The sequence below is a fragment of the Spea bombifrons genome, chromosome 3, assembly GCF_027358695.1.
Source record: "Spea bombifrons isolate aSpeBom1 chromosome 3, aSpeBom1.2.pri, whole genome shotgun sequence".
Classification (NCBI taxonomy): domain Eukaryota; kingdom Metazoa; phylum Chordata; class Amphibia; order Anura; family Pelobatidae; genus Spea; species Spea bombifrons.
In genome coordinates this window covers 91681113-91753201 of record NC_071089.1, presented here as the reverse complement: position 1 = coordinate 91753201, position 72089 = coordinate 91681113, and the positions used below count along the sequence as shown (strand labels likewise).

The 72089-nt window shown below is 37.2% G+C and overlaps 1 protein-coding gene across 1 annotated transcript; it reads left to right on the top strand.

The window, feature by feature from the left end:
• Positions 1–15165: 15165 nt before the first annotated feature.
• LOC128484071 (KRAB-A domain-containing protein 2-like) lies at positions 15166–51992 on the top strand. The gene is made up of 3 exons (XM_053460388.1): positions 15166–16654; positions 50973–51122; positions 51802–51992. Exons 1-3 carry the CDS (start codon positions 15433–15435, stop codon positions 51990–51992), a joined length of 1563 nt encoding a protein of 520 aa, XP_053316363.1. The 5' UTR covers positions 15166–15432.
• Positions 51993–72089: the final 20097 nt, after the last annotated feature.

The window sequence follows — 72089 nt, the reverse complement described above, 5'->3', positions numbered from 1 at the left end:
TTTTATTGTTTGTAAATTGCAGAATTGGATAGAATGCTTCAAATAGGAAATGGCAGGATTTTTAGATAATAGACTTTGTCAGTGCTAACATTATTGGCTACAGATTTCTTTTACCTACATGAAAGGAAAACTCCTTTCAAGTTATTATTATTAAAATTACTACACTGATCAGTGATAACATTATGACCACCTGCCTAATATAGGTCCCCTTTTTTGCTGCCAAAACAGCCTTGACCCGTCGAGGCATGGACTCCACTAGACATCTGAAGGTTTGCTGTGGTATCTGACCTTAGCAGCAGATCCTTTAAATCCTGTAAGTTGCGAGGTGGGGCCTACATGGAAGCATCTTGGTGCCATGTGTCCTCCAGGTAAGCGACGCACATACACCTGGCCAACCACGTGATGCAAAAGGAAACGTGATTCATGAGACCAGGCCACCTTCTTCCATTGCTCTCTGGTCCAATTCTTATGCTCACATGCCCATTGTAGGCGCTTTTGGCAGTGGACAGGGGTCAGCATGAGCACCCTGACTGGTCTGCGACTACCCAGCTCCACTTTGTGTATCAGAACCAGTGTTCACTTTTTCAGCAATTTGAGCTCTAGTAGCTTGTCTGTTGGATTTGACCACCCCAGCAAGCCTTTGCCCCTCCACAATAAGTCCTGGCCACCCATGACCCTGTCGCTGGTTCACTTCTTTTCCTTCCTTGGGCCATTTTTGATAGGTACTGTCTACTGTAGACCGGGAACCCCCCACAAGTGATGCAGTTTAGGAGCTGCTCCAGGAGTCAAATGTTCGCTTGCTGCGTAATATATCCCACCCACTGATGGGGGGAAATGTTATGGCTGATCGGTGTATGTATTAAAATTTAAAGTATACCACCTGCATTTGGCACAGATATAAAATGTGAAATTACAACGCAAAAATACTTGAAAATGTGAGCTGCCCTTCATTGGTTGATGCAAGAGGAATCCCCTGCCGGCGACCAATAGAGTTGCTCTTATGGACTTTTAAAATCCTGGCGCAAAAGCTGCAGCTAACCGATGCCGCGTTAACCCCGTATTAACACCTGCTAGGAAACTGGCAAAAAACAGAGAGAGAAAATGAACACTCAGAATGTACACATATATTTACATATAAAGAACATTCAAACAGGCAAATATTCATGAAATGCAAAGGTTTTTTTTTCACGAAGACTTGGCTGGCTCCCAAGTCTAATAGCTATATATCTTTTCTCTAATCTCAGGAATGTTTTTTTGTTATTCTTTTAATAGGCAGTTTGTAGCATAATGTAGCCTGGAAAATTCACAATCAGTTGCCTTTCCAGGAATCACATATAAGGGGACAAGAAAGGTACCGCAGACTTAGCTAGACAGACCAACATGCAAAGCAAGTTTTTGTTCTCACAAACATGACACATTATAAATAGAATTGTTTACATATATCAAAGTACCACTGCTTTCTTTCACAGACATGCTGCTACATGCATTCATACAGAAACATTACTACATAAATAAATACCCATGCATCCTGACTGCTATAAGCACAGATCCAAGAAGAGCCATGCGGCTTCCACTCTGACTGTAACATGTCACTACAAAAGAAAAAGTTTCTTACTGACCGATTCTGTCCCATGAATTGAGGAGCTTCTGCTGACATCAGTGACCATGCTCCAGCAATGAAACCTGTCTGTGCATCTACAAATAGTCCTGCTGCAGAAGAAGGCTCTTACTGACCACCACAACCCCAGCCCAACAAGCAGTGCAGCCAAATATATAAATGACGCAACATGTAAGCAGCCCATGTTCTCCCCTTTCACCCAGGGGCCCGGGGTCAAATATCCCTCTAGTCCCATTGATAATCGGACCCGGATTGTTAAATGCACTATTTCATTAATTCGTAATAGGTGGCTGAATATGTTACAGACTTGACATCAACTTTTTATTACACTAAGCAAAATCCAACAAACTGTTTCTACAATCAGTGCATTGTGCTATGCCCAAAAACATATGCTGTGGTATCTTTTACGAACATGTTCAATGGATGTGCTTTCCATTTCAGCAAGTATATATAGAGGACAATTGCTACAGAAGCTTAATTACTATGCAACAGCTTAGAATTCATTTAATGAGTTCCTGTGTGCCATGTTGCGCAATTAACGAAATGTACCATATGAATCACATTATCTAAACAAGCAAATAGCTAAATCAGAATGTTTGACCTGCTTTGCAAAAAAGGTACCAGGGACAACATCTGGTTCTTATGGCACTCTGCCATGAGTGAGTCATCCTCGCAGGTTAATTATTTGATAATGTGCAGTTAACAGTAATTTACCAGCCTTTCAAAATAAAAGGATCAAGGAGGCAGATGTTTCCGTAAAGGAATTCATTTAGATAGTTGACAACTTCATAACACTTTTGACAAAGACTTCTCTTGAAACGTTTTAGAAGAAAGAAGAAAATGTTCAAGATGGGGACCACATGGAACGAAATGTCATACTGATTTACCATTTGATGAAAATGCTTATTTCAGGTGTTTAGATGAAAGGATACATGTGGCAACCATCCAATCTCTCTCAGCAAAGTGAGCACTGAAATTATGTACCCTGAGCTGAAGAGATCAAAGACAAAGACCATTTGGGTAATTTATTTTAAAACACCCCAATAGGATAGTTTTTTTTAGGAATGTTAGAACTTTGTAGAATTGTAGATAATTTTTACGCATAATTCTCCTGTTCTCTCTCTTTACTGGACCCAAGCCTAGACCATTTAACTTAGATCACAGTGGCACTAAGCACTTTCGTAAAACGCTAGGCTTCCCAATTTTGAAGAACATCTATAGTATCAGAATAATTTGAAACAGGTGCCTAAAAGTCTTTCTTGAACTATGCAACAGAAGGCTTATGTATTTTTCATTACACACAGAGACAAAACGCACTACTTAACAGAATGACCATCTGTCTCAAAATGCTTTGTGCTTCACATGGAAGGTGACAAAAGTTTTTTTTATTATGAAGATCATCATTTTATGGCCTTTAATAAGTGTATGGTGAGATAATACTGTAGAGGTAACTCTACAAATTCACAATTCTGAAACGTTTTACATATGTTAGTTACTTGAGGGCCGTCAATAGGACCTAGCTTGTAAACCTTTTCAGCTATAACCAGCTGCCCAAAAGATGTTGGGTTATATGTATTCTGTTCCCTAATAACCAAAATATGCATAGTATCACCTGTCAGTAAAGGTTGTGCTGCTATCTAAAGAATGAATCATAAGTCTACAATAGACGCTTGTAAATGGGCCAAAAATGATTCAGATACATTTTCTTGTTCGTTTTTGGCTCATTTGTTTTCGGGGCAACATTCGGTTCGAAGAAAAACTGTTTCCATTTTTAATTTGGGAAAGAAATGTGTTGCCCAATGCCCCATCTCACTCTCTTACCGTCTCTAAATGTTTCCCTACCTTCTCTGACAGCCACTGTTCTTCGCCTTTTCTTTCTTCATATTCTCTTTTATCTTCCCTCTTCTATATTCATCTGCATCTCGGCGGATATAACCTGTCACAAACTGCCACCAAAATGGCGGCACTTCCAGTGATGTCCTCTCCCCATTGGAGTATTGGTGAGAGAACATCACTGAAATCGTTCACCTTAGGGCAAAATGGCAGCAATTTTGGTGACATCTTCTCCCCCGATTTGCAGATCGAGGGAGAAGACATCACTGCAAGAGACGTCATTTTGTCTGAACTTTGCACCAGGTTATGTTTGCAGAGATGTGGATGAAGATGAAAGAGAGAATTCTAGTGTACAATCTGCTTCTTTACTATGTAACATCAAGATATTTTTGAAAGTACAATTTCTTGATGATGTTCTATGTGTCCTCCTTGCTCCTGATTAAAAATACAACCAATTTGAAATTAACAAACATTATTTAGCTTTCATGTTACTGACTGAAATACTCACTGGTAACAAAAATGATGAACTAGGTAAGCAGCTATTGTTTCTGTTGATTTAAATATAAGCACTGGGTCTGACAAAGCAGTTTAGAATGCACACAGATTAGAAGGCAGCACAATGAGAGTCTTTAAAAGAAGAAAAAGTGGTCAAAGTATTGTAAAGATCACCAGTTAGACCTCACTTTGGGGTGTACTAAATTGGCGACACCAACTTTGATAGACTTAAATAATGGGGTTGTAATTGGTCATACATGACAAAGGCAATATTGTAACATTATTAATCTTTAACATTTAATTAATCTTGAAATGTCCTACTTTACTGATGCAGTATATAGAAACATAATTTGATCCATTTAACCATAACCTTATGGTTATTCCATGAATTTTTAGACTCCCTCACTGCATTAATATCTATCATTTCTGCTGAAAGGCTTTTCCACTTGTCTACTACCCTCTCTGTGCAGTGAAACAATTTTATTACATCCGTTAGATAGAAGCTTTAAATTAACTGCTGGTGCTCCCAGTGGGAGTAGTTATAAATACTTAAGAAACTATTAGTGTGTTTGCTTTATTCACATGAATTCATACATATTTATATTTATGAAACATTTATTATGTAATCCACCTACAAAATCACAGAAGGGGATATAAATTTATATGTATGTTTACATAAAACACCATGGTTGGTTTAGGCAAAAATAGCAACTGAATATTATTCTTCTATTACATGTGATTACTACGGATTCACATTCCATATAACTGTAATTTAAAACTTCATCACGTCTCTCTACCCAAAGCTTCAGGAATTCATCATGTAAACCATAGTGGATATTCAGATTGCTATGGTTGTTCTATCCACAAAACAAGTGCAGAGTTTTATATTCATATCAGATTCACATTTCAGATACTCAAAAACAACCTCTTGTAGGATTTCCAACTGCTACAAATGAAATGGTGAAGAGTTTTGAAAGTGACTAGTGATAAATAATGTTTTCCTTTAACGTCTTATAAGTCTTACCAAATCATTGTCTTGTCTCAAGTGTATTTCCTGATCCAATCCCAATACAGAATCTGTTCATAATTTACTCTCCGCTGCAATAAAACCGTGTACCTTTGATCTCATTGTTGTCACCAAAAGAAAAATGAAAGAAAATGATTTATTTCAAAAAAGATAGTGTATATAGAGAAATATGTTTCGGCTTTCGAAGAGCTTTAAATCAACAAAGTGTTTGAAAATGGATTTCTACGGATTCCACATAACTGACAGAATAGCGAGGGGAAATTTCTGGTACTTTAACCAAACATTGAGTGCTTTAAGATGGGAGTTCCTTGGGGTGCCAGGTATAAACCAAATACGCCTACAAAAGCAAATGAGAAGTTAGGGAATTTATGTTAAAATGAGAAAATGCAATAGATACTAGTCCTTTAAATACTGTATTCTCATACCTGTCATTATCAAGTTAATGATCTTTTGTGTTATTTCATCCCATCGAATCTATTTTCCCTATTCCCAACTATATTTCTTTTTACCCTTTCTATTATTTTTATCATTCCACCTATCTAGCCGTGCTTATTTCACATTTTTTTTAAAAAAAATCTTCCCTCTTTTTCTGTTCAAAATAACAACTATGTTATGTTCCCACTCTAGCTTTATTTATTTCTTCTTGTATAACCTCTCTAGTGTTCCTCAACTTATCACCAAGAACCATCATTGGTCATCTCAATGCTTTTTATGATTGTTGCCCAAAAAAGTCAAACATCCCCTTTAACCCAGATAACTATCTTGCTGAACGTAGACATTCTCTCCAGTAATGTAGCTTTGTGGGAACATAGATCTCCATCAGCACAGCTTTCACTGCCATTGCTCCTTTCCGCTACAATGGAGTCTACTGAATAAGAGAATGTAAACACTTCTGCATCCTCAGTAGGCAAACATGACACACATCATGACATATCATTATCAGTGACAAGTCAGATGCCTGCTCGCTTACAGTAAACCAAAAAAGTGGAAAGAGGAGTGGGTGACTGTAGAACATCACCTTCATAGGCAAAAGAGCTCTCCATATTCTCCTGGTTATACAGAACAGTCTGTTTTGTGCTTACTGCTGTAACATACTGCATTTTATTATTCAAACTCTAGCAACTTTCAGTTAACAAGATCCCCTTAGAGGTGTTAAAAATATCATCCTTATTCTCATAGTGTCATGAACATGACACCTTTAATGAAACTATCAAGATTGACATGCTTCCTATGCTATCTCCATCTTGCTAACAATGGTAAGTGCTGCTAACATAAAAGGGGATGATGAGATATTTAGTAAGATGGGTATTATGTACGTTTAACAATAATTATTAATATAACGTGTAGTATGCTTTCGTATATGAACAAAATAGCTAAATTAGTAAAACATATACCATTCCTCCATGGGTTTTCTTCACTCATAGTGTACCAAAAGTTAATTTTATTAAAATGTATTTTCTTTAGTGTAAATTTACATTTAAAAAAAAACAAAAAAACCTTGGTTCCAAAGTGGCAAGTGTCTGGAAATTATTTCTCAAATAAAGTTTCATTCAGATACAAAACAACTGTATAAAGCATCTTCATTTTGTGTAATAGAAGTCCCGTTTAACCCCTTAAGGACAATGGGCAGTCCCTAAACCCATTGAACACAATGCATTTTGAGCCCGTACATGTACAGGGTTTGTCATTAAGGGGTTAAGTTAAACTTCATTTCGATCCCTCTGGTAGAGTAGCCTGGATGGAGCTATCCATGGTGCTGAATATCTCCTAAAATGTTCCATTGCTGAGATGTTTCTATCCCTTTGTTATAAACATAGTCACAGACAAGAAAAGTATTTTGCTTGTCAGCACAGAATGCCACGGAAACTGATAATGTTGCTGTGCAGCAGGGAACGCTAATGAAGCCGAAATTTTAGTTGCAGGGCAAACAAGGCCAGTGAACTGCATTTATGTGAACTATTTCTTCAACCTCTCTCCTGCTGCACATTCTTGCTTTTAAAAAAAAAGCAATAACTGTGAATATAGAATGCAACTGCTGGGAAAATTAAAATATTTAATATGACAAGAATATAAAAATGTTCAATCCAGTGACCGAAAAATAAACAAGCTATGCATTATACATTGATGCACAAATTATTAAATATGTTCTCTAGCTCTTTAGAATATTTGGATATTTTATAGGTAAGGGTAGTGGTTCACTATAAAGGTACATTAACCAACATATTTTATTACACTATTTAACTTAAATAACAGACTTTAAAAAGATAATATTTTTTTTAGATCAATGCAGATGTCGGTTTAAATACATTTAAATGCTCTTGACAAATCGCTTATGTTTAAGTATTATTGTTTAATTATATTAAGACATATTAACATCGTGCATTGAATATTCAGTTATACAAAATGGGTATTTGGGCCCTTGCAGAGACATGAAAACAACGGTGTATGCCTTAGGTCCCACCAAAAGTTGGTCCTACTTAATAACTATTAAGATCTAGATGGAAATTCTATTTACGGGTTTACACGTTGTATACAAATGGTTAGTAATTAGGTTAGGAAAGTATGTATTTATTTACTATAAAGTGTGAGAATTTGCACTAAATCCATTTTTAGTTTGTATGGGGTAAGAGCAAAAGGCTAACATAAAAGAAATGGATTTTATCATCTTACAGTATTTTGCTGCTTTTCAAAAAGTAATCATAAAACTGGGTAAGACAGAATTCTAGCTGTGGAATTAGGTAGTAGAGTATATTTCTTGCAAACTTTAAGCAGCTGTTATATTTGAAATCTATGTGTTCTATTGAAATGTGTTTAGGCATAATGTTATTTTGTTAATCACATGGGTACCAACAGACAATTGAGCAGAAAGTGGCTGCCTCTACGGAATATCTGGCACAAGCAGAAAAAAAATAACTTTTTACCCTTTTTTAAATTAACTTCCATATTCAGAACAAAAGCAGTCATGCTTTTTTGAACAATGGTACTTAGATTCACTCAGCCTACTAACAACTCTGATGATCAACGGTGTAGATTTATGCCATCTTCTCACGTCAGCATATGGCATAGGTAGATATCTCAATCGACAGGTGGGTCACTCTCACCCACAGATTATTTTATGTAACTCTGCTACATCTACTAGCTCACTCAATGTCTGGATGATGAGAGGGGTATATATCTATTATAATGAAACCAAACCCAATTAAAAATCAAATAAATAAAAGTCAATAAAATTCTTCATCCCTAATATGCTATTTATTCAATCAATATTTGTATTAGATCTAAAAATAGTTCACTAATCATGCGGGGCTTTTGTTAAGGGAAAGGCTGGGGATCCTTGTATTATTGTTCAAGCGAAATAATAGAGAAAAGAAAACAATGTAAAAACATGTAGAAGAAATATAACTATTCCCTTTGAATGAAACACCCTTACGAAAAAATTACTGCATTTTTTCTTAAGTAATACTTCAGTTTTTTGGACATGAAAAACTGCAATACTACACTTTTACTGGACATTTACTGCAGTTTTACTGCATTTGTACTTCACTGTACTGCAGTTTTACTGCAGTTATTTTTGTACGGAAGTACAAATGCAATAAAGCTGCAGTACTTTGAAGTACAACTGTAGGTTTGCAATATAAAAAAAAAGTGCAGTAATCCCGCAGTAAAACTGCAGTACAGTGAAGTACAAATGCAGTAAAACTGCAGTAAAAGTGCAGTATTGCAGTTTTTTCATGTCCAAAAAACTGCAGTAATTTTTTTGTAAGGGAGTTATGATGTACCGAACCTTAAAAAACAATGTGGGGTTCCAAATTGATATAATAGTGCCTCTAAAACCTTAAAATAATAAAGTAAAAAAGGGCTTTATATGCAGAACATAAAAGCAAGTGGTAACGAAAGTGGTTACAAAATAGTAAAAAATGAAACAAGCAAAATAGGTAAATGATTAATAAAGTGCTGGTGCAGCTACCTTTAAATCATGTCCACTTTCCCTCTTGCGACATGACCACAAAACTGGTGATGTAAGTGTGTTCATAAATGCTTCTGGGAAATCTGGCACTGAATGTAGATATTTTAAGATATTATATTTAACAATAAGGTCAACTTTCAATCTTAAAATAGTTAAAACGACTTATTTATATGTTATTTACATAGCTATATTATCACCTATTGTATGTTCTTCTATATTCATGTACAATTCATTCTTAATTTCAAGAAGTAACTTTGCCACAGCGAAAAGATATTTTGTTCTCCTAATTGCAGTTTGAGAGCAATTCTGCTACACAATTAGTTTTTGGTAAATATCGAACATTTGAATTTGGCCTTTTGTCCAGGAATAAAAATTCAATTCGTGAGTCAATCAACAGCAACTTTAGCCGTACAAACAAGGTTCCATTCCAATAATATTTATTGCATTTGTATTTGTTTGCTACACGCAGCAATCTTTCTTTGCTTTGAAGTGACATATTTTAAATTGCTTGTATGATGTATTCTACTGTGGGCTAAAAATCATGATATATTGTCATCCAAATGTCATTTGCACATGCAGGGGAGTAGTGTGATAAAAATGCATTTTTGGTAGTAACTCAATTTCCAACAAGCTGTCAAAGGAAAAATTGTTTTCCAAATAGGCATTATATGGACCATGCTCATTTTGTCCTTCTTTGCGTTTTTTTGTTTTTATTCTGGTATACTACCTCTAAACTTACAGGTCTGCCGCTATACTCTGCTGAGATTGTTTTCTTTTTTAGCCACTACTGTATATAACCTCTAGGAATTACAATGTTTATACTGCCAAATTATAATATCTCGATTTTCAGTGCCAGCTACATAGGAGATATGTAGCACACACTGGGCCCAGGAAAGTGATCGATTTTTTCATAGTATAGCAGGAGGTTTTGCATGTTTAAGGGCACTGTGAGACTTCTTTTACAACGTATGCTTCGTGTATACTCTTAAACATGAAGCTCTGTCTAGGGAGGAGGGACACCTGTCAATCAGCCCAGGAGTAACATCATGTAAAGAAAAAAAGTCCTACCAAAATCCGAAAAAATTGTCCCGGTCTCCCAGAAGTAAAAATGTACTGGCACTCGTAGAGTTAAACCTAAGTTTTCTAATAATTTCTGAAGAAGAGCAAATTGGTCCTCATGATAATGTATATTGTATATGTTTATGATTCTGGTTCACAGTGTGTTAAATGAAGTTTTTGTCAATGTCCATGTTAAATAACAAAGCATCTGTGAGTTGTGACAAAAGGTCAAGGTGTAGGCTCCAGCATTTATGGAGATTCTTACATCTTGGTCTTGTGATTGTTCATCGTTGGGTATTGTTCATCATAGCCATATCATTGTTTTGGGTCTGTAAGGAGTTCTTCTTGTCTGGCATGGTGCAAATAAATGCAGAAATGGTAGCAATATTCAAAAAGGGATTGAAATCTAAACTAGGTAATTACAGAACTGTGAGTGGGGAACGTGTGTGGATGAAGTCACGCACTGGGGCAGGGCGTCCATGAGAGGCAAGTTTAAAAGCCGGCACTGAGTAAGCTCAGTAAGCTCCTTTCTGAGTAAGCTCCTCTCTGCTTACTGCTGTATTGAATTGATCTTGTTGCTGACCTCAGATTTCCTTTTGGACTTTGCGGACTTGTATTATCCTGACCCTGGCTATTGTTATCTGGACTTCGCTGTCTTCCATGAACCTGACTGTCTCCTGTGATCCTGACCCTGGCTAAGCTTCCTGACCTGAGCTTTTCCTGCATACTGGACTCCTCATTCTCCCAAACCTTGCCAGCAACCACTAAATGCTAGTATTTTTGCACCTTTTAATAGTTATTAAAATGTTATGACGTATATAGGTTATAGGACAGCTTGCCAGGGTCATACCTGGCACAGGACTTCAACCTGGGACCTCAAATCAGGAAGGTTTGCTGTTCTGTCTGACATCTGTTTATCTGCATTGCTGACACTTAGTATTGCAGTTCACTACCTGCTTCTGACTGTCGCCACTGAGTGCTGATCACCTGCACCTGGTACCTGTTTAGCAGATTATTTATACCTGCTTCCAGCCCGGATTCCTTGCTCTGTTATACTTGTGAATGTTGTGGCCTGGTGTATAGCATCTGAGTTATTGCCTGTTCTGCCCCTGCCCCTGTACTATCTGACTATGCTTCTGGTTATTCTTCTGTACCTTGCCGCTGGACCTGGCGATGTGTAATTTGTGGCCTGCGCTTTGCAAATGTGTGCACATTCCCTGCAACTAGACTCCGCTATAAGACTGTGTCTCTGTGTGGGACCCTGACAAAAGTCCTTGTGCTTGGTCTTGAAACTTTCTCAGAAACCAGTGTAGCTATAAAGTAGCCATTTAAATGCATGAAGGAAGAAAAAATATATCATTATTTAACATAACATTTCTATGCACTATTACTAGAATGTTACCATGTTAGTAACGTATGTTACATTTAGAACCCCTATTTACTATGTGACTCCAAAAGTTTTATGAACAATGAGCTATGTACGTCTTTTTACATTATTACATTGTAAATTCTGTAGTTATGTTGCAAAAAAAATGACAGTATATAAACTGGGCAATATCATTAAGAAACATTAAAACATAAGAGCTTTTACAATCTATTAGGGGGTATTTAACACCAATTTGTACGTCTGAGCTAAATTATGAAATACTTTAATACTTTTTATTGATTATAGATCACTTTAAATACAAAAGAGTTGGACCATATTTGGAATGAGTTAAAACACGTCCTAGTGTAATGAAAAATATTGAAACGTATCATTGTTTCATTATTGTATCCATTTTCTGCACCATATAAATTGACCTGCAGGATTAAATTTGCATTATACTTATTGCATTTTTATTTGATGCAAAGTGGTACTAATACAAGGTCCTAGATTTTGCCACTTTTCAATCTCCGTTTGCTCAGAAATGACAGATTTTAAATTGCTTATATGATATATTACACCGGGGGCTAAAATCACCATGCATTGTCAGACAATTACTCATTCAAACAAAGCATATCAAGGATAAATTGTGTGCTACTCAGCACAAAGGAACGTGTCCATTGTCTATTCAAATCACACATCTAGTTATCAATATAAATCATGCATAGAGTAGCACATCAACTCAACATCATGTATTTTAAAGCTGATGGTATAGTCTGCATACACTGTCCATCTGGATGGCTGTATATCATTTAATGATTAGACTAAGTTTTTCAGTAGCGCAACCTCTGTTTTTTTATTTTATTTAGGATTTAGTGAAACGCACACAATTCACACAATATATTGCTATAAAGGAACTGTTAACATACATTTCAGGTTATCTAAGGTTGCAAATACAGATTTGGTTACTTGAGGCATAATTAAGTAATTTCAACTCCATCTGGAATGTATTTCCACGGTTCCTTATTTGAATCAAATTCTAATGGTTAATAACACATATTACACACTTTTTTAAAATAAATATATAGCCAGTTATTGCTAATTTATAAGGGGAGAGCAAAAAAAGTATCAAGAAAATTTTATGTAATTACTAACAAAACTGGCAATTTCAGTTTCAGGTATCTGACCTCTCTATCCATTGTGAAGTGACAACCTTTACAAGTCTCTACTGGGATAAAGGGTAAGATTCAGATGAATAATGCTTTGTTTAAGTATTGCGGTAACTCATGGAACCTAATTGATTTACAGTAACTGTGCACAATGGAATAACTAGTTGGGACTGGGATATCACGCTAATTCAATTTAATCTTTTTACTCATCAGATTTTCTGTGTTCCTTTTTTGCCCTCCCCATATTAGTTTTTTATTCTCTATATACTTACTCCTCCTATGTCCTATTTTCCTGTCCCCCCCCTCATAGGTCCCTATAACACTTTGACTTTTTTTTGTACATTCAATACTAGGAAGGGGGCTCTAATCCAATTGTGCATTTGTCGATGCATTTAATGTAAACACAGAATCTAATAGATTTGTTGCTAATGTGCAAATATGGCAGTGATACAGGAATGTGTATACATTTGTGTACATAGACTGTTACACCTAACAAACAGATAAAAAGAAAAAATACAAGACCTTGTGTGATATTTTTTTTCCCAGGAATTATATTGTTTTTTTCTGGGTGATAACATGTCACATTACAGCCTAACTTGGGACACAGATGTGGTGGAATGAGCATTAATCAAGCAGTCGACAGGTTTATGACACTTCTTCATTTCAAGTAGATGCTAGACATTATGAAATACTGTATAACTTCTCAGTGGGATCCTACATATAAAAAACTGTTGACAAATACACACATTTTAAATATATATTTTTTAGTATTGTAAAACCATATACACTCACTGGCCACTTTATTAGGTACACCTTGATAGTACCGGGTTGGACCCCTTTTGCCTTTAGAACTGCCGTAATTGTTTGAGGCATACTTTCTACAAGTTGCTGGAAATATTCCTCAGAGATTTTGGTCCATATGGACATGATGGCATCACGCAGTTGCTGCAGATTTGTCGGCTGCAAATCCATAATGCGAATCTCCCGTTCCACCACATCCCAAAGGTGCTCTATTGGATTGAGATATGGTGACTGTGGAGGCCATCGGAGTACAGTGAACTCATTGTCATGTTCAAGAAACCAGTTTGAGATGATGTGAGCTTTGTGACATGTTGCATTCTCCTGCTGGGAATATCAGAAGATATGTACACTGTGGTCATAAAGGGATGGACATGGTCAGCAACAATAATATGTTAGGCTGTCACATTTAAACGATGCTCAATTGCTACTAAGGGGCCCACAGTGTGCCAAGAAAATGTCCCCCACACCATTACTCCACCACCACCAGCCTGAACCGTTGATACAAGGCAGGATGGATCCATGCTTTCATGTTGTTTATACCAAAGTCTGACCCTGCCATCTGAATGTCATAGCTGAACTCGAGACTCTTCAGACCAGGCAATGTTCTTACAGTCTTCCATTGTCCAATTTTGGTTTCCTGTTCTTAGCTGACAGGAGTGGCACCAGGTCTTCTGCTGCTGTAGCCCATAACAGAAAATGCACCTGAACATCTCACTGGGGGTGCGATCAGTAGACAAAAGCTAGTTTAACCCCAAAGATCATTATCCATAAGTTGCAGCTTCTATATGCTAATGAGCTTATGAAAGAGAAAAAAAAAACTAGGAAAGAGGCCAAAGTGTTCCAAAATACATCACATCTAAATAGAATAGAATACATTTAACCCAGGCATAAGCAGTAAACTCCAGCAAACTAAATCAGGTCAATATTTACGAAAGCATCTGGTCTGAGACTGAATTTCCCCCATGAGCCTATTCTCCTCTGCCTTAAAGAGCTAGTCCTTGTATGGATGATTCAATTGTTCTTTTCCCCATAAAATAAGGATAAAACATTTAACATAGAACAGGTGCAGTTTTGGAGTAGGTTTAGTTTATCTGACGGCTCCTCGCAGTACCAATCAAATCCCGGAAGCCAGGAATCTGTGGCTCCTAACATTTTATCATATTATATTTACTTATGTACTTTATTTACTTCTCTCACATTTTTTTAAAATCAAGTTAATTTTATATATATATATATATATATATATATGTATATATGTTACTGTGAAAGACCGAAATTGGTGAATGTCGACTTTCACCGGTGAATGTCAACACATACCAAATACATCGGTGAAAGATCGAATATTTCATTTCATGATATTACATTCGGACCCTCACCGGTGTATGTCGACAATCACAGATATGCTCTGGTGGAGGTCAAAAAGAGAGGAGACAAATAGGCGACTGGCTGTCTCCCGCAAAATCCTTTGTTCTGCTGTCAGTCCGTATGCCAAATCCTTTGTTCTGCTGTCAGTCCGTATGCAACGTTTGATAGGCGACTGGCTGTCTCCCGCCAAATCCTTTGTTCTGCTGTCAGTCCGTATGCCAAATCCTTTGTTCTGCTGTCAGTCCGTGCCCGCCAAATCCTTTGTTCTGCTGTCAGTCCGTATGCCAAATCCTTTGTTCTGCTGTCAGTCCGTATGCAACGTTTGATGGTGCGAGTAACGTTTTATGCAACGTTTGATGGTGCGAGTAACGTTTTCTAAATTTTTTACGACACCCTTATTTATAATCAATGGATACCGCAGTGAATCGTGATCTTTTTCTTGAAAAGTTAAATGCATTAATTGCGGAAAAACGAGAAGACAATTGTTTTTATTTTTCTCAAGAAAAGTACTCTAAAATACTTTCTGAAGTGGTTTCTGCTAAAACTAAGTGCAATACACCTTTGGATTACAGACGATTAAAACGTTTTGATGTTTTAAAAATTAATGATGAAGAGAAGTTAATTGTACCATTAAAACAAGGAGACACGAATATCCAGTATTATGTTACCAATGAGGAATTGTTCAGTATACTATATGAAACTCACACCAGAATAGGCCACGGAGGAAGAACACGTATGCTGAAAGAATTGCAAGTTAAATACAAAAATATTACGTATGAAGTTGTCATGTTGTATTTAAATTTATGCAAACAGTGTCAAATGAAACACAGTGCACCTAGGAAAGGTATTGTTGTGAAACCAATGGTCAGTTCTGAGTTAAACTCAAGATGTCAAGTTGATCTGATAGATCTACAGTCAAACAGCGATGGCGAATATAAATTCATAATGGTTTACCAAGATCATTTAACTAAGTTTGTCCAGCTACGACCTTTGAAAACTAAGAGAGCTGAAGAAGTAGCGCATCACGTTCTTTCAATATTTTTAACATTTGGTGCTCCAGCAATATTGCAATCAGATAATGGTAGAGAATTCAGTAATCAAGTCATATCCGAACTATGCGCTATGTGGAAAGATGTTAAGATAGTCCATGGAAAGCCTCGTCACAGTCAAACACAAGGCTCAGTTGAAAGGGCCAATCAAGATATACAGAATATGCTATCCGCATGGATGAACGATAACGATACAAATAAATGGTCAGATGGTTTACCCTTTGTACAATTTGCCAAGAACACTACATACCACGAAGGAATACGCCAAAGTCCTTATGAAGCCATGTTTGGCGTTAAGGCTAAAAGAGGCATAGCATCGTCTTTTTTGCCTAGCGAACTAATCGCAAATATTGAAACCGAAGAACAACTCAAAGAAATTGCCAATACTTGTGAAACCGAAAAACAGCATGAAGAAACTGTTGATACTTCTGAAAAAAATTTGTGCGGTGGTCATTCGGAAAACCATATTTCAAGGAAAAATATTGAAGAGGACCTGCATTCTACTACGTTTCCACATCAAGCTCTAACTGGAAAACACGAGTTAATTTCAATAAAAAGAGCGGCCGCGAAAGAGAATCTTGTACTGCAAGCAAACAAAATGTTACGCACCTCACAAAAACAATTTCCTCCTGCTCAAATTGGCGATAGTGTACGAATACAAGTGCCTGATGTCGACCGTGGTCGTACAGATAGCCGAAATGTGTTAGCGGTTGTTGTTGGGATAGAAGACTCCGACTTCTATAAACTGGCAAATAAAAATGGTACCCTCAAGCAGCTTTACACACGTAACCAGTTCGTAATTTGTAAAGAAAAGTTACTTTCCATAAATGAGATTTCGGCTCAAGAAATTTCGCTGAGAGAAGCAGCTGCAGCTAATTCGAGAAGCGGCGGACAAGGCTATACACGCTGTCATTGCAAAAGGAGGTGTTCCACAAATAAATGCAGTTGCAAAAGCAAGGGACTTCTGTGTAATTCAAAATGTCATAATAGTTTCAGTTGTTGCAATAAATAAGTTAATGCAGTTGCAAAAGCAAGGGACTTCTGTGTAATTCAAAATGTCATAATAGTTTCAGTTGTTGCAATAAATAAGTTAATGCAGTTGCAAAAGCAAGGGACTTCTGTGTAATTCAAAATGTCATAAAATTCAGTTGTTGCAATAAATAAGTTTCTAGAGGCGAAAAAGTTACGTCACCCTTGTCATATTTTATCGCCGCTGAAATACGGAGAAGAAAATAGAAATCTCCGACATTCACCATTAGTACTTGGTGAATGTCGACATTGGCCGGTGTAAGTAAGAAATAAGGGTATTTAGCAAATATTTTGGACATACACCAAGCGACTATGTGAATGTTGACATTCACCGGTGAATGTCGACATTCTCCAGATTTTGGTCTTTCACTGTAACATATATAAAACACAACATCTTGGTCTTTTGTATTAAATACCATAAAAAGGGATTTAACTAAAGTCAATGCTAGCATAGTCCACACCAGCCATTTTCTTGTATTTAATGTAACACTTAAATACAACAAAATTACCTGTATATCTTATTAAAAAATGCCCTTAATCTTAATTTATTAAATATATTAATATTATTATTTGTATGGCAACAATTTCAAGACAAAATCAAGCTGTGGGCTAAAGTATTCTTGCAATTTACTGTCTCATCTAAGTGTTAAAAGTTAGATCTCTTAAAAGTTCAAAATAATTGTTATTGATCGGAGAGTGTACAAATGATCTAATGTTTAAAGCGGATTTGATTTCCTATTTCCAAAAACAGTATAGCTACTTATAATTTCAGTAACACACGGGAGCTCAAAAAATAAATAAATCAATTTATCAGTGTAATTGGCTTCCTCTGGATCAATCACTCTTAAAGTGAAATATCTACTTATTTGCAATGGGTGAAAAACGAGCCCACGTTTCCATTCATCATGTTCCAAGAAATAATTTTTTTAACACACTCTGTTGTGTCACACCATTATCTGTGTGACTAATGACAGCATCAGTATTACTTTAGAAAAACAGTGGAAGGTTGATTACCAGCTAACTTGGAGAAGATAGTATCTTACTAGTTTTAATATTTAGACCAGTGTACAAAAGGCTTTGTAACATCAAACTGAGTCAACAACTAAATCAGAAGGAAACAGTTTAATAATAAAGTGCATAATATTACTTGTCATGGCCACTAAGGACTTGGTCACCAAGAGAATGCTTACACCAAATTCTGGGAGTCGTGGATCCTATATTTTTAGATCTGGCTCCTAACCTTTTGTGCCATTTTATATTGATGTTAAAGGGTGTACCTAAAAATATCAAGGTGGCTTCCAGATATGTTTATTACCTTTTTTGAACATCCTTGTGTAGCCCAATTGAATATATATATATATATATATATATATATATATATATATATATATATATATATATGAAACCAAAGAAAAAATGGGCACTCACGGGTCTTTGCAGTAAAGTGCATTAAGCACAATTTTATTTCAACCAGCACAGCCAACGTTTCGGACCACCTCCGGTCCTTTCTCAAGGCAAGTGCTGTGTGGCAAAGTGAAACAATTTATGCAGTGCAGTGATTAATGTGATAAACAACAGGAGTGGCTTACCCCACCTCTCAAACGATCATCATGTGGGAATGAAGACTGGAATCACCAGAACAGCATGTGCATATCCCCAGTTAAACATGGTGTGTACCTAGTAAAACATCCCCATGCAACACGCGGAACCTATAACCGTTCCGTTCAATACATTGAATTTCCTTTGGTCATGTGAAATAATATAAATAAAAGAGAAACTTCTCAGTGAAATAGCAATTAAATAGTGCATATAGAATGAAAATGTGTATGTTTAAAAAATACATAGTACCATACCCCAAGAATCTGTAATGGACAAAATTTAGCGAAGGCAGAGACTTCTGCAGGCTGCAAAGAAGTATTATGCATGCAATAAATAAAAACGGAACATATAGGGATTTCATAAGTGCCGCAAGCAAAAGTCCATAAAAAGGTATGATGCTCCATTTCATCGAGTATCCAAAAATGAGGAAAAAGAAACATGTTCATTTAGTCCCATTGGTGTGAGGGTGTTGAGAGTCTTGATCCAAAAGGTCTCGCGTTGAAGCAATAGCTTAGCCCTGTCACCTCCTCTTCTCAAGGGGGGGACCATATCAATGGCTACAAAGCGTAAAGAGCTCAAGTGATGTTTCTCACTCAAAAAATGTTTAGCCATTTTTTGCAGATACTATGGGTCGGCCTGGTGGCTTATGTGCATTCTTGTGAAGTTTTGGTAACGTATACAGTACTGGAATACGAGGAAAGCAGTTTGACATTAATCATCATATCACTTGTAAATCAGAGTTTGTTGTATATAAAATCACATGCCCGTGTGGCCTTTGCTATATTGGAAAAACGGACTTGACACTACGGGACAGAATTCGGGGACACCGATCAGCTATCAATACAGCGTTCCGAGATGGAACAACTGATAAGCCAGTGGCTAAACATTTTTTGAGTGAGAAACATCACTTGAGCTCTTTACGCTTTGTAGCCATTGATATGGTCCCCCCCTTGAGAAGAGGAGGTGACAGGGCTAAGCTATTGCTTCAACGCGAGACCTTTTGGATCAAGACTCTCAACACCCTCACACCAATGGGACTAAATGAACATGTTTCTTTTTCCTCATTTTTGGATACTCGATGAAATGGAGCATCATACCTTTTTATGGACTTTTGCTTGCGGCACTTATGAAATCCCTATATGTTCCGTTTTTATTTATTGCATGCATAATACTTCTTTGCAGCCTGCAGAAGTCTCTGCCTTCGCTAAATTTTGTCCATTACAGATTCTTGGGGTATGGTACTATGTATTTTTTAAACATACACATTTTCATTCTATATGCACTATTTAATTGCTATTTCACTGAGAAGTTTCTCTTTTATTTATATTATTTCACATGACCAAAGGAAATTCAATGTATTGAACGGAACGGTTATAGGTTCCGCGTGTTGCATGGGGATGTTTTACTAGGTACACACCATGTTTAACTGGGGATATGCACATGCTGTTCTGGTGATTCCAGTCTTCATTCCCACATGATGATCGTTTGAGAGGTGGGGTAAGCCACTCCTGTTGTTTATCACATTAATCACTGCACTGCATAAATTGTTTCACTTTGCCACACAGCACTTGCCTTGAGAAAGGACCGGAGGTGGTCCGAAACGTTGGCTGTGCTGGTTGAAATAAAATTGTGCTTAATGCACTTTACTGCAAAGACCCGTGAGTGCCCATTTTTTCTTTGGTTTCATATATCTGGCTATTTTTGGAGCACCTGGGCAAATAAAAGCCTGTGTATATTAATAAATTCTCTGAGTGTGCAGCCGCTCCCTTTGGTTTGTATATATATATATATATATATATATATATATATATATATATATATACATATAATCAATATCAGTTTCATAGAGTACAAGTGTCTTTGGGTCCATATATATTTATTCTTGTAACACTGTCTCTCCCGCTGCTATTTCCTATGGTGGCCTCTACCTCACTCACACTCCCAGATCTGATAACATAAAGGGTGGGGGTGTAGGCTTCCTACTCTCCTCAACTTGTACTTTTCAACCTATTCCCTCTGGCGCATCACTCTCTTTATACTCATTTGAGGTTCATGCTATTTGACTATTTAATCCTATCTCCTTTTGCATCCCCCTGGCCCTGCTAACATCCTTCTTGACCACATCTCCTCATGGCTTCCCCTCTTCCTCTCCTGTTATGTTCCTTCTGTCATTGTTGAGATTTCCACATCCCATTGCACAGTGCTACGGAATATGATGGCACTATATAAAATATTAATAATTCTTTCCTCTACAATGGATTTTTTTGGAAACTTAAACTGCATAGTACGTATATCGCCTTAAATTAACATTGTAACAAAATAGTTAATAGCAAATGTTTATATTTACAGCAAATAAATTCTCATTTTTTTTCCTTTACATGAATTCTTAATACCAACAAATGAACACTGGGTAGTGAAATGTCTTTGTTTAACTGTGAAATACAAGTATGTAACATTAAATGATCAGCAATTATTCAATTTGTTTGTTTTCATTATCGCATTGCATCAAAAAGAACTATATTAGAAAGACCCTAACCTTTGCAACATTTAATTTTACCTTTCTTTTTAACAAAAACCTAATGCTACAATCAACTTTGACTGTAGCAGGTTAAACATAGTGATTGATAAATACATCAGCACGTGATTAGATGAAGTTGCCTGCAAGTGGATATTTAAAGGTCAGGTAATTTTCGCTTGTACAAGGTAAGGATTAACCATGCTACCCGGAACACATGCAAGTTCCGTTGAGTAAAAATGCCAGATAAAGTACAGTACTACTGTGAAATTTTGCTAAGCAATTATGCTGGCTTTATACCTTAGACATTTCAACTGTATGTTGCCTGCAAACAAACTCATAAAATGGTTAAGTCTGACATTTGTTCAATATAATGAGAAAGATCCTGAAACCAGCCACCTGCATCCCAAATCAAAAATGCAATAAGTGTGATCCTACATTTCTTCCTAACAAAGAAAGCATTGTATATGTCATCCCGTAAGTCTGGATATACAGATATATCTTTCTACTTTTCTACAATTTTTGTTTTGCTCACAATAGTTACTCATATGCACATACATACGTATAAAAAACTAATTCCAGTACACGTGGTGAAAATTGTTGATATTGTTGAAATTGATATCTATGTTGTGAATCTGTTTTTTACATATTATTTAACACAGTAATATACACACACCTAAAAATATAATCACGATCACATACATACTTACACACTCACATATTCAGTGCTGTGGAAAAGTATTTGCCTGATTTCTTCTATTTTTGGATAATTGTCACACTTAAATGTTTCAGATTATCAAATTAATTTTAATATCAGACTAAACACAGAATGCAGTTTTTAAATTATGATTTAATGTATAGAATGAAAAAAGCTATCTAACCCTACCTGGCCCTAACTGAAAAAGTAATTACTAAATCAACCAATTAACCAAATGTAATTGATAATTGGTTTCAATTTCACTAGACACATCAGGCATGATTGCTACCAATTAAATAGAACTTGTCTTGCAAAATGAAGGAGGCTGAAATGTCTCAAAAAGCAGCACATGATGCTGTGATCTTACGAAATTCAAGAATGGTGAGAAAGTAATTGACATCTATCAGTCATGAAAGGGTTACAAAGCTAGGACTCAAACAAAGCATGATGGGAGGCTTTATGTATGTATGGGGAAAACATGGAACAGCGGTGAACCTTTTGCCAAACACCTTGATGACCCCAAAACCTTTTGGGAAAACTGTTAAAATAAGAAGACATGGATGGATCCTGTTACATCTGGCATACAGCTATCACAGCATTCCACAATAACAACATCATACAAACAGTCAAACACAGTGGTGGTAGTGTAATGGTCTTAGGACCTGGGTGACCTGCCATAATTGATGGTCAAATGAATTCTGGTGGCCACTGGGCATTTTTCACATGGTATAAATGTATTCTGACAATTACAACTCATGGGACAAGGGAGGCTCTATCGATTAGCAAGTCTTTTTTTGGTGTAATCTGGAAGAACACAAAATACTCAGATACAAAGGCAAATAGAGATTGGGCATGAATTTTCTATTTAACTCATTTGATCCTGAGGTTGTTGCACCTGGAATGACCATTCAAATCAGATCTTCATCCAGAATAGAATTGAGCTCTCCCTCCATTAAGCTATGTCTATCTATCGAGTCATTATGCGCATTAGCAAATTCAGCCTTTTTTGTTTCCATATGTAATTTCCTTTCTCCCAGCTCATTTACCTCCTTATGCAGATTTTCCAAGATAATTTTAAGAGTTTGAGGTGCCTCATAGGGCCTTTAAAAGCTCTTTCATTATCCCTAATATTGCTGGTTCTGTGTAATATATTGGACTGCTGGTGTGATGGGTTCCACTTTGCTGTCCAGTCCATCACCAGGCCCTTGTGATGGAGTATGCTATGTGTCCCTTGACACTGATTTAAGAATTGTGAAGCTTTTTTAATCTTCCAATGCAATGATCTGCCAGTTAGCTGGTAAACTGTGAGTGGTTTTGCAGTCTTATAAGCTGCTTTTTGCAAGAGTTCCACTAGCCTGTGTCTACCTCTTCTCTGGAATAGGCCATGCCCCCGTATAATAGTAATTTTGATTAGATGTTATTTGTTGGAGAAATGTTTGAACATCTTGGTAGCCAGGGAATTTTGTACAGTTATGGAAAATTAAAAAGTATTATTATTACCATTATCATCATCCTATAGAAGTTTGCTCATATGCTTGTAGTGTAACAAACTCTCTTAGGAAAACAGTTTGAACATTATGGAGATAGACTTTTATATAGCTGTGAGGCATATTTTAAATTGTCTGCTTGAAGTAGCACAGGGAAAGATTTATCAGGCTGCAAATTTCGAATACTCCTAAAATATCTTGTGTGATCATAATTATTAAGCAGTTCCGCCACCAAAATACAAATTTAAATCCACTTACCCAAAACTTATGCCAGATGCTTTACAGCTGGTGGTTTTATACTTTGAAGCATACACCTTATTAATCAAATAATAAACAAGGCAAAATTGTGCATGAATACATAAAACACATATAAGCATTTTTAAAATCAGAATAAGCAGTAGCAATGCATTCATCCTATTTCCTCACATTCACTAGTTTTCCTAGGACTTTTTCCTTTGCTTTACTCCCAGTGGTGTAATTTTTATATTACCAGTTGACAAGTAAATGTGCTTCACTGTTATAAATAACTTAGGCAAGCAAAGGCAGAAATGCAGGCAAATTCACATACATATTGGTAAAACCAACCAAATGATGTGCCGAAGTGTATGAATGAAAGCAGCTCCGCAGAAGCCACACTTTCCAATAGCTTGTGACAATTATGACTACTAAGAGTCTAATTGGTTAAAAGACTTGTGTACAAAATAGGGTAATCATACTGAAATATGTAATGTAAAGGCATTCCCAACATATAGACAACTTGGACAATTAAATTTATGTGAAGTACAAATGTAGGAAATGATAATTAAGATAACACTCTTTAACTAATCTATTTGATACTAAACCACTTTGCATTGTTAACAGCTAATCTAACATACTGTGACAAGCCTCCCTTTTCCTTGGGACTTTTGTCAAGGATCTTGGCTGTAACCACAGTCTTCTAGGGTAAATGAAGTCCAGGACACATCCAGCTCAGCTTCAATGTTTATTTTAAAGGAACAAACAGCAGCAGTTGTAAGCAGAATAACAGTCTTCGCTTAGAACAAAACAGGTCACAATTTACCATCAATATGGCTTTGCAGAGAAAAACCACCCCTCAGTTTATCAGCTCTCCTAGCTGGCATAACAGTGGCTTCCTCTCTGAATCAGGCTCAAACCCTTTTACCTTCTGCCTGCTAATTAATCAGCCACAGGTGAGCTGCTACTTAGTCCACACCTGTGGAGCTCCTGTCCAGAATGCACACTCTGGACTGGATCAATACAGCAATTAGTGCTGTTGGAGCACTGGCCCACCCTGCTCTTCCAGATTCTCCGCCCCAGGGACCCTTACCATGTTTTGCAAACTGCCAGTAGTGCAGTTTGTAGTCAAACATCTTTCCCTGGGACATATTTTAAGGCAGACTACTATTGACCAAGGCTGGTCTAATATACCTGCCATCTACCACTTTACCAGACCTTGTGTCACAATACATTATAGTTGTAAGGGCTGGTGGTATCTAGCTATCATAGATGTATGAGTGTTTGTAGGGACATTATTTCTGTTGCATATGGGTCAGACTAAACAAACTGGGGGTCTGGCTTGATCCTAGCTTGGAACACATCATGTAGTCTCTTCTGGTGTCCTCCTTGTTTAATTGTTCTCTCTCTACTACATTGTTTACTCCAAACAGTTGATACTGTATATGTTTAGTCCACATCTCATTATTGTTTCAAAATCTCCTGAACTCTTTTTTTTCTATATTTCTCCGTCTCCATTTGCTGTTGATGGTACTCTGTTACCTTGATCGCGTTTTTGGTAGGGTAACCCTCATAGTACCTCAAATCTCATTCAGTGGGTTTTATTTTCTCATTGCATCTTGTCCAGATATCTTAAACAACCATTCCTTTATAGTAGCATCATATTCTTGGAGTTATGATCATGGATCTATTTTTGTTGATTGGTTCCCTGGCTTTTGACCTCAGTCCAAACTCTTTTCATGTATATGTATTTTCCCTCAGTACCTGCCATCCATTATTCTGTGCATGAACCAGTCTTTGCCATAGACTAATCATTACTTGCATATTGTGTCTAGTTAGAAGTCTAAGAAGCCACATAAGGTCAGATGCTCAACTGTTAAGAGGGAATGGTTGCCCTTGATGTCAACCTGTCCTTGCACTGTGACTCCAGCCAATCCTGGAAGGCCTAGTACCTTCTTTCCAAGAATAAATCAAACCTAAAATTTAAAAATACACTAGAGCTTCCATGCACAATGAATACAATGATGGTCAAGTAATTATAGCATGCCTGCAGTTTTTCAGTACAGTCCTCACAATGACCATCCATAAACACTGAAATTCAGATAGGGACACTGCCATGTTCTTAAACCTTTGCTTTATTATTATTATAATCTTCACCACTTCTATCTGGTAAGCATTTGCACCAGTATATCCCTTTTCCAGCTTTGCTTAGTAACCATTCTTTCTTAGAGGAAATTGCTTAATTAAGTGGGGACATGGCAACCCGTTAAATATCAGTCTTAACAAAGAGGAGAGTTATATGTCACTGTTAAGAAAACAACATGGGGTTTAACACAGCCAACAAGTGCTGGCTGCCCAATACAGGTTAACTAGATGGCTGCCTAGTATGGGGGGCACTTTGATTAGCAGATTATTTCCTATGTTAGTAAGCAAGTGATTGAAATTCACAACTTCATTTTCATTAGTTACCTTCTCAGTAAGCAGTGCACAAATCATAATTTATTACCTAAGCCAAAGTACTACTATTCCTGTCCTCCGTCACTGCAGGTCTCCTGGAAACAGTTTCTACAAACCCCAGGGGGGACTTCCAGGCGTTGGCCAGACATCAACATAGTGCAGTACACCTGTGGAGGGGAGGTAATGCCTGTAATCCCCATCATACAGAACTAAATGAACAGGTTACTCTAGATTCACCCCTGCCTGGTGACCAATCCAGTAAAGATCTTGTTCAGCACAGAGGAGAAGTAGATACCCGCAGCACTATAAAAACCCCTCTAACTATGAGCACCTTACTCCAGTTCTCCAGAACTTTGGTTCCTTTATGCCCGTGGACTTCAGCATCCTGCTACAGACCCTCTATTGGATTCTCCGTTACTTGACCTTTGGCTTTCCTATTGGACTGCCCCTGTTTGCCTGTTACGTGACCCTTGCCTGCACTACCGTTTACTCTGATTGCCGCCTGCCCCTGACCTATTGAACTGTTTACTGACACCGCTTTGGACTATCCTCTGCTCTTATGCTCCCAGCCCAATCCTTACAGGTACAAATTCAAGGGGTAACGGGCATCTGCAAACTGCCACTGATGATGTCTTCCCTGTGATAGGGGAGAGCTGTAACATGATCATGTACCAAAGCTCTGTAGTGTATAGTCACACCTGTTGCACATTATTTTCCATTTTAATGAGCACATTCTTCTGTCACATCTGTTAGTTTTCTTAAAATACTAATCCATAAACTGCTTTCGGCTGGAATGCTGGCAAATGAATCCTTTTCTCCTCCCATAGTGCCTAAATATTAATTTACACAGGCACTGGTTATGAACTTGCTGCATTTGCATTGCCGCTTCAATGATAAATTAATAATATTTGTCCTTTTCAAATTAGGTACTATACAATTATTTAAATAACCTAGAGGCCCAATATGGAATTTATAGAAGGAATTATACAAACATTCAAGCTGTATTTGCCAAAAATGTAATGCAGAAATTTACAGGAAGGGCTGTGTTTGAATTCGCATCAATATTCTGCTGTTATTTTGTTAATGAAAGTATATCATTTGTTCCCCGTGTTATTTCTGACTCATCTCATCATTATATACTTTGACATTTGCACAAGCGCATTATACTTTGTACAGACTGTGTTACTGGTCTCTTTATTCATGGACCAATGATTGACCTTTTAAGAAATGACGTTTCCCATTAAAGTCCCAACTTCTAGTTGTTTGAGATGATCACCTGGTTCTATCACTTAGCCCATTCTTAATATCTAAGCAATGAGCGAGGCTCCTGGGAATCAGCTAAATGGACAGGGAGCATGTATGTGTGTGGGTGAGTGCATGCTTAGGGGATGTGTGTTTTTGATTGGGGTATGTAAATGTAGGGGCGGGAGTCACTAGGGGATAAAGGGTGCCCTCTGTGTGACCCCGGTCACTGTCATTTTTCCAGAGACAGTCAACAGACTTACCTGCTTCCCACCCTCCCTCCCTATTTTTTGTGTACTAACTTTCTTTCTTTTGTCACAGCTGGCGGTTTGTGTGTCCTTGCCGGTCTGGTTTTGGTAAGTGATGGAGTTTGGATGCTGGTGTGAAGGAAGGCTCAATCCTCCCCTAACCTCTGGTGTTTTTTATTGGACGTGCCCACCGAGCTTATGGTCGGCTGGTGGTTAGCATTAGTTCTGGGACAGCGGAAGTTAGCTGTCAATGTTATTGGACGTGCCCACCGAGCTTATGGTCGGCTGGTGGTTAGCATTAGTTGTGGGACAGCGGAAGGTAGCTGTCATTTTTGTTTGGACGAGGGGGGAGGTGAGTACCTGTGGTCTGGATTGTACAGTGGTGAGCGGCCGGCAAGGACGGGGTTAATTCAGTTCCTGTGTTGGCTATGTTTGAATGTATTATGTGTTATGTATATTTGTATATTTGTATTTAGTATTTATTGTGTGGTTTATTGTGTATTTATGTTTATTGGTTTATGGTGTTTAGGCCAACACAGTGTTTGTGGTTATTCTTAATAAAATATGCTGTGGCCTGTTTTATCCAACTTCAGTCTCTGTGTCGTTAATTGGTGGGGTTTAGGTGGTAGTTGGTTTGTGATGCACGGTACACACTACCCACATACATGGCTTATTACGGAATACAGGATGAAATGTCTGTCATCCCCTACACAGACTAGAATTCAAGGAAAATTAGTTATGAATGAATGACTTGATCATTCAGATTCTTCTTTCTCTGTACAATTTCTCATTTCTTCAATTTGAAAGTTGAAAAAAGGAATGGATACACTACACATCTCTATACGTAAATTTAGTAATTAAAAGTATAATAATGGGATGCCTTTATTTAAATAATACAAAAATACAAAGAAGGCTGTTGGTCCAGGGAAATATGATTATGCTTTCATATGCAGAATAATACAGAACTGGTCCAGAAAAAAATGGCATCTCAAAAGATGCATCAGTATACACATCTTTGCCACAGAAATATTTGTAAAATAGTCAATATGGTGGCAATACCTGGCAGGGATAACTGTGAGACACTAATCCCATTATGAAATAAATGATAAAAGACACCAGATGCCCCAAATAAACCAGGGAGCTGTTGCTTCTAAAGTCACGAGTTGATTCCATTTTCAAAGAAACCTTCAAATGAATCAAAAGACATTTGTGAAATTATAAACTTCATAGATGCCCCTTTGCTTCACACATCTTGAACATTTTCATAAATTACAAATTGTGTGTTTGCATAAACGCCCTAGCCATATGCCTTGAGTGAATACTCACAGCAAGCCCCTGTACAATTTGACCATGTTTTTGTATTCATTTACAGTTTGCAAATAAATAAAGCTGGTTCAGTATTGCAAATTTCTCACCCTTTACACGAACTCCATCTGTATTATAGGAACTCTATTGGTAACAATGAAAAATATATGTCCCTATAAGAACCATGTTTTTAATGTACAGAAACATATCATAATGTTCAATTTCTTTACATAAAATATTTACGAAAGCAATTTCTTTTCTTATCAAATTGAAAGAAGTATATTTCTTCCGGTACTAGACCTTTTAGGAGCTGGGGCTGTCGTTCCTTTAAATAATTAGAAGGGTAAACATATATATATATATATATATATATATATATATATATATATATATATATATATATATATATGAATGAGATTCTGCGTGGATGAGTTCTGAGTTCTAATACATGCATGGGTATCAGGGCCAGGCAAAGCTATTTTCTGAGTTATACTGCTGTTGTATCCCTGAACTCGTACAGTGCACGATCAGATGTTTTCTAATTAAAGAGAAGATGTGGTTTCTTAGCAATAACAAAGACCTTGACATGTGAGGACCTTGTTGCAGACACTTTGTAAGTTTCTTGTGATTTTGTGAAAGAACTTTATCTTGCTGCGGGCACAAGAAAATGATTGTAGGCTCTTTGTATGGTAGTCACTTCTGCCGTACATCACTGCACACATTGTCAATGCGATAGAAGGTGTAATCGGGGTTGTAATTAGGTGGAAGGTAACCAGTGAAAGGGCTATCTGAGGCTAATTCCTGGTGGTATTAGGAGGAGCAGGGAAACCTGTGGTTTTTGCTGCTATACATGTAGCTTACCTATTTTCAATCATATGCTATTTAATTTCCTTATGTAGGTCCTGTTACGGTTCTGTAGAAAAATAGACTGCACATTTTCTGGAGAGAGTTTAGAGAAGGGCTACTAAAATTGTAAAAAAAACACATCAGGAAAGGCATTTAAATATATAAAGTATTGCTTGGAGGAAAGGAGAGATAAATGTGATGTGACATAAAAATTTAAATACATAAAGGATTCAACAAAGTACAAGAGGAAAGCCCTTTTCAAAGGAGAAATGTTAGGTATATAGGTCACACTGTAAAACAAAAGGGTCAGAGGCTCACATGTAATGTGAGGGAGTTTTACTTTGCTGAGAGGGTGGTAGAAAAGTGGAACAGCCTCCTAACAAAGTGGTAAAGGTTAATACAGTAAGATAATTTAAACATGTATGGGATAGGCATACAGTTGTCTTGACTATAAGATAAGACTATGTGCTTAATGTGGGTTTGACGTTTTCACAACAGGAAAAAATGTGCAGACTATATGGGTTGAATGGTTTGTATATAGTGCCCAATACTTTCTTTCTATTGATCAGTGATTAAGATATTCAAAATGCATAAACTTATATATATATAAACACACTCGATTTAGCGTGCTTAATCATGTCAGATCCCAGAGGCTAAAACAGATGTTATTTAGCAATGGCCTCTTACATTACATTACTGCATCTCTTATGATTGATTCCCCTGAGAACAGAAAATTGCAAATACATCTAAACTTATATTCAAACTGTAAATATTGTGATAGATTCCACTTGAAGTGTTTTAAAGCAGTGGTTCTCAACCTGTGTATCCTCAGGACCCACATTTGTCTTTGGTCATTAAGTCGCGACCCAAAAATAACCTCAGAAAAGATGAGGGAGTGGAAAGGCTGCCCGCGGGCTGCAGCAAGAAGAGGGGAGGAGCAATCAGAGAAAAACTTTATTCAGCTCCCACTAGGAACAGACAGCGACCGCAAACCAATCAAGCAACTTGCTTTGCGGCCGGACCGGAGGCTGCCTGACGGCCCTGATTGTTGCGCCCGCGGTCCTGACAGCCTGCTGCTCGCGGATTGCCGCTAGAATGTGTAAGGCAGCCCCAGGAAAGTGAAATTTTCCCGGTATGCCTCCAGTCCGGCCATGACCCTCTGCGACCCACTCATGACCCATGAGTTGAGAACCACTGTTTTAAAGTATATATTTTTAATGAAATAGTTCAACTCTAAGAAAATAATAGAGAAAACTACATCACTTTTTTAATAACATGTTTCTTCCCACGTTTCCTGGCTTTGCAGAATATCATCATAGATATTGAAGTGTACTTTTTTCATAATTGGTTTCAATGTTTGTTTATGTGTTTTATAGGGTCAATTATTTTATTTTTAAAAAGATATTTTAACAAATAAGCGTCACCCCCCCTTGCTATGCAATTCTTAGTGTGGTAACAATAATTATATGTGGTCATTATTTCCACTTAAGTGTTTGTTACCATATTATTAGTATTAATTCCAATGCTAAAAAGGAAAAGGTGTGCCGTATTGATCACATTTACCATTGTGATCTTCACGATATTTTGTATCAATCTCATACACCAACTGATTTGTATTAATAGCAGTTTGCTGAAGAGATGCAGTTCATTTCTAAGTCTGATGGTGTCATCATGTAACCATCATACAGAACTGCTGCAGTGCGTGTATCTATTCAAGCATTTAATGCATTATTCTGTAATTTTTGTCTTGGAAGTAATGAGGCCTGACAGTTTTAGCTTGTGCATGATAACAATCCCACACTGGTATCTTTAAAATTCTGTATTGCCAAATTCATAAGGGAAGATATGACTTCTACAAAATGACAGTAAACATGCTTCATTTTATAAGACATTTGTGGTTAACAACCTGAAACAATTGAGTGTTTTCTGAGCTACAGCTAAACTAATTTGGGTTACATTAAAAGTACTGATATGGAAGCTAAACCACTTTTTACAAAGAATAACCTAAATGTAAATTGCTTCATTTTTATATATTGCAGGTATGTATTGACATTTATTGCATAAAAAAATTCTGTCTGAAATTTGTTGACAGCAGTTTATCGTTAATAAAGATACCAGAGCACTTTTATACAAATGGGTTCCTTAACAAAAAATTGATTTGAATCTAAAAAAAAATAATTAAACAAAAAAAATAGATGAAATCCTAATTTACACCCTTAAACATAAATAATTTGGCATACAGCAATGATGTAGTAATTTATAGTAAATTGTGAAATCTCCATAAACACATGTTAACAGAAATTATTGTTCACTAGAACCATTACTTTACTGAATTTACTCAGGCCAAAGTTACCCAAGGAGACCAGTCTGGTCTCCTTGGGTACAATACATTTCTTAAAACTACATGCTAAACTACTGAGAGTATTGGGACAATACTATTTACTTCAAATTGCAACTCAACTAAGAACTGGGACAAGAATAGGGTTCAAGGTTTAAGATACTATTTTATTTTTTATTTGGAAGGAAGGCATTTTTTTCTTGAAATGTGATTTCAACTAATTTATTTATATTCAAAATGCAACCCTACCTCGCCAAATGTATTCTAATAGTAATCTCCATAGTAAAATGGAAATTGTATGCAAGTATGCGTACATTTATAAAAAGCATCAATTGAATGTTATTCAGTTACTCCAAGAGTGTATACAACCTTGTGAGGTTTTTTTATGACAAATGCATGTTGACACTTACCTATGATACCCTAACAGTTGCTTGTATTTAGTGACCTCTGCTATCATTGAATTAAAGCTATTCTACACACGTTTCTGACTTATATACCTCTCAATGTTTAATACTAATTAAAACGTTAATTGTCCTTGAAGATTCATGGGTGCTGACAAAATCTCTACATGTTTGTCCCATAAAGCTATCTATATCTGTATATTATAGCTGTAGCATTTACCTTACTGCATTTTTTAATGGATTGTTTTTTAGTATTTATTAGAAATAAACATTTTACAATGTGTTATATGAACGGTCACCTGCAAGTATACCCTGCTTCATGATTTGGTATTGTACAAAAAAAGCATATTGACATATATACCATAATTTCTAGGCTCTGAAATGTCCTTCTATAAGGGTGCTAACTGGAAAAAATAATTCAGAGCAACCTACAAAAATGAGAGCATATGCAGGCAAATAAGGTAACAAGGAAGTGCAGGCAAGCGATAATACAGATAACCGAGTGTGAACAGTGTGAAGTTGCGTGAACTGGAACAGTGCTGAAGCTGATGGTTGTTTCACACATCATACATCTTGTAAGGTATTTCCTTTGAGAAATACTAAAACTGTCAAACTATCCCTCCTCCACCAAACTTTACAGTAGGGACTTTGCATTGAGGTAGGTAGCATTCTCCTGACATTCGATAAACCTAGATTTGTCCATCAGACTTCCAGATAGTGAAAGGTAATTCATTACCCCAGAGAACACATTTTCACCGTTTCAGAGTCCAGTGATAGTGTACTTTACACCACTCCAGCTAACGCTTGGCATTGCTAATATTGATCTTTGTCTTTTGTGCAGCTTCTTGGCCATGGAAACCCATTGTACGATGGTACAATTGTGCTGATGTCACTTGTGGCAAAAGTGGCATTCTATGACAGTGCCACATTTAAAATGTGTTAACCATAGTTCACTATGATGGAATTTGATGTAACAGTGAGATGTTTATTCTAAATAAATTGGGTCAGAAATATCAGTGACTGAAACTTTTATTTTAAGCAGCATGGATTGGCGTCCGATTTTCAGTAGCCCTTAAGCTTATCTAGAGATTATACTGCATGGCAGGAGAAGTCATTTTAAAACAATCTGCAATATTTACACAGAATCATATGGTCACTATTGGCATAGCACAGCAGTGGAGTCTCCAGCTTTCATATTTAGGGGGGGAACATGGGGGGACAGGGACCAAAGTAGGGGGGGGCAATTATAAAATGCTACATATACATACATACATACATAGAGTCTATATGTATATATATATATATATATATATATATATACACACACATTAGACATGCATTTGTAACTACATAATATAACAGCTGAACTAGCAGTTAGTTTGCATTCTTTAATATTAGACCCTGCTGCCAATAAAAATTAATATTAGACCCTGCTGCCAATATATATTAATATTAGATCCTGCTGCCAATATATATTAATATTAGACCCTGTTGACAATATATTTTATATTGAAAAAAAAATTGGACCCCAGGAAAGCATTTCCTTGGGCCCCACTCCACACTCCCCAGCATGTAATCACTCCCTCCGCTCCCGCACCAAAACAAATATTTGCCACACTGCAGATCAGGGGAAGACCATGAGAATCAGTGCAGTCTTCTCTCTTTCTGACCCTAATGTGACAGTGAAAGGTCCTCTCCCCCCGTAATCATCCCCTGTATTTGCAGGTATAGATAAATAATTTATGGAAGCATAGCATAGCAGATATAACACAAATACCCAGTTTTGAGGTATAGATCAATTGGAATTCACATGAAACTCAGCATTAAAAGGTATATATATATATATATATATATATATATATAAAACCCCATAAATTACAGGCATAGATCACAGGTTTCACACCCCAAAGACCCTGGCATCCACACTGCCCACATAGAACATGACCAGCAACCAGATAACATACATAGGACGTGCCATCTTTGTCCCCAAACAACCCAGCTTGAGTGACATTTGTCTCCAAACAACCCAGCGTACGACATCTTTGTCCCCAAACAGCCCGCCCTGTGCCATCTTCGTCCCATCAACACGCTACCTGTGCCATCTTGGTCCCATCAACATCCTACCTGTGTGGTCCTCAAGGTGTCAACACCCTGCTTGTGCCATCTCTGCCTTTCCTCAAATCAATTCTACATCTATGATGCACACAAACACTTTTACAGTCACTCACTAATTCACACTTTCATTCACATAATTCATTTACACAATCATTTTGTAATGAACGGGGTCTATACACCCACAGGGCCCAATGATGGAATTTCAGGAGTCACTGTGCAAGAGCGGAGTTGGCCAGGGCCTGGTTCAGGGCGACTGCACTCTCCAGGGTGTTGAGCACCTAGGGTTGTACAGCCACACAACAGGGCCCTGACATAGCAGCGGATGTTGTCCAGAACAAAACAAAGTGATATCCAGCAGGTACCCTGGAGCAGGCATGAGACATACAGACGAATGTGTAGGATGCTGCAGGCTGGGAGTAGGGAAGCTAAGCAGAGTAACAGTAGAACATAGCAAGCAAGGGGGACAGAACAAGGAACAGGGAGACCAAGCAAGAAACATAGCCAGACAAGCCATACATGATACAGGACAGGGAAACAAGGCACACAAGGATGAAGTGAGGAGCCAGAATCCTCAGACGCTTCCCCTTTAAGCAAGGATAGGATATCCTAAACTGGGACATGGGGAGAGGAAAGAGGAACCAAAATCCTCAGATGATTCAGGGAAAAGAGGGCAAAGGCACATAAAAGACTGACACAAATATTCTTACTACCCTCCTTTCTCACTATCTACCCCCTCTCCCCCTTTTCTCACATCATATTCCGGTGCTCGAAGCCTAGCAGAGGAGAGTGAGGGGCGTCACTGGTTGCTGTAACTTATTCCTGAGGGACCCCTTGGCACCCCTCACTTCTCCTGCCTTGTGGCTAGAAAAAAATTACAGCGTTTCAATTGGGGGGGCACACGGGGGCCCCCCTCTTGCCCCCCGCCGACGCCACTGTAGCACAGTAACATTGAGGTCTATTTTATTGTTTTTTTAAAATGAAAATACTTTCCAGAGATCTCAAACATGCTTTTTTATCATTATTTCATATCACACTGATGATGATATACATTTCTCAAAGACAGCTAATATAGAATTACGATATGGTCTGGAGGTATTATAAGTATTTTTTTATTGATGCTTTTGTATGTGGATACATACAATTTAGAAGTTTGTTTAGCTAAGTACTACATATTGCAAAAAGTTTAAGATCTGTGTGAAAATACAATGCTGCTTGATCTGAAAAATTACAGAATAGCTCATTTCCAGAAGAGTCATGTCTAAGATGATGCTTAATCGGGTGAGAGTGACTGCTTTCTTGGCTGCAATAGAGAGTATGCATTATCGTCTCCACATTATTCACAAATAGAAGGCCATCTCCTGAGAAATAATAAAGAGAGGAAATTATTTCGGATTAAAAATTTCATTTTACGGTTAGCTGTATAGAAGCTGACATGATTATGTAAATCACGTTTTCACTTTTATATAGTATATAATTTGTCGTCCCCCCCCATTATGCCACTCTAATGCATACAAAATATTTTGCTTAATACATTTACACTTCAAAGGCTGTGTTTCCACCAAATGATTTGAGTAATTTGTTTCAAATATCCCTTACACTACACATTACTTTTTACATTTACCTTTCTTCTAATTAGGATTTGTTTTCCTAATCTTCACATTGTTTGAATAAATTGCCTTATTTTGTATAAATGTAGCTATCTATTTATTTTTATAATATCTTACTTTTTGGTTTACTCATTTTACTTATTTTTGTCATTTACCCATTATCTATTTTTTCAGTGAGATATTTAGAGTCATCAACTTACATGTGCTGTAGTGAATTGATCGTTTTCTGCAATGGAAAATTCACTATAAAATGATTAGTATTTTCAGTTCATTGATTACCATAATGTTACCTGCCCAGTCAGCCAAATCGGAACCCAATGGATGAATCAGTACTGGCATCATAATGCTATTTTAATTGGTCAGAGAAATACATTATCATTATTATTAATATTTAATATTAATTTATATAATGCCATCATATTCTGCAGCACTGTATAATAGTTGGTTTTATAAATCAGGTTTTTATTAACACATGTATTTACCTACTAATATTGTTTTCCTCCTTGCTCCAAACCAGCACAGAATATAATATCCCCAGGATGTGGAGGGTTAAATTCTATTCAAGGGATAATATTTGAAGAGTCTCAGTGAAATCTGATTTATAAAGCTCAGAGGTGTGACAGCAAGGAATTCTAATTTTATTTTATATAGTATATATCATTCTTTAAAATTATTCATAAATTTATATTTTTTGTTAGAAATCAAAAGTTGACCTCTATGATGTACTAGAGGAGTTGCAGGCAAATCCACAGATCAAGTGATATATTGATTTTTAAAACATTTCCCAGAACCCCTCCTCACTCCGCAACATTCCTTTTTCCATAGCCGACAAATGATACAAATGATCTGCAGTACTTGGTGAGTACTGCATATTTCATCAACACTCTGAAAGTTTTATAAAATCGGTTAAAGTGACACTCCGGCCAGCATTTATACTTTAATGCATATGGTAGGTGAGTGTCCTGGTTTTCTCCCACCTTCAAATGCAATGAGGCATTTGCCTCTTCCCCTGATGCTCAGCTCTTGGGATTGCAGGAGATGTATGGCTGAACACATCTAGTATTTGCCTTTGGGCTTGTGTTGTATACTCAACTGCCAGCCAGCTCCAGCGCTGACTCGTACAAGAGTTCCAGAGGGTTTATTGTTAGAATATTCTTTGTCTTGAATATCTAAGCTTCTCCAGTGATCAAACAGCAATCAAGACCACAGCTTCAAAGTCTATTAATTAGGTTTATTCGATGACAAATTATCAATTCATACAATACCAATGCTGGAACAAATGTTGATAAAAGGTACTGTAGGCTTAGTATCTTGGTGAGATGAAGATGAGAGCGTGGAAAGAGCGTAGAAAGAGACCTTGTCTTTGTAGTCATGCCAATTTATACCCCTTTACATTTGGTTAGGGTATACGTAAAGGAATCCTATTGGAACAGTAATATGATACACCGGCATTCCATAGAAGACCCTCTAAACTACGTCACTTAATTGATACCATATGTTCCTTGCACTCAAGTTGCATTCAGGCCTAAAATGTGCAGAACAAAATAAGAGTATAAAAATGATTTCTTACATTTATTTACAAAGTATTTCAATAAGAATTGCTCAATGGTACGGTTGTATGGGACAAAAACTGTCCCCTTAAAGTTAGGATTATTCAATGTAAATATTAACAATGCATTATGTAAATTACTTTCATATTTATAAACATTATAACAAAGAAGACTGAAATAACTTCCTAAAAAGTATATATGTCTTTAGTATCTCTTTATTTAATTCCAAATGCATAGCTCCATTGATTAAATATTTTTGATATATATTAACAGTCATTTTGCTTATATTACAATGATTCAGACAGACAGCTCATTTTTAGAAAGCCACCACTTCTAACCCATATGTTATCTCCAAGAGCATGATTTAGGCATGATTTACTATCCTTCCACATTTTGGAGTTTATTCACTATGCACTATGCAAATAGGCTAAATATGAGTGTTTACAGCAGCAGGAAAAAATGACTGTCAACTCACATACAGTAGATGCTAGCTAGATTCATTATCGACTACAAACTGGTTGCAGGTTGCGCCGGTGCAGATGATGTTAAATTTCACACACCTCCCCTGAACACGCTGAAACAAGCAAATCAATACATTGAAAAAAAATCAAAAAAACCCAGACGGACTATTTACCAATGAGGACAACAATTGCAATCCTTTTCCCCATCACATCCGTGATGCAGTAGGGGTAATATGCATTAGGGAGATATAGGCAATAAAAAACTATTCTCACCGCCATCCCGTTCTTGGTGCAATGAGGGTTAATAATAAAATATGAAACCTTTGGGGGCATCTATCGTTAAAAATCCCTTTGGAGCTTTGGAGAGACACATCCTTAGGAAATATACCTGCGAGGGTGATGAAAGTTTGGGTGATTTTTATGTTTAAAACTCTCTTGCATCAAAGGGGTTAATTAGGTTTCTCTAACTAGAAAAGCCCAAGTTAAATGCAACAGCATATTTTTAGAATCGGTGAAGTGGATGTGTTTACAAATCACATTGGAAAGGCATGGATTTTTTCTCAGTTCCTTTTCATAGATTTCTGCAGATGTTGCTTGTTTCATATTCTTACAAAGTTAGAGATAGCCAGGGGAAATAAACAGAAGTGATCCCCAATTGCAGGCCAGTAGCCGGTGGTCAATTAGGCTGTCGATGCAGATGCTTGCCTATGTTATTGTTGTAACGGATCGGATTTTTAGCATAATATCTGTAACTTGTGGCATAGACATAAAACGTTTATGTGGATAAAAATAGGCGGGAAAACTGTTTGCAAACACATATAGACTGCATTTCAATACATTATAAAATAAATTCAATGGTAATGCATATAAAAGAATTCTGGTTTAAATTAGTAACATTTTTTAACGTTGGTGTTGATTGCTCCACCTAAACTACTTTGTGCCAGAATTGCTTTTAATAAATAATCCTCAACATGTCTAGAACCTAAAAAATATAACAAACAAACATCTACCGTTACAAAAGAATAATAAAATCAATAACATTTCAAAATCCCAAAAGCCTACCTTACAGCAATCATGTTTCATAGATTGCTTTTGATCGAGCTAAGGAGTTATGGTGATAGCAAGCAAACATCTCAAACCCAACAATGCTAAAGGGACCTAATCTGGTGACCGAGTCCTGTCCCAAGTGCAGGGACTTCAAGATCATACTGTACCGGGTCTGAGAGAAATAAAATTGACATCTGGACTCCCAGACTTTATCATATAATGAGATCACTAGAGACTGGTAGCTTTCTAGCAAGCAACTATCTTACATATGGTCATTTTTATGTAATGTGTGTACCAAATTAAAATCACTGGCATTCATACATATCAAAATAAGCATGCAGACCGGAGCATACAATCTTTATTTGCTGTTATGAATAGATACTTTTTATTCCTCCTAATTAAGAAGGCGGAGCTAGACCCTGAAAGACTTGAAAAGGGGCAAAGAGGATATACTATCCTGGGGCATGGTAATCATCTTTAATTTCTCTAGGCTAGATCCAGAGAGTTATCCTCACATAATCATAATTTTCGTGATTTGCAATTATCAGACACAGATTCACAATGAGGTGATCTTTCTTCTAATGCCAAATAATCAATATGTTATTAGATTTTTTAAGAGACTATAGTGTGAGAATAGTGATACATTTGTGAGGGGTACCGACCCAGCAGCACTTCTGGCCTAGGTCCTTAGGTGTAGGGTGGTAGTTTCGGGGGGGGGGGAAACCTGCATATTGAAACATTTGCTGATCAGTTGGTGAAGATTATACAAGAGCTTGGGTGTCCTAGACACATGCCTTGTATGCCTAATGGTACGCAACTGGTGTTAACCATTTTTAAGTTATAGAAAAATACCGTATATTTTGCTGCAAAGAAGTTTTATCACCTAGCAACCAATATAATAGTTCAGTTAGCTAGAGCATCTTATCTGTTGCCTTGGTGATAAGGCCACTTTTCAAGATACAAGACGCAGCAGACCGTCTGCCTCATGAACAAGAACCGATTTCCCTACTGGGTGATCATGCTCACCAGTACACCTCTTACTCAATGGCTGGTTGGAGAGATCTCCCTTGTAACTGGCTCAGTTACATTATGGAGTTCTGTACTTAGCAGTCACAGTCTTTATAGCATGTCAGATGAGGCACTATGTGTCTTTAAGAAGCAGAGCACTGTGATACAATGTCATATTCCAGTGCTTAGCAGAGAGGATGGTGGCCATACAAGTAAGCAGTGAGGGGCTGATGGGTTAGGCCTATGACGGCACCCAGCCAAAATGCACCACTGGTCATAACTGCATTAGATCACAAAAAATATATTAATCTCTCACCCATCAGAGAGATGCTATGACTTTGAAATGTCTTTGTCCAAGACAAGTGCACACTGTGCCGACATGACTAAATGTATATCATCGCTGCTTTTGCAGCACTGTGTTATAAATATCTACATGTTTAGGCATTAGTTTACTAAGCCATTGAAGGTTACTATAATTGTGGTGTCTATGCACTGTGTGAATCTCACATACTACAAATTTGAAATCTTACAGTGCATCAGCATTAGCTAAATATACTTCACTATAAAGAATTGTTAACACTCTCTGTACTGCAGCTCATATTAGATGAAAACATTCGGCAAACAGGTTGCATAATTTAAGATATTACTTCATTGCAGATAATTAGATACATCATGTTTCCTAATATTAAATGTGTTTTTTCAATAACGATGCATAAATATTAAATAAAAATATCCAGAATTCCTAAAATATTCACATACAAATAAAAAACCTTCATTATGTTTTAAATAGTAAATTAATATTCAAGGTGATGGTTATGGTACCATAGCAACACTTCATTATATATAAACATACATGACAGGTTACAATTCTTTTCCACCACAAGAGAACACTCTATAATATGAAACTTGATTGAGGAAAGTGTAGCGGAACTAAATCCATTTTACTAGACAGAGAAGCTTGATTAAATTAAATACACAATTAAAATTTGATATTGAGAAAATGCAAAACCAAGTTGGATTAACTACAATGAAAAGCATTAAGGAGACAACATATTTCAGAAAACCCTATTGTAATGTATCATTTTGGACTCAATTGGGAAAGGAAATCACTTGGGGAGAAAAGAGGTAAGAGCAGAACATAGAGAAGAAGGGAAAGAAAACTAGGGAAAGAGAGGGGCAATGAGGGGAAAGTAAAAGAAACAGAGGACAGAGATGAGTGACTGGGAATGAGTAATAGAGAACGATGTTGCGAGTTGGTGAAGGAGAGAAGGAAATAGTAGGTTAGGGGAATATTAGGTTAGGGGAGCAATGACAACAAGCTCAATGAGAAGGGGAGGGTGACTGGCAGACAGAGACTTGGATTGTGTTCAGGGGGTTAAAAAGACAGGTAGGTTAGGGAAAGTGAGATTTTACACAAAGGTACATTGAGATAAGGAATGGGAAATAAAATAGGAGGTGTGTAAGAAGGAAAGGGGTAAGAAGATATGGAGAAAACTGAAGCGGGAGTAAATTATAATGCATTTCATTTTACCTTGAAATGCTGCCACATTATTAATGATTTCTTGCCCTTTTTTGTTTTAGTTGCAGTTTCCTGTCAAAACCTTGATACATGTGAGCCTCCACTAATATTAAATTTAATTATATGTTGTAAGAAAACATGGTTTTACAGTGTCACATGAGAAAAGCAGCATCAAATTATTCATCCGAGGCAGTAACTTAGATGAGCTTACATATTAGTGCTCTGCAATACAGAGTATACTCTGATCCCTACAATGATCTCTACAAATGTATTTTTGTTTTGTAGTTTTTCAACAGCTTAAGGAACGGGGCGTTTTTTATGTGCCCTTTGTGGGGCTCATGTTTAGCTGGCATTTTCTTCTCTCTCTCTCTCTCTCTCTCTCAATTAATGTACCCACACAAGTGATAATTTTTTTTCAAATAGATACCACTATTTTGATTGTATCATCTATTTTGCTATGAAAAATATTTGAAAAAGTGTTTACTCTTCAGCAAAAGCTAATGAAAAAAGGGCTTAATAGATTCTAATATGTGTCCTCAGTTTAGAATTATCCAATGTTTTTATTTATTTAATTATTTGTAAGTTATAGGGCAACAAATACAAGCAGCATTTTGCTATTTCAAATATTGCTGATGAGTCCCATTAAGGACGAAACAGCTGTCCATGAGTGGTGATCTGGCTATTGCACCTCTTACCCAAGTTTTGTCTAAAGGCTGTCTTGTACAGCGGGCAATTACTTTCAAGGGATCCATGTATAAAGTGGATATAGAGGCAAAGGTGATAATTGTTATTTGCATGTGCCTACCCAGAATCCCTTGTGGTTGTGGCAGCACCATGACATTTTTGAGCGAAAAACATGCTTTCTGGCTTGTCTGGTGTCTGCAAATGATAATACTTCTACTACTATATATATATCTAAAGGCTGTATGTATGTCTATACAAATAACAGGCTATATTGGAATGTGCTGGCAGAACAGCTGAAAAAGGACTGGTCAATAAACGTGATAAAGGCAAATGCACCACAGACTTCGGATAGGGGACCACAAAACGGAACTCCTCAGACAAGGAACACAGCTGGCACACGGCAGGCAACCTTCAGGCAGGGCACACATAGTCAGGCAAGCCGGGCCAGGAGATCACAGGAAAAAAGCCAAATCTGCAGCCAAGAGCAAGGTCAGGACAAGCTGGGTCAGGGCACACAGCAGACAGTCCTCAGGCAGGGCACATACTGTTTCTCTGCTTGCTGGCCCTGTGCTGTTCCCTGTTGGATTCTACCTGTCTTGATCCAGCTTGTCCTGACCTTGATCTTGGCTGCAGATTTGGCTTTTTTTTCCTGTGATCTCCTGGTATCGACCCGGCTTGCCTGATTATGTGCATGCAAAGGCCTAGACTGAAAAGCATAGCAGGTATATAAGGGCAGGGCTACATCCAGGGAAGGGTGGCCACAAGTGGCTGCAGGCAGACATGACATGTGTATAATTATTAAATAGTGCAGGCTGGCAGGGTGGAACCCTTACAATTTCAAATGCTAGTATTTTAACTTTTTCCATGCACTAATCATACCACCATCCTTTGACAACGTCTTTGGTGGTATTTTTTGTGGGTTTTTTTTTTACACATATTGTAACACAGGTATAAATGTACCGCTCCTTGTATGTGGACATACCCCTATATATGTTCAGCAACATATCCTGAGTAAAGGGATACCACTCATGCATAAGTTTATCAGGTTGTTTGTGGACTAAAAGGCCAAATTTGGGAGGTGTGAATTTATTAAAAATTTTGACATCTGATCGGTCTACGCCCATGTCCTATTTGGAACATCATTGAAACCGGCAAACTTGCTCATAAAAATAAACCTTTTGGATTTCTTCTTTATATTTTGTTGGAACTGGATGGTTACCCTTATTGTGTGATTACTGGAGAATATATAATTCTATATATTATAAACTAGGCTCCCAATGTGGTGCTTGTGGAGTGATCACAGTGGGAACTGGGTTGGGTTGTTGCTGAGTGTCTTGATATTCAGGCAGAGTAATGTGGCTCAGTTGCCCTAAGTAATGAGAAAAAAGGGTATTGCGTAGTCCAGGCTGGCAGGGTGGAACCCTGAAAATATTCATGATTTTACATAGAAACAAGAAACTGATGGCAGATAAGAACCATTAATCCCACCTAGGCTTCCCATTTAACTGAGGTAACGATGACAAATGCCTTAATCAAATTGTGGTTGGATTCAGGATGGCTTTAAGCCATGTATGTTTACATTTCTTTACTGTATTTTGTTTATTAGTCAAATGGACCCACATAAATCATAAATGGTGGCACAATAACCTCATATAATTCTCTGTGTGTAGTTGCATTGCAGATCAGCACCCCTAAAACTTTCATAGGATGGATGAAGGGGAGAGATATGGAGGAGCTTCCTACTTATTTGAATATGTTTTTTGAATTCTCAACCTACAGCATAGGAGATGAAAGAAGGAGGGCATGATTGGTATCGTGCTTACCTTTAGGAGGTTTTTTATTTCTTTAACTGGGCACAAATCCAATACCTACCAATGTGATAAAGCTGTAGTCGACGGTAGTAAATATGCATATTAGTCATTTAGTACAATTTATGTAACCTTGACTACCAAATCATATTCAGCTGACCTTAAGGTAAAGAGTAACTAAACTGGAGAGGGTCCTCTGAACTATAGAACCGCTCAAGGTCAATCCATTATACATTCAAACCTGGTATTGTTGTCAGGTTACATGGAACCCTGGAGCACTGAGTCAGAAGTGAGGTCAAAATAGTGTGTTGGCTTCTTCTTTGAACACTTTAATCATGGGGCAAGAGATTTGCCTATTTCAGCTTTCTTAAAAGTAATATATGTAATATTAAAAAAATGCTTATGTAAAGTTATATATAGTTATATATATATATATATATATATATATATATATATTTTTTTTTTCTTTAGGAGAGTATAGACAGATATTGACAGTCTTATGTAACATAAAATAAGAAAGACACAACACTGTTGTTATTTTTTTGTTGATTTGAGTTATGTGAGAGCTCTACAAGCTGTTTGTGATAAACTACATCTCGTTCAGAAATAACTTTGCCATCTGTTTGGTTCAGCACATCATTTGTCTTGGTTTATCTTCAGATACAAATTTACCTTTTGTTTTGTTTTTTTGTTGTCATTTCTGAGGTTTACATTTTGGGGTTGGTGCATGTTAAGTATGAAATGTAACATTAATGCTACAATAACTGGTAGCTGAAATAAATTGGTACCTATTTTTAACCAATATTACTGTCTGCATTAAATTGTTTTTCAAAACATGAAATAGACTCCTTCCCATATACATACTTTTGGTGAAATTTTAGTTAACTTTTTCTTTTAACATGTGGCCCTGCATTTACTATTTAGGTAACTTGAGGACTCATATTCACTTGAGATTTAGTGTCTACTGTTGCTACTGTGATTAAATATCTTTGTATAGAAATAATCTCCAGGTCCATTAGTATAATAGGGCCCAGGGAAAGTTTAATCAAGAGTCCCCCATAGACATCTCAACAAGCACACCAGCCCAACCATATCTGCTGCAGAGATGGTCCCCTTCCTCCACATTGGTGCAGTGTGATGAAGGTCTATGCAGCTGTTTTCACAGAGCTCCCACTTTTAAGATTTGTAGACTGCATGATGCCGGGCTTTGGCATATGATAACATAGCTGGAAAGGCCTTGAAGGAGGAAGCTTTAGTGGAGAGGCCTGTGCCAGTGGCTTAAAAAACCTCCTCCTGCAAGGCAGCTGCAGTGCACCTAAAATAGCCCTGTTACTATATACGGTGCAGTTTGGAAGCTGCAACCTATCTAACAGAAATGTATAATATATAGCGAACTAAATGTTCAATTATCTTAGTTTAAGATGAAATACCAATTGGTTGAATATTTATACTTCGACATTAAAATAAGAAATGCAATACTTCTATGCTATATGGTTCCACTTTTATTAGTTCATCCACTACAATAAAGAATAAGAATAAAAATAAATAAATAAATAAAATAAGTATTGTACAGCACTAATGAAATCCAACTCAAACTGTATAACTATTAAAAATAATGTTATGAATGTACTATTTATTTGGGATAATAACTAAAGCATAAACACAAGAATTGTAGCTTTGGCATATTTGCTTATATGGACAGATGCTCTGTGCATGTGGTAGATATTGTGACATATTCTACATTTTTTACAGACTGATCAGACCCCTCTACTCATATTCACCCCACCAGATCAGCCCTTCTTCAGGCAAAAGTGTACAGGGTTTTGCCCTTTATAATGGATAGTGAAGCCAGAGAAAATCGAGTGAAAAAAATACACCCTCTTTGAATTATATGGTTTTACAGGACATTATGATATAATAGCAATCATCTGTTCCTTATCAGGTCTAAAAATTAGGAAAATACACCCTCAAATGATGTATTACAACGTGTCCTGATTTTTTTTGACAAAAATAAAGCCAAAATGGAGAAGCCATGTGTGAAAAACTGCTTCCATTCGAATTAAGATGCTAAGTAGCAGACATGTGCTGCTTATCAAATACCCTTGATTACTTGATAATTAGCAAGTGTAACCACCTTTATAAAAGCCAAAGTTTTAGCAGTTTGCTGGTGTGGAGCATTCAGGTGTGTGTTAACACACATCAGCAACGATCTTGCAACGATCAATTGTTGCTGCCAATTAATCTGGGAAGGGTTTTAGGGCCATTTCCAAACATTTTATAGTTCATCATTCTACAGTGAGAAAGATTATTAAAAAGTCCAAAATATTTGAGACAGTTGCCAATCTTCCCAGGAGTATACATCCCAGCAAATTCAAGGTCATGACAGTACAATTAGAAAACTGAACAAGTATGGTTTGTTTGGAAGGGTTGCCAGGAGGAAGCCTCTTCTCTCTAAAATGAACATGGCAGCACTGGTTTGCAAATTTGCATCTGAACAAACCACATGACTTCTACAACAATGTCCTACACTGCGTCACATTTGATGAAAACCAAACAAAGCATATGAGCACAAACACCTCATACCAACTGCCAAGCATGGTAGTGGAGCATGAGCTTGTTTTGCAGCCACAGGTCCTGGGAACCTTGCAGTCATTGAGTCAACCATGAACTCCTCTGTATACTAAAATATTCAAGACAAATGTAATGCCATCTGTCCAACAGCTAAAGCTTAGCTGAAATTGGATCATGCAACAGGACAATGATCCTAAGCACACCAGCAAATATAAAACAGAATGACAGTAAAAGAAAAGAATCAAGGTGTTCAAATGGCCCCGTCAAAGTCCAGACCTCAACCCCATTGAACTGCTGTGACAGGACCAAAAGAGAGCTGTGCATTAACAAATGCCTGCAAACCTCAATGAACTGACGCAATTTAGTAAAGAAGAGTGGGCCAAAAATCCACCACAACTTCAAGTTATTAATGCTAAAGATGGTTCTATAAGCTATTAAATCAAAATGTGTACTTATGTTATGTGTTGTTGTTCATCTGAGGTTGTATTAACCTAATTTTAGATCTGCTAAGTAACAGGTGATTGTTATTATGTTGTTATATGTAAAACCATAGAATTCAAAGAGGGTGTACTATTTTTTCACTGAAGTTCACTGAAGTTCAAAGTTTCTGCAAAACCTAAGGTTGGTGAATACAATGCTTTATGTTCTTGTTCATAAAAATATTTTACATTAATTAACCCAAAGCAAAAGTGATCATTTCAGTTATATTAATGGAACCACAATGCTCACAATCACACAATCTGCTGCTGATATTGTTCACAGTAAATCAAATGTTCTGCATAATTAGTTTCCTTAATTTACTCGTTCTGCAGTTTAATGCGATATGTGATGCCAAATATCATTGAAATATTATTTTATGTCATTTTAAGAAAGGAATATGATGACCCATAGTAGAAGCTCATTTATTGCATTTTAAATAAATCTTGTTAATAAAATCTGCTATTAAATCTTTATTTGAGAGTACCACTTTTGCTGTATCTGTAGTATGATTAATAATGACCCCTTCATTTTACCGGATGAACACAACAACTCTATCTCACAAGATATAAAACGTAATCTTTTTTTGCATTTATTTAAAATGTTATTGAATGTGGTAGTACTTGTGATTAAACTAGCTCTTTTGCCTCTGGGTCTACAACAAAGTTATTGAAATTAACTTCTGAATATTCATACCCCATATGACTTCTAAAACTTTAATATGGCTTGTACAGCTATAGAACAATTTATAAAGATACCATCATCGCTGATGAGAGCCCATTTAGGGACAGACTTTAACTGTACCCTGAAGTGTATGTACCATACCTCATAAAGGCTATATTAATTTGGGAAATGAGCTTGCATGTGTGGATGTGATGGGAATCTTATTACTTATGACTTGTAATTCAAACACCATTATAAAATAGCTGACAGGTAGTAGGCATTTTCTAAACCTTTTCATAAATATTCAGCAGTAGATTTTTGTATTTACTGAATGAATTGTAATTAAATTGCATATATTATTGCTGCTAAAAGGGGCAATATAACGTTGATGTGACCCCATCCCTTCACCTTGCAGAAAACAAATCAGCATTAATTTTTTCTGTAGTTATTCTTTACTTGTGTATAGTCCACTGTGAAGTAAAATAAAATACCAGCATAAATGAAATAAAGAATATAGGTATAATTTTAAAAATGCTTCTGTGGCAAGGATAACTCATTTATAGGCAAGGATAATCTTTCTAGTGGTCACTACTCTGAAGGCCAAATACTAGTGATCTTAAATAACAGATGTTTTAATTTAAGTCCCGGACAGTTTTTAGCAACCGCTCGGCGCCCCTCACTCTCCGTGACTCCGTCTCAGTGCCCGCTCTGTCAGCTGTCAAGCACGCACCGCGCTAGAGCAGGAAGATGGCCGCCTCGCGCCCCCACTGCAGGACTCCGGCAACAAGGTAAGTAGGGAGAGGGGGTAGATAGTGAGGGGGGCAGTAAGAAGGGGCAGATGTGGTAGATAGTGAGAAGGGGCAGAGGAGGGAGCCAATGAGAAAGGGGGAGAGCGGAGAGATAGTGAGAGGGGGGAGAGGGATAGATAGTGAGAAAGGGGGAGAGGAGATAGATAGTGAGAAAGGGGGAGAGGGGTTAGATAGTGGGAAAGGGGGTACATATTGATAAGTGGGGAAGGGGGTACATAGTGAGAAAGGGGGAAAGGCAGTGAGAAGGGGGAGAGGGGGTACATAGTGATAAGCAGGAACATAGTGAGAAGGGGCAGATAAGAAGGGGAGGGGTAGATGGGGAGGGGGTAGTGTGAATGCGTACGAGAATGAATGAATTAATATGTGGATGAATTGTGTGAATGCATACATGAATGAATGAATAAATGTGTGGATGAATTGTGTGAATGCGTACGAGAATGAATGAATTAATGTCTGGATGAATTGCTTGAATGATTTGTGAGACTGCATTAATGAATATGTGTAAATGATTCGTGTGAATGAGTGAGTAACTGTGTAAGTGTGTCTATCATGAATGTTGAAGTGATTTGGGGAAATTGCCTACGTATTTTTTCGGCCTAATAATGCAGTCAAAAAGATTGTGGACAAAATGGGTGGTTTTAAATTCATTAGATTTCGTGTTACGTACATAGTAATCAGTAAGCAATTCAGCACAAACCAAAAAACAATCACGTACGCATATACATTTTGTGAACTTATCTCATAGCACAGTTTGTGCTGACTCCATGCCTAAACCACCATAAGTCTTAAAAGATCAAACCAATAGTTATGAAGTCTCATTTGTTATATCAGTAATGAAACAAGATTTTGTATGAGTATGTGTTGACATTTTATGACATCTTAAATTGTCGTTTATTTTCACTACCTTTCACAGCGTTATGGAACCTGCTGGAGCTATATAAATAAATGTAATGTATCCATGTTACCATAATGGCTCAATAAATTCCAGCCCCATATGTCATAGCCTGTTGTTTAGTAGTGCAGTGTGGAATATAGCAAGTGCATATGGTTTCAACCTATACTTCCCTAGCTGACTTATTAAACATGTAAATCATTTTAATCAATGAATAAAACACAAATGTACAGTTGTGTGTCTTCCTGTAATGTATGAATATGCATTGACTATATGATACTATAGTCAACCTTTGTGTTTATGGACACTGTAAGGAGATGTTAGGGCAAACAATGGCATTCATGTAGTTTTGTTGCGGGGATTGAGAAATCGGAGAAAAGAAAGTTGTAGTGGATTGAAATGGTTTGAAATGAATAATACTATATAAAAAAAACATAGGGCAATGTTTTAGAAACTAAAACAGATCTTAAAATGGTTTTAGAATCAACACTAAGTGTAGCCAAAAAAAAAACTCTTCAATCACTCATTAGCACTAACGATCTCAGAAGTAAATTGCTGCTAGATTTGTACGACATGTGTGCTTCAAAAGGCAAGGTTTTGGGCTACATATTTTGCTGGTGAAAATGCCACATTGCTGAATGACTGACATGAAAGTTCTCTGAATGTTTTCAGGCAAATATCAACTTGGTTATATAGCTATCCAAACTGAGCCTAAAGTGTACCCTCTACAGAAGTGTATATGCAGAGGTATCCCTTCCCTGGCAGTTTTGTTATTCAGTGATTTTTTGAATTGCCAAAGAAAAATGATTTTGGAAATTACATTTTTGGAAGATATTTTATTTCAACTAAGTTCTTTATTCATACATGCTATTTGCCATTTAGTTTAAAAAAATATATTTTATAATAGTAGTTTAAGAATTAGCATATTTCTATTCTTGTGGTAAGTTTAATTTAGCTCCCAAATATCTCATCTGACATCCTCAATGCATCCACTTTCCTATTGTTTTGATGAAATTCAACACACAAGCAGTTAGTTACTTTCCACTGGGATTAGAACAGTTTACTGTCTGCAGCTGTAAGTATCCAAGTGGGAATTTTTTAACATATGCTGGTACCATGGAAGAAATAAAACATGCATACAAAGTAATGAAACAAAACTTTGCCAGTTAAACTTTCTACAGTTCAGAAAATTACTGGCACCTCTCCATAAATATAATTGATTTTCAGAATATACTAAAACAAATGTTCATATACTGGTATGATTTATTTACTGATACAACTATTGTGAAGACTGAGCATAACAAAAAATATCTTTGTGGGCACTTGTTGTTACATTAACAAGGGTCAATGTCTTGATGAAGCTGCCAAGACTTTTTTATTTTTCACAAATTAAATATACATCCCATTCCCATACCTAGTATACTCACATGAAGAATTTCCCAGACTAAAAATGTTCCGCCCTTTTGCAGAAGTTCATCGGGAAGCAAGAGAAATAAAGACAGAATTGCTGAGAAAGGGAATAATTTCTGCACCTCTCTTTCTCTACATTATTCTGGCCTCTCTGTTCAATTCCACAAAAGAGGAGCCACTTTGACAGCTTCTTCCCCGCTTTGCCAGTTTATGGAAGTTCACCAGGAGGCCATGTCCACAGAGAAGACACAGAAGAAGTTGCAATAGAAGAAGTGGTGCTGCGCATCAAGGAGACTAGACTAGACGGTACAGCCACAATTAGAGACAGCGAGAATGAGCATAAAAGAGTAAAAGAGGGTAAGGTACAAATGCCGTATGATTTTCTTCCAAACAGAATGGACAGGGAATTAAATTTGTTGTCTGAAAACGAATGGACCAAACAATTTGTCTAAATCGTTTTTGGTCCATTATGTATACATCTTTGTGTGTATATCTATATGTCCATTTTAACACTATCAGGGTGTTTTATGAGTATACAAAATGCAGCTTTGACCAAAAGACATTGTAAAAGTAAATATTTTATGCAAATCTATGAATCTCCTGTGTGGGAGATGCAGTTGTATTATGATTCCCTTTCACTTTGTTTTTCTTCAGCTGAAGTTCTAGTGAATGCTTTTAATCTCACTGTCCTTTTGTTTCCGATTTCCATGACCTTCAGTTCTCTATTCTCATTTCCTCCCAAATGAAAATTTTCAGTCTCTTGAAAATACAACTGGTAGAGCTACTGAATCAAAGGGAGCAGGCTAAGAAGAAAAATAAAATTAAAGTCTAACCAAGAATCAATCTAAGCCTCAGCTACAGATTGCTAATTAATGTTTATTTCACTACTCTGGAACTTGGAGTTTTTTTAGAACATTCCACCTCTTACTGAGGCAGCTATTAGTAATCGCTGAAGATTATAATGTAATGATCTATAGCCCAACTTACCTTTGCAATGATAACTTACAGGTGCAGAAATGCTTCTCTTTCTCTGCAGATCTGTCTACCATTTTTTGGCGTCTTGAAAACTTCCTCAAAAGGGTAAAGCCACGACAACCTCTACCCATTGCTCTAAGTGAGGGAGACTCTGTGGCTCCGACTCTGTGGCTCCGACCTATTGCGGAAGCACGCTGGGGAGGCCATATTACATGGGAGATAGCCGGGAGAAGCAGACCAGTGAAGTGGTGAAGATGAAAAGGATATGAAAGCACATTGAGAAAGTGTAAGAGAGTGTGAGAGAGAACGCGAGAGAGAGTGTGAGTGAAAAAAACAACAACATGCACACCAAATTTCAGAACTGGTATCGTTCCCTTTTGTTTCATTGGGTACCTCCTCATTTTTGGAGATTTGAACGAATTAATGAACTTGGCAAATTTTGTTAAAATTTAGATTTGTAGGAATCTAAGTGTGTATGTCTAGTTTCTACATCCTTTCCTTGAACAAGGAGAGAGAAGCAAGGCTACTTAGTATTAGATATATATTGCTGCACACTAGGCTTGAAAATTAATCTACAGATTTAGTTACTAAGGACATCCTAAGATAATAATAAAAAAAAATGTGTTCTTCCCTTAAATTCAAAAAAACTTTAGGTATGACTAGGGTTTCCATTGCCCATGTACAAGACAGCAGCCTTTAAAATACACGCAGTAAAAGTCATTCAAGTTACCAGTGGTTGTGTTTGGATCTGACACCATTAATGCTTATTTTATGACCATAAACAATTACAAAGTGATTTATGCATGTATTCCTACCTATTTTGTTTTAAGATCCTTCATACATTATTGTGTTGGTTGTAATTTGCCAGCTTTATTTTGATTTATTTTTAATGCTAATCATCAGACTAGACCAATTATCGCTGTAAAAGCCTTCTGATCAGAGCAATTAAAAGGTCCGACACGATTAATGCTTCAAAGTATGCACTGGTTTGCCTATTATTTCTTTCTAACTTTGAGAATGTGTATAGCTACATAAAGTTGCTATGGAAACATCAACCACATTACCTGACCGGTTGATATTTCTTTGGATCGTCTGCTTTTCCTATGTGAATTGAAGCTTACTATTTTAAAACAGCTGTTTGGTTTAATAAACCTCATCTTTCAGCAAAGTGTCCCTCTCACTTAGCTATACCCACTTCACGTACAATGGAACGATAACATATTTTCAGAAATACAGTTGAAATCCCCTTTCAGATAAATATTTTCTATAGCGTCTGAGACATGAACCATCAGAGAGTGGAAGAACCAGTACATGGCTGTGTGTGGATACTCATAATATTAAATTTTAATTGAGATGCAAACTCATACTGATCGTGTTTCCCTACACTTATGCAAACTCAAACACGTCAACCAAACTGATGCAAGCTAAAAATACACTGATAACCCACGACAAAACTGATGCAGGCTTTTTTAAAATGAACCATAAAGCTCAGAATTTTCAGCTGAAATTCATGGACCCACATTCACTCACACTCTCATTCTTGTTCACTCTCTCACGTTTTTTAAATGTCTCCCTACGTTTTCTGCCAACCACTTGTACTTCTGCCAACCACTTGCGCTTTCCCATCTTCTTTCACATCATCTTCTTCTTCCACATCTTCTTCCTCTATCCTTTATCTTATCTCTTTAATTTGCCATCTGTTATCTTCTATATCTTCTATATCTGTCTGTATCTCCGCAGATATAACCTGACGGGAACTTCCGACAAAATGGCAGTACGTGTGGTGAAATCCTCTACCCAATCATCCAATCGTGAGGACGTCACCGAAAGGGCCATCATTTTGCCCTAACTTGAACTCAGACCAATATGGTGTTGCTTCCGGTTTCAATTATATGTTAGCTGTAAACAAATACGCATTTTAAAAATTCATGTGAAGCCATACACAGTTTATACGCAGACACTCTGGTAGACAATTATGAATAGAATGCTTATGATATATATTCCTTATTATTACACTTTGTAGTACGTTAAGCAAAAAAACCTACTTTTAAAATATTTTGATTTTTTTTCGTTGATAAAAGCAACATACCCTTAAGTTCACATTTTATGTTTCATGAAAAAAAAAGAATGAGACAGCATTTGATTACAGAAAAGACTGGGAATGGTATTTCTAATGATGCATTTAGTTACAAAGGTGTCTAATTGTGAGTATGTGGAGCAACTTGCGCTCTTTAAATGTTTTTTTATGTGTAGTGTATGAACAATATTTGTAATTTTGATTTTTTTTTTTAAATCTTTTTTTGCTTATTGGGTTAAACTCTTCTTTAAAGCACATTTCCTTGAAATTTGTAAACTAATCCTTGCAATTAGGTTTACAGTACTTTAATTGTTATGTGATAAAAGAGCAAATCCGTAATCAGAGCAGGAAAACAGTAGGCGAATCTAAGGCAATTCCATCACTGTAGGGTGTCTGACCACATTTCTCTCTGAGAGTCCTTAATAGCCAGCTTGGATCTTCCCCTGGAGAATGTTTAACTCACATTGTTCTCAAGGGAAGTTTATGGGCTAAATTTAAGAAGTAGTCAAAAAAGTCTAAAAACAACAGCTGCACAGAAAACACAGCATAAGTAATTAAACATGTTAATGAGGAACCCTGCAATGTAATCCTAAATAAAGCAATGTTATTAAAAGGAAACCTCAAGCAACAGGTAACCTAATGCTTTAAGTGCAAAAATCAGTGTTTTAATCCTTATTTGATAGTTTCAATCAGTATGTTTGGTACCTTTATCAGATACCAAACTAAGGAAAGGTGCACAAACTGAACAACATATTAATTTGCAGCATTGTTGTTTTCAAAAAGGTTAAGTGGGCATTAACTTATTTCCAGGATTAGTAAAGCAAACTGTGTTTAATTTACAGATCCCTGTTTCCTGTAACCCAAACAGCCCCTCAGCTACCTTCTGCCATTAGTCAGGATGGAGTGGTTGGTATCTGTGTAGCACAGGCACTGAAATCACATGCTCACATGATTACAGTTACCTTTCCTGGTTAGTTTTATCCTGCAATCCATAAACCATTTTAGTAGCCCTTCTCTGAACTTTCTCCAAAGTATCTACCGTATTGGCTCGGTTATAGGCCGCACCCGAATATAGGCCGCACCCTAAAAGTTAGGTGCTTTTCTAAGGAAAAATTTTTCTTAGTAAAAAAAACCCGTAGAATAAATATGCTGCCACTCTGCCCCCCCCGAGATATGCTGCCACTCTGCCCTCCCCCGAGACATGCTGCCACTCTGCCCCAAGATGTGCCCCCCCGACTTACCAAAGCAGACTCCTGTGTGTCACCTACGCAATACGGCACTTCCTCTGGCACGGGAGTTTGTCTAAGCACATCATGCAGACGTTCACCGGCTGCGGCGATGCGCGTAAACGACCTTCGCTGCCGGCACGTCTGCAAGATGTGCTTTAACAATCTCCCTTGCCAGGACTCCCCCGTGGGAGGTGGTTGTTTACGTGCATCGCCGCTGCCGGTGAACGTCCGCACGATGCGCCTAGACAGTCTCCCATGCCGGCACTCCCCCGGTGGAAAGTGCTGGCAGGGGAGGCTGTCTGAGAGTATCAGAGCGTAGGATACAGGTCCCCTGCACCGCTGCGGGGGATCTGTATCCTAACCCTGCTGCCTGCCCGGCGCCCGGAACTGCATGTCCCGGGCGTCGGGCGATACGAATTGCGCATTCCTGCGCTAGACCCCGAATATAGGCCGCACTCCCACTTTCAAGATTTAAAGTGGGGGGAAAAGTGCGGTCTATATTCGGGCAAATACGGTATATCCTTCTGGAGATACGGTCTCCAATACTGTACACAATACTGCAATTAAGGTCTCACCAGTTCTCTGTACAGGTGTCATCTCAGCAGAATTGTTATTCACTGCTGTCATACTTTGCAAAGGGGGGCATGTGAATCCTTGTAAGACACCATGCTAGAGCTTGTAAGTGACCATGTGAGTACATGTTGATTCCTTTTTTTTAGGAAGGCCTGGTTTAGCCAAAAAAATCGGAAGTGGTCTTCGGTCTGCACTTTTAGCACACTCTTTTCATTGTATGTACTGCTGCTTTTTTTTAATTACTGAAATTACAACCTACCTACTTATGTAGTATACGGTCTAACTATATGTTTTACTTTACTGTTTCTGTATATACAATTCTGTATATGGGCCATAAGAGTTAATTTGCGGTTTAATCTGCTAGATCTATTAAAATCCTTATACTCATTTATCTTTAGTACATCCTTGGATGTTTCTGTTCTACCAAAATATCAAAACTGTAAAGATTTCTACAAACTAGGCATCTCGTGTTCATGATTAGTAGTGTTTCAGAGCGAAGCAATGCAAAACTGGTTTTATTACATAAGCTTAATGGTGCTTGAAACTAACCGAACAGCATTGTCAAAGTGTGTCAGGAAATGGGGCTTTTGTGTGTCATTTACCATGTTTTTGTCTACATTCTAATAAAAGTATTTTTAATTTAAGTCGGATCAGCGTTTCACTTAACAATGAATGCATCCCATAACACTCATGCTAGACCATAGAACAATGTGTATGCTGGATGCTGATAATCACTTTACCTCATTTAGCAATATTTACTGTTCGCAGAGTTATTTTATAAAAATTTAAACTAAGACATAAAACCTACTCTTGTAAAGACTGACAAACAGTTTTATTAAAGTTAACAAAGAAGATATCATATGATCTTCTTACAATATTAAAAGTGTTTGTAACAATATTTGTTTTAGCGTAGAGGCACTCCTGCTTCTTTTCCCACTACAGTTAACTCAACTGATGTAATTCCACTTACAGGGAGAGTCTAGTGTCCCATGCAGCCTCATCAAGAAAGAATCCATGTTAAAGTACTTTGTCTGTAACCTTAAAGAGAAGTTACAGCTCTAGAACCTAAATCAGCCAATCAATGACAGAAAAACTGTCTGGGAACAGCCAAATCTGTATACGTGGGAACTGTGTCTTCATTCCCCAGGAATGGGACCTTCATTTAGTTACCATTGGTTACCATTTTGTATATATAGGTTGTGGGCAAGTAAAGAGAAGTTCACAAAAAAACTGTTCTAGATATAGAAACACCACACATTAATGGGTTTTTGTATGATTTTTATAATCTACAAGACACATTACATAACAATGTTATTAGGGGAGTTTTGCCTGATGAACGGTGGTGGTGTGATTGTTGCAGCACAGTGTCTGATCTCCTGCATGACAGATTAGACTAAATTTCCACTGTAAAACCGAGCTGATCAAAATATAGATGGCAACATGTTGGCTTTTTTGTTCTTTTTAATGGCATGGTAGCAAACAACTATATTAAGGATTAGGATTCTTTAAGGTTTTTTTTTTTTTTACAATTTTTTAATACTTTGTGAGGCTGCAAATTGGTCACTGACTGGTCAGCAGTATCTATCCACGCCCCACAAATGGTGCCTTACTCATGGTATAAACACAAGGCTTTCATACTTATGGGAAGTCTCATTTTTATGATCGTGCAAGGCTTCTAAGAGATCATAAACAATGATTTTTCAAGCAATGTCTGCACAAGGAACAATCAGGAAGTAATGTGTACATGAAAACTGGACAAAATTAAACCATTCTTCATGGCTGGCTCTTATTGCCTATAAAACTTAATGGACAACATGACTACTGCTGATGCCACAAGGGACACTTTTTGTAGGATTATTATGTCTTTAACTTAAGCGCCATCATATTCCAAAGGGCTGTAGAACCCCAAACTTCCCAAAAATGAGCAAAGTGTTAGTGCGTTTGGCTTTGCCACTTTTGGCTTGACGACATTTGTCTACCATTCTAACACAAAAACAAACTATATTTAGGGCTGAGAAAAGCAATGCTAAAAATATACTTTTAAATAACCTTGCTATAGGAATAACTGCTGTATTTTGTTGAATTTACCATACTCTATGATGTTTTTAAAATGTTCAAGGTGTCCTATACATTTTAATTAAAAGGAGTGTTGTAAGTGTACAATAACATTTAGTGACCTTCATTTTATACAAAGGAAGGACTGTTTTTTTGGGATCAGTGATTGCTTAATATCAGTGAACTAGAGCAGAAGACTGATTTAGCAAAATCAAATGAAAATCTTTGCTCTGTTGATTGTATTACGCGAGCCCAGAGCCTCCATAAGTTCATTTTTCTATAACCACTACAATATAACAGATGGAAAGGGCACTAAAGATCTCTGGGTTATTTTAACTAGATAGGTCTGTCAAATATTAATATTAATATATATATATATATATATATATATACACACACACACACACTCACTGGCCACTTTATTAGTTACAACTATTCAATTGCTTATTAATACAAATAGCTAATCAGCCAATTTGATGGCAGCAACTCAATGCATATAGGCGTGGTCAAGACAACTTGCTGAAGTTCAAACTGATCAGCAGAATGGGGAAGAAAGGGGATTTAAGTGACTTGAATGTGACATGGTTGTTGGTGCCAGACTGGCTGCTGAGTATTTCAAAAATAATGTCACAAAGCTCACATCATCTCAAACTGGTTTCTTGAACATGACAATGAGTTCACTGTACTCCAATGGCATCCACAGTCACCAGATTTCAATCCAATAGAGCACCTTTGGGATGTGGTGGAACAGGAGATTCACATCATGAATGTGCAGCCAACAAATCGGCAGCAACTGCGTGATGCCATCATGCGGACCAAAATCTTTGAGGAATGTTTCCAGAACCTTGTAGAAAGTATGCCATGTAGAATGGAGGCAGTTCTGAAGGCAAAAGGGGGTCCAACCCGGTATTAGGAAGGTGTACCTAATAAAGTGGCCAGTGAAAGTGTATATATATACATATTACATAAATTACAAATTTAAGATAAATTACAATTTATTTTTTTAAATTAAGGGGAAATTTGTATGTTTTATTTATAAGGTAAGCTATAGGCGAAGGAGCAAAAAGCATAACCTGTATTTGTTAAAAGTACTATACATCTATAAAAAAAAAAGATGTGTAGTCAGAAATAAGTTATTTGTAGACTTGTGCATTTGGATTCGTACAAGTTGCAAATTTACCGAACTTGGCAAATTCAGCGATTTGTACGAAGCCACAAAAACGAGGCCAGGCCCCCCACAAACTGGACAAAAATAAGCAAAATGCTTTGAATTTCATTCACACTCTTTCACTCACTCTCTCTAAATATTTCCCTACCTTCTGCCTTCTGCCGACCAGAGTGTGTGGACGAATTATAAATTGCCCCTGATTTTCGACCAAGCTGAACGGGCAGGAAACGTTATTCATTGGCCAAAAACTAATTGAAAAATCTGTCCATATCATTTTTGGCCCATTTGCACATATCTATGTATTTGTTTCAATTTCTGTCCAATACGTTTACAGAACTAAAACAGTTTTTTGTATAACTGTATAATTTAAAACCATTATATTTTTGTAATGTTTTGCAAAAAACTATTTATAAATAAAGGTGTGTGTCACAAATGCAAAAATATTTCTTATATTTATGTTTCTAGGAGCCATATATTAATTGCTATATACCAAGTACATTATTCTTCCTTGACATTTAATTTATATGAGGTTTTCAACCAATGACATTTAATGTGTCACAGAACCTTAAATACCATAAACTTTATTGCACTTGTCAGATCTGGTGAACCATGTTGCCTATTATATTTGGGTTTATTTTTTCTAATCCCAATAGAGATGTCTATGCCATCTTCTGATAACTTGGACCTATGTATTTGATTATTTTAGTGTTAAATGGGAATGCAGTGCTTTTCATCTGGAATATAATCGTAAATATACCATCTGACATCTTGAATCCGATGGGTTAAGCTAAACGGAATTATAATCATTCACATTTAATCAAGACGAGAGATCAAGTAAAGTGATATCTACATATTAAGAGAGAATGATAACATGTTGGTGGAATTCTCTCTGCATGTATTATTTAGAGAAATGTATTTCCAGTATAATCTAAAGCAGCAAGTAGATTTGGAACCTTAGTCAAGAAGTTCCTGTCCTGCAAATTTCCACAGAGGTGATAGGACACCTAGAGAAGCTTAGACCTCCTCGGTTGGGTTAGACAGGGAGCGCAGACAGGTAAAAGGTTTAGGTCCCCATAAACCGTGCTGGAGACAGAAGGCACAATATTGGAAAACGCTGAGGTGACAGCAACAGACATCACGTTGAGGTCTACAATAGGCTAACTAGTACAAAATATGGGGTAGAAGACAAGCTAAGTCTAGGAATGGGTTAAACTGTGTGTGGTGCAGGGTTAGGAGGCAAGGCTGAGTTGAGCAATGGGTAATCAGTCCGTAAGCGGGGTCAGGAGACAATCCAGTGTGTGACTGCATGGACAAGTGTAAGCTGTGATGTTTGTGTCTAAGGGCAAGTGTGTCTATGGGCAGACATTTGTGAGGCAGTGTTATGTGTTTTGACAATCTATCCACTACTATTATTTTTTGGGGCCTAAAGGGAATAGAATAATTTACCCTTTCTTGAAATAAAGAAAAACTGTCAGAATGTCCACCATGAACCATGTCCTTGCCTATCCTTGGTTCACATACCATATTATACTATTATATCTGAAGAGGTGACTAATAACATCTTGTAAAAAACTGAGCTTAAATTTGACTCTTAAGAGCCACCGAGTTGTATATATATATATATATTTGCTTATTTTGTTTTTCAGGACATTCTTTTGTGGGCCAAATGGGGCAGTACATTACTCCTCCATCAATAACTCTACAAGCATCTCTCACAACTCCTTGCACAATCAACCAGCCACTACATGTCTCTCATGGATGGTAATCAGAAAATCTGAACATTATTATGCAAAATTAGGCAAAATGTCTTTGTTCTGCTTTAGTCATAACACCAAGTTTTAACTTGGAGAAATCCTTTCTGCATAATTGAGGAAGTTAAAATCTTGTTTCTCTTCAGAACAACCTTAAGATGTCATGCACACCACCATAATGAAATTATCATTTTAAAATAAATGTTCTGAATGATACAGAATGGTAATTATAAATGAAATGGTGTTCAATTAACTACTACCTGCTGGTACTCAGCAGCAGCTGTAAATTTCTAGCTACTAATCTCATCCTGTTATTACCCAGGAAGATCCAAGTTACATACAGTGCTATGTATTTGCCCCCTTCCAGATTTCTTTTTTTTTTTGCTTATCTGTGACATTTATGTTTCAGATCCTTCAACTAATTTTAATATAAGACAAAGACAACATGAGCAAAAACAAAAGCAGCTTTTAAATGATCGTTTCATTTATTAAATGCAAAGAGTCAAAACCTAATAACTGATTGTGAGGAATTGGGTATAGATCTGTGTATATAATCTGCATTCTAACAACTGGTTCTGCTACCCTTGTCGGCAACAACTGCAATTAAACAACTGGCAATATGTCTTTTACAATATAGTGGAGGAATTTTGGCCCACTCTTCTTGACAGAATTGTTTTAATCCAGCCACATTGGAGGGTAGTCAAGCATGAACTGCATTTTCAAGGTCATGCCACAGCATCTCAATCGTACTTAAGTGAGAACCTTGACTGGGCCGCTCCAAATTGTTGCCATTCAGATGTGGACTTGCTTATGTGTTTCTGATCATTATCCTGCTGCGTAATCCAACTGCGCTTGAGCTTTAGGTCATGAACTAATGAACGGACATTCTCCTTCAGGATTTTCTGGCAATTATGGCAAGCCACCCAGGTCCAAAAGCAGCAAAGCAACTCCAGATCATCACACTGCCACTACCGACTGTTGGGATGATGTTCTTATTGTGGAAGGCAAATGCCTCCTCCTCTCTGACAGCCGGTGAACATCTGCACGATGCGCTCAGGCAACCTCCGCTGATGCCCGATACTTCAGCTGGTGTTTCTATGGTGGAGCACTGGAAGGTCATGTCGCGCTGGCGCACCGTCATAGAAGGCCTGGCAGAAGTGCAGGACAGCAAAGGGGGTTGTGTGCACGCATCGTGCATACGTCCACCGGCTGCCAGAGAGGAGGATTCAGGTCCCTTGCAGCTCTGTCAGACCACTATGTAAAGTCGAATTATAAGACGAGGCGGTATTTTTCAGAGCATCTGGAACATTTAAGGGTGACAAATATGCAAAAATAGAAGAAATCAGGAAGGGGGCATATACCGTACTTATTCATGTGAATAAACATACCTATAATAATTAATATATTTAGATAAAAAAAAATCATCTTTATCCCCGATACTGGGAAAATGATAATGATAAAGGAAACCTTTTTACACTTTCTATTATTTCTAGTCTTAGTGCAGTATAATGTATGATTTCATGACATTTGACTCCAATAACTAAATAAATATCCTGCCGGGTAGAGAAATGCAGTAACTATTCTTACCAATGAACAATCAATATACCTAGTCTTACAGTGTAGTTAAATTCCAATATCTCTCCTCTCTAATTAACCCTGAAATCCATATGTGGTTTTGTAGTTAGTCATTAATTTATTGTAAGAATGAAAATCCATTTTTACGTTGATTCTGTATGACATTCAGACAATCATACTTTAATGTTGTGACTTTTTCCTTGTGCATGCTATGTTCACTTCTTTGCCATGGGGTTTAATGAATCCTCCAATACTTGCCTGTTTTCATCAAACAACATACATTATGCAATTTTAAAATGTTCAGTGACTGTTCCTGGATATTGTATTTTCTTTCCCTGCTTAAACGTTTACTGTAATTTGATATTACCATCTCTGATAAACAGGAAAATAACAAGTTGTATTATTCTTATATTATTTTACCTCCTTCTACCTTTAATAATGTACACTAATGGAAATTAGAAAGTTGAAGAATAATGCTTTAATACCATAACTGTGACTTTTTGTTTTCCTTTACCTTTCATACTTAGTTAATACTATAGAAACATAGAAATATCATATCCCCTTGTCTCCTCTTGCTCCCAAGCTACACATGTTAAGATACTTTAACCTCTCCTGGTAAGTTTTTTTCTGCAATCCATGACCTAGTTCTGTAACCCTTCTCAGGACTCTCTACAAAGTATCTACAGTATTTTCCTTTTGGAGATCCGGTCTCCAGTACCGTACACAATACTCCAAGTGAGGTCTCACCAGTGATCTGTACAACGGCATGAGCTCTTCCCTCTTTCTACTGTTAATACCTCTCCTTATACAACCAAGTATTTGCTAGGATTTCATTCTGCCTACCTTTAAGTCCTTATTAATAATAATTAATAATTGCCCCTAATTCCCTTTCCTCACATTTACCATTTGGTTTATCCCTCCAGTAAAATAAACCCTGTTACATATCTATGTGTCATCAGCAAAAAGATACACCTTACCATCAAGATCTTCTGCAATATTGCTAATAAAATATGAAAAAGAATGGATCCGAGTACAGATCCCTGAGGTACCGCACTGGTAACAAGACTTTTCTCTGAATATACTCCATTGACTACAACCCTCTGCCTAATCCATTCAATAATATTGGAATTCAAACTCAAAGATTCCAGTCTATTGATAATTCTTATATGTGGGACAGTATCAAAAGCCTTAATGAAATTTAGATAAGCAATGTCTACTGCACCACCTCAACCTATAATTTTAGTCACCCAATCAAAAAAAAATCAATACGATTAGTTTCACATGATCTTGCTGAGGTGAGCCCATGTTGTTTCTGATCTTGAAATCCATGAGATTGTAGACGTTCAACAATCTTATCCTTTAACATAGTTTTCATTAATTTACCCACTACTGATGTAAGACTTACTGGCCTGTAGTTGCCTGACTCCTCCATACTACCTTTCTTATAAATGAGCACATTTACTAGTTTCCAATCTTCTGGGACTACTCCCGTTAACGATGATTGGTTTACTAATCGGTTAATGGTTATGCTAGTATACCACTTTAATTGGAAACAAAATTGAATTGACTAACAATGCAAGGCAGACAGTACTGAACCGGAAAGTTAAAATTGGCTTTGATATCTTAAGGTCAGAGACTTATAAATTACTGGCATGTGGTTGCACTTACAAAGTGTGCAGTGAGAAAGGAGTGGGGACCCAAAAGGCAAGTGATAGTCAGAGCCATCCTGGATCCTGGAAAAATACGTCCAAAAAAATATGGACGTGTGTGCTACCGAGTATGAGTAAGTGTGTGTAATTTGTGTAAGTGTGTTTATTGTATGTTGGAAGGGAGGGCAAACGTCAAAGAGGGCACAGGTAAGTTGTTTGGGTGCAATGATGGCACAGACTAGCTGTTGAAGTTGGAGGGCCCCTAAGCAATTTTCATATCAGGGCCCCATGGTTTCTAGTTACACCTCTGACTGGCTGTCATGTAAATGAGAGCCCAGGAACATTGCAAAACCCCCTCTGCTGGTCACGCCACATAGTCATAGTCCTTATCCAGTTGCGTGGTCAAACTCTTGAATTCAGAATTAATCTCAATATACTGTTCGTAGAAATAGCTTTTTAGTGTAGTTCACAGGGCAGTCATTTGGTGAATTCTCTATTTAGGATCAATTTCTCACTGTGTAACTTTGCATAGTCTCTGAATTGTATTTATCAGTTTTGGCTGGGTACTCATATTATCGTTTGGAATACCTTTGTGCTTTATTTAAAGTTTTATACCAGCTAATAATCTTAATGTACTTTGACTGCAACTTTTTATTGGCTGAATTGCTTTGAAAACAGGTTCTAAATTGTATTATGAAAATATATTCTTCTTTCGTTGCTAAATATTAAGTCATTATTTTACCAAAAAATAAATATATATATATAAATATATGACATACTAAAACAATATGTTCCTAATCATCCTAACTTAATGAAAAATAGAACCTGACTTTTATATTAGAAATTTTAAATAAATGCAAATGATTTACTGTTGATTTTCTCAGTAGAAGTTTTATTGAAAATTTGCTTTTCTAAATAAACCAGCGGTAGAATGAGCAGAATGATTTTCCTGACGCTATGTTAAATATCATTTTCTAGAACTTTTTGTCATTTATATGGCACCAGGTCTCATTCTTTTAATTAATCTTTCTTAAGAATAATTGGAATAATCTTTGAAGTGTCAACATGCAAAATAAATATTTCCATTAGCCAACCTATCGGCATGTTTCTTGTTTTCCACTCACAAGGAAAGTATGGGCCTACATATTTTTACTTACAAGTATTATGGAAAAATCACAACAAAATCATATCTTCATAACATATTAATTGCAAAAGCAAAACTGTTATAATACCATTGTTACATAATTCATCATTTCCATTAACTATTATTTATAATTCTATTTTATTATTAATGATTTAAAAATCAACTTCTGTAATAAAGGTGGTAACTTGAGACATGGATAGCTTTGCTTAATTAAATTAACTTTTTGGTCAATTAAAACCAAAAACTGTGAAAATGCATTGGGTATAAGTATGTTTGTAGGCTTGAGCAAAGAGACCAAAAATGATTTGAGCAAATTTTTTGTTTCGTTTTCAATTCATTTTTGGACAACAAATTTCATTTCATGTCCGGTTCATGTTCGGTTCTGACGAAAATCAGAGGGCTTTTTACGTTTGAAAAGGAAATTTGTTGTCACTTTAATTTACTCTCTCTTGCTCTTTGACACTCTATCATACTCTCATTCACATTCTCTCACACTCTCTCTATATGTCTCCCTACATTCTCAGACGACCGCTTCTGTGTCCTCTCTTTGCTGCACAGCTTTGCTTCTACCTGTGCATCTTCTTTTTCTTCTGTCTCCTGTTTTCTTTCTACTGTCTTCTTTCTTTTTTATACGTCTGCCAGATTAATATAGATAGATTCACGGAGAAAGAGAGGAGCAGAAACACTTCTGAATTAATGAGAGCATTATAGTAATGACACTTAATGCAAGGCTAGCAAATCTATGCTTGTATGTTTACTAATAGAAATAATAGAAATATATCATTGAAAAAAATGTTACAGGACTTCATAATTTTATCTGTAACATTGTAGAAAGGGCTTTAGTTAACACCTTGCATTAACATTTTCAACATAAGGTAGGTATACACACACATTGCAATATCTCATACATTGGGGGAAACGCCTGACCCTTTAATGGGACAGTAAGCTGTGCTGTACACAATGCACACTTCAGACACCGCTGGTTAAGGAGAAATCAAGTCACTCAGCAGAAATGGTCCCACATAAGTTTTTATTAGACTTGTGAATTCATATTCGGGAGAACTTGAAAATTAACAAGAACATGCGTTTTCGTTGTTCAAACCGAATAAACGAATATGTCAGCGGCTAAACATACACAAAGACTTGGTTAATATCTCCTACCTAATCTCCTTCGTCCATTCCCCCCATACAAGTCACTGCCTCTGGCCTACCTTGTCTATGTATCATCGCAGGAGTTGATGGGAACAGGAATCCGTAGGATCGCACCATGAGTTAAAAGTCTATAATAGCGACTCTATTGGTCGACGGCAGGGGCCTCCTCTGTTTAGTAACTAGTGGAAGAAAAGGGGAAGTGTTGTCTTATATCAGGCTTGGATGAGGTTGTGACTATAACTTTGTAACTGATCTGTGGCCGGGTATTACCAGCCGGTGGCTGGGTGCTATCAACCACCAGCCCATCAATGTGCCAGATGGCCAGTCTGAGCCTGACCAATTCCTTATGAAATAACCTTCACACAAACATGCTGGAGCGGCAGATCGGGTGGGTATGGGATGCTATCGTCCAACAGCCCACCGGTGTGTGAGATGGCTTGACCCTTTCCTTATCAATTATCAACACTATTAACCCTTTCATGTCATAATTATTTTCCAGGCATGACACATGGTACAACAACATGGTCTCTGCAATATTTATTGCAGTTAACATTCTATGATACCATTATTTTAATAGGAAGAAGAGTTTGCATACTGTTATACCTAGTATTTATTAAATAATGTTATGAGGTCTCTATCAATATTTGTTGTGAATATAAGAGTGTAAAGAGAGGAGCAAAGGAACCAGCAAGTATATGTTCTTTAAAGTGACAGCTTGACTAATTGAAGACTAATTGGTCAGTATCTATTCAACTAAACATATGATTATTGCCTAAGCAAATGCACATTTAACTCTCTGTTTTCTTTGGAAGCAGGATCAAGATGAGAGATGAAGAGGGGAAGTCATGCTGCTGGTGAAGCGACTCTCAGCATGCTTAGGATATAGACTGCTGAGAGGATGCTTAGAGCAGTGCATCTAAGCAGCAGGAGAAAATGAGAGATAACAGCCTTTTTAGAACTGCTTTGTATGCAAAGGGATTTTTGTATTTCACAGACAGAGCTTTTAAAGTTACCATGTACAATTGGCAAGTAGATTAACCTTTGGATGTCTGGACTGTAATTGTCAAAATACGCTTTCCAATTCAAAACCCTATACTAAATGACCCTCACTATTATTATGTGATGCTTACATAAAGAGAGACGCTGCAAGCTCAGACTTAGGTTTTGGCCTTATCAGTGAGATGGAGTTGATATCCCTCTATCCATTGTGAACAAAAGGTCTAAACTCACCATTTTTGCTTTAGGGAGAGCTCCTAGAGACAAGGAATGGAAGATGGCTGATGCAATTAAATCAGCATCAGGACCATTTAATTATCTGATGCAGGACTCATTTTGTGAATTAGATGCAGGGATACATTTCTTTAATATAAAATAATTAACCAAAAATACTACCGGTATTTCAGTAATGTTTAGCAGTACTCTAAAACAGTTATTTTGGTCATGTGACAGGAGAGTCCCAGAATAGCTGGACAAGTATGTGTTGGCAAATCTTGTGGTTATTTTAATATAAATATCTTTGCACAGGGCATGCCGAGAATAACCGAGTCATTCACCAGGAGTAGGTATCTCCCAGGGCAAGCTGCATCAAAGACAGGGTAAGGATTTGCAGGGGTAAGTGAGTATGGGTGTCTGTCTGGGTATGTATTTTAGGGTCGGCCTAGGTATTTTAGCATGTGTGTCTGTATGTTAGTGTGTGTCGGCTTATGCATGTTAATGTCTACCTGGATATGTTGGTCTGCTTGGGTATGAATGTGTGTCTCCCTGAGTACGCTAGTGTGTGTCTGCCTGGTTATGTATTTGTGGGTCTGCTTGGGGATTTTAGTATGTGTGTGTGTGTCGGTAAGAGTGTTATTGTCTGTCTATGTATGTGTGTCTCTCTGGGTATGTATGTCTGTCTGGGTGTGCATGTGTGTGTCTACCTTGGTATGTTAGTTTTGTGTGTGGATACTAGGCCGCATCCCTGGGTTCTAGTAAGACGCGCGCCACTAAGTGCAAGTACCAGCGCATTGCTGCTGGAGGAGGGCATGTCCTGTGGCCCGATGACGTAGCTCCAAGGGAGGATGACGTACCAAAGGCTGGGACAAGCGGTGACGGACAGATTAACACTAATAGGGTCCTATTGGGAGAGGAGTGTCTTTAGGGTTTAAACACTATTTAAACCCAGCACTTTTCAATCAGTGCTTGTTTGTTCAACTTCCTTCCTGGATTTCCCATACTTTGTTACTTGATACTTATTTTGGATTCTATGTACCGTACTTACCGGTGTATTACACGCACCGGCGTATAACACGCACCCTCGCCGGAACCGGAAGTGCGGGAGACGCGGCTGCAGATCGTGCAGCACAGAAAGTTATCGGCGTATAACACGCAGGTAGGGTTTAAACTTATTTTTTTAGATATAAAAGTGCGTGTTATACGCCGATAAATACGGTACTTTGACCTTGGCTTTCATATGGACTTTTGCTGCCTGCTTCTGCTCAGTGGAATAAACCTTTGCTGTTGTACCATTCCCAGGTTTTGCATCTACTTCTGATTACTAGCTTATCAGGTGTCTCTCTGCACTGTTTTCCAATCCTCACATCCTGACATAGTGTATGTGAATATTTTACTTTGAGAACGTGTGTGTCTGGGTATGTTTGCATTCATGTCTAAGTATGTAAGTATGTCAGTCCAGGAGTTTATGTTGGATGCTATTTAATTTTTGTTGAGCCATAATTATTTTTGGTTTAACAAATGTTTTGATCTCCAGAGGCATGGGACAGGCATGGATACTTTTTTATACCATCCTATGCTAATTTGTACATGGGGCAGTGGTAACATACATATGTCTTTGGAGATGGTAACTGTTTTGGGTCCCCTATCATGTAGTATGGGTGTTACATTGATGACTTGCTTATCATTTTGAAGGGGGTAAGGATCTTTCCAATCAATTCCTTAATTATCTCACAGATAATGGGTTTAACTTATCATGAAACTAAAATTACATATCTTGATCTTGATCTTGAATTAAACAGACCTTTCATGGGTAATATAGCCTCTTTTAACTTAAGAAAAACAGTTGCTTGCAATTCTATCCTGAAAGCTGATAGAAGTCATCTAAGCATTTTTCTTATTTTCCTAAAGGTGAATATATTAGATTGTGGAAAATTTGCTCTTATGATATAACGTTAGAGAGAGAGGCAAAAAAACGAATATGTTTAAAAAAAGGCTATATGGATAAAGACATTAAAAAGGTTGCTTTTTTGCCAAAAGTAAGGATAAAGATACTCTGTTATTGAACACTTAAAAAAAACCCATAAGAGACTTCAGAGAAGGTAGAGAAACATTTAGAGAGCATGAGAAGAGAATGAATAAGAGCGTGAGCGAGTGAGGGTGAATTAAAGTGGACAACGGGCAACAGATTTTATTCACCAATTAAAAATGCCTCCACCGAACCGAATTGGGAGGGAACGTCATTCATTACGCAAATATGAATGGGCCAAAAATTACCCCCCAAAAATTGTCTGAATCATTTTTGGCCCATTTGCACATGTCTATTCAGCACTAACACACACAGACACTAGTCACTAACACACATGCACACAAACTAACATACACACCCAGACACCCACACGAACATACCTAGATGCTCAAACTAATGCAACCAGACACACACATACTAACATAGCCAAAGATATATGTTAACACACTAACACACACAGAAACACACAAACATTCTTGCATAGACACACATTCACACACTAAAACACACATTACCAGACACACACATGCTACTTAAATTTGCTGTTCATATGAATCTGAATACACAAGGCTAGTGCTGAGTGTCTGGATGTGTGTTAGTGTTGAGTGTCTCTGGATGTGTGTGATGCAGGCAAGAGATAATGATAAGGGGAGAGATACAAAGAAATGGATGATGAGAAATTGATGGTGAGATAAAGAGAAATAGAAGAGATCAAATAAAGAAAAGGAGGGGAGCCAATGAGAAAGTGGGATCAAAGAAAAGAGGATGAGCTAGGGAGAAAAGAGAGGGAGGAAGAGAGATAAACTGAAAGGGAAGATATAGGGAAAAGAGTGTGGTAAACAAAAAAAGTGAGGAAAATTAAAGAGAACGGAGGGAAAAGAGAAAAAAGGATAATAGATAAAGAGAAAGGATGGGTAGATACAGAAAACAAAGAGAGATAAGGAGAAAGAGGAGAGATAGAAAGAAGAGATAAAGAGAAGGAGTGATAATGAGAATACGAGAAGGGGGGAAATAAACAGAAATAAAAGAGATAAATGAAATTGGGAAATAAAAAGAAATAACAAGAGAGAGGGGAGATAAATAAAAATAATAAAAAAAAAATGTGTGTATTTATGGGAAGGCATTTATGAGGGTAGAGACTATGTGTGCATTTTGACAGTCTATCCATTTACATAACCGAACATAAGCCATATAGTAGAACAAAACAAAAATCCTCCAAAGCATATTAAACATTTGACATCAAAAAAGGGAAATCAACAAATATTAAAGTATATCTAAATAAGATGGTGAAGGCTCGGAGGACTTACCACTTCTCAAATACCCTTTTTTGGCTGCAGTGTATATCCCCAAGTGCTGCTATACCACTGCTATATTTTAATTCATCAAAATATAAACTGTATCACGCACTCCAATAGCTAGAGGGTATCAAAAGATCACTTTAATCCGCACATAACATAAAGCGTCACCAAATGTTTCAGGGTTACAACCTCTTTATCACTTGTACTATCCTCCCTTGGGAATCTGAGGGTACGTAAAAGTTTCAATTGTAAGGTGTTAGTGTATGGAAGTAGAGCCCTGCGCGGGACTGTTTTCTTAATCCCGCTCCTGCTGAATTTCGCCTGCTGCCTGCTCCTGCAATGTGTGTGTTCCACTCCTGCAACATATGTGTCCAATCCCGCCCGCTCCCGCATTCCTTCATTCACAGATACTCATTCATTCCCTTATTCATGCATACTTGTTTATACAAATTCCCCCACTCCCTTACCTGAACTGCAGATTTCCCGTGCACTCCCGCAAGGCTGCCTTCGCGTTGCTTGCACACAGCGTCTCTTCTCTTGTCCTGCCCGGGGGAAGCAGAAACGGAGCAGAGTCATGTGTAACGTGAATTAAAGTCACGTGACTCCGCTGAGTTCCTGGGCGTAACAAGAGAATAGACGCTGTTCGAAACTTGCAGGAATATTGTCTGACCGCCCACTCCTGCCCGCAACACCCGAAAAACCGCCTGCACCCACAAGTTTTTTGATGGGACCCGCATTCCGATGCAGTCCTCTTTGTGAAAGTATCTTTAAAGTCTAAGGTAAAACTCAAGCCAGCTTATCTAATGACACGATAAAATTGAACATAGCACTCTTTTAAAAAAAAAAAAAAGTAGAGTAAAAAACAAAAGCAAACCACAGAATAAACTATTAGGTTATTAAAGGCTTTTATATATTTCTTATGACTATTGCAGGTGGGGCACTAAACCAGAATTTATTATATTACCATTAAATGTTATTTAGTTCTGAATAAAAACACTGTATTTTATATATTACAGAAGTCCATTCACAGTTAGCGGCTATTTTTTTACATCATGAAATCCTTCTCATTTTGATCCAAAGTGTGCATTTTATTTTGTTTTTCTAGTATTCTCTGATTTCTCATCTCTCATAAATGAATTGCCGCTAACTGCCAAGAGCTACACAATACTGGAGCTTTGTCTCTCCTTTATGCTTTATTGAATTTCATTATAAGACAAGCACATCTTTCAGTCATTAGGCACCTTGCTGACAACACCTGTCAGTATGTCACTCTATTCCGAGACAGATACCGCAGTGCTTAATTTGGCAGCATTGTAAAACAGAGAGAGAAAATAAATCTAGGACACCTGTTCCTGTAAAAGCAATGATATAGCTGTTATTACTATGTTGTAAGGAAAGCAAGATAGAATCAAGATCAGTTCTTTGCACAACTACCGT

Bases quoted from the DNA above. Each gene is read 5' to 3' on its own strand.
- LOC128484071 (XM_053460388.1), top strand. From the start codon at position 15,433: ATGCTGAAAGAATTGCAAGTTAAATACAAAAATATTACGTATGAAGTT. The intron at 16,655-50,972 runs GTCATTGCAAAA...CCGCTTTGCCAG, and splicing joins CGGACAAGGCTATACACGCT to TTTATGGAAGTTCACCAGGA. The intron at 51,123-51,801 runs GTAAGGTACAAA...CTTTCTCTGCAG, and splicing joins GCATAAAAGAGTAAAAGAGG to ATCTGTCTACCATTTTTTGG.